Below are 72,089 nucleotides of genomic sequence, written 5' to 3'. Positions count from 1 at the left end.
ATCGTCTAATCCCATACTGGAGCAGCCAGTCACTTACTGACTAACACTGGAAAACAGAATTGTTAACTTATTTATTTTAATTTCAATTCAGGTTAGATTTTTTTTCTATGTGCGCAACACAGATTTTCTGTGCACAGAGACCATGCCAACACTGCGCAATTGAGCATGCACGCAGCTTAGAGCGAACATTGGTTACAACTGATTTAAAGTGTGGGGGATTCATATATAGAAGAGTAGAAAAATCCAAATACAAGTAAAAGATATCATGAATATTTTGAGACAACATAGACTTTTTAAATTTAGTTTTGACTGAGTGAAGAAGTTGTTAAAGTAAAAGCTAAACTAACCTTTGGTTAATGCTGAATATTCTGTTGTTATGGCAACCTTTTTGTTCACCATTTTGCATGCTAACCTAGCTAGCAACCTACCTAGCTAGCTAGCCCTTATTTAAAACTGACCTTCTAGAAAGTGTTACTGCTCCGCAGACTTCTTGGTGACACCTCCAGGAAGTAACTTTGGGTTAATGAGACACTTCTAAATCTGTCTGAAGATATGGAGGTTTTGCACACACGTGTCCATCTGATGCTAACTGCTCTGCCAATTTGAAGGTCTGTCAATTATCATGATATGTACAGTCAAGTGATTAAGAATATGCTGACTTCTTTACAAACACTTGCAAACTATTCTCTGAGGATACTAAAACTGTGAGACCCTTGGCCTTCAAAATAAAAGTTGCACTATTTGAAACACTGAGGCACAACTTTTAGTTTGAAGGTGAGCAGTCTCCCATTTCCATTGCACTTTTTCAAGTTTTACTCAAACTTGGTTAGTAGAGAAGTTAGAGTAGATCTTAGGTAGATAGTAAGTGCATCTAATTAATCTAATTTTGAATCTTATTAAGAATTTTGGTGATTTTAGCCCCAAAGAGTTTTTTTTTACCCTTAAGGTTATATTTCTGGTCAAGTGCAAAGTAATTAATTTTTTTAGTTTAATTTTAGTTTTAGTTATACAGCGCCAAATCACAGTTTCCTTGAGGCACTTTATACTGTAAGGTAAAGACCCTAAAATAATGCAGAGGAAACAAGGGAACCCCCAACAATCAGGTGACCCCATATGAGCAAGCACTTTGGCGACTGTGGGAAGAAAAAACTCCCTTTTAACAGGAAGAAATCTCCAGCAGAATAAGGCTCAGGGCGTGAACAGTTGGGGGTGAAAGAAGGAAGATGGGACATAAAATACACTGTGAAGGAGAGCCACAGATTAATAATAACAAATGATTAAGTGAGTCAAAAAGGTGAGTGAAGAAGAAAAAAGTAACAAAACAATGAAAATGTTTCTTGCTCTTTGTACTAAAACACTTATAAATATAACACATGCTACTGTAACCCAAAACAGCAGTAAGCACACTTATACTGCAACCTTAGTATTATTATACACTACACAGGTCCTGTAGTTGTAATGTCGATGGACAACTCAAATGATGCCTAAATTAATCAAATTATTAATTTAGCAGATGAACCAATAATATTGTCTTGCTTTTGTTTTGGCTTTGTGTTGTTCACTACATATGCACACTGAGACGTGCTCTGCAGTACCATCAGTGAACACTGGGAAACATCTGTATTAAGACTAAACTCTGTTTCCAGCTTGCTGTGATTTATGTTCATCCCTGCTTGTGATGTGATCTCATCTACTAACTAATCTGGAATTTATTTATTTCTGTTACTTCCCTTCTTCCGTCTTCTCTTTTTCTTCTTGTCTCTGGGTGTTTATGAAACAGATTTCCCAAGAGCATTTCTGTTTTTATTGTTTGCAAAAGTGAAGACATTTTCAGCTTAAGCGGTTACTTCTTTGTCCTTGTATGTCCTATCTGAGAAAGAGACGATCTCATGTCCAAAATCACACCCTATTTATTATACAGTGCATTATTTCTACCTTACACTGATTTCAGCATAAGTAGGATAATCTATCTTACTTCATCTCTTTCACATTTAAATATCATTTTTTGTGTGTGGTTGGTCTAATATTATTGTCTCTGTCTCACAACTGCTTCTGGGAAAACCATCAAATGGCAAATAGCTGTAAAACTTTATTGGTGATTAATTGCACTGCCTACCTCCCAGGCATAAGAGGGGCTTTGTGCTAAAGCCCTGGAGGTCTGGTGATGATTAATAATCAGATAACCTCTTGTCCCAGCCTCCACAGGCCAGTGGAGGATGAACCGGAGCAAAGTCGGGGTCTCTGCAGCTATGGTCAGACGACTTCCTGTTGTTTTGGATGGAAGAATGTTAACAGCATTTGTGAGCGTAAGTCATTCTGCAGTTCAGTAATACAACAGCCCCAATTATCCAGCTCCTGAGGTCACTTATGAGCTCAGGAGAGAAAGAAATGTGAGATATTATGACACGTACTTTATAATAAGCTGTAACAACCTGAAAGACAGTATTGCTCTTGAGACATTTTTCTGATATTAATTAAATGTGTATATTTTGTATATTTACATTTAAAGCTGTATGCAAAATGTAAAATGTATGCTGAGAGTTAACTATTCCCCTTGGTTTTATGAGGTGCTTCAGTTTCTTTCAGCACATAATTTATGGCTCAATTAGTCTAGTATTATTAGCTCTGTTTCAAGATGCAGGAAAAAACACCTCACAATTCATTCCGATAATTTTATCAGCAGTCACATCACCAATAAACACTAGTGACTCGCCTCCACTGGCAGTCATACATGCCTATGCTGATGATGATGTTATATGCTTTGGCATGATCGAGTTTCTCTCTTCGTGTCATTCTGGTACAAGTTAAGCTTGAATTGTAGAGATTTTCTTCCCCCAGAACTTTGCAGGCTCTTTTAGACGTTTCCTGGGAAACTCTAATCTGGCCTTATTCTTCTAGAGTGTAACCAGTGGTTTGCACCTTGTTGTGTATGCACATTGATGAAGGCGCCTTTTGATTGAAGAACTCCTCGATGCCATTCTTGACTTGGTTAAATGTCATGACATTGTTTTACTTAACCATGGAAATAATTCTGCAATCAATCACATTCGTGTTCCTCTTTGATGTTTCGGGCCTTTTATTGTTGCTGAGCTGGTCAGTGCTTTCAATGTTTGTAAAAATGGACCAGATTATTGATTGTGCCACTTTAATACGTTGATTTTGTTTTTTCTAATCATGACCTACCTCTCTTGTACTGACATGTCTTTTGAGCTCATGTTGACATTTCCACTTGGAAGCAGCCAAAGATCTTTTATCTGCTTAATTTGTAATTAAATAATGAGAGCCCCTGGCTATGAAACTTCTTGTTAGTCATTTGTCTTAACACTTTTGAGCCTCTAAAAATGGCGGACTGTGCATACAAATGTCTGTAATTCCTAAATAGTTAATGCAATGTGTTTTGTGAAATCCCTTGAAAGTCGCCACTTCAACCAAATCTTGATTGTTTGATTTAAAATTGTCAGTGCTGAGCCTAAGTATAAGTATAGTTACTACATAAAAGAAGAATATAGCCACTGTGACATTACCCTTTGTTTTCCAGACTACTGTTTGGCAATATTTCTATGAGAACTAACTTTATTAACTGTCCTAATATATAAAAAATAATGATAGAATTGTATTATTTCTTCTTAAGTTGTCTCTTAGTACAGTTAACCACAGTGTAAGCCATACTATGTCAGATAATTGCATCAAAAATGACCCAGAATGCACCGCTATGAGACAAAGCTTCATTCAGTGAGTGTAACCAGCTGAGCTGGAGGTCCTCACCCATAGACACCTGTTTAAACACCTGTTTTAGCACACATTATTGTCATCAGGTTTAATCATTAATGCAGTTTAAACTATTCAGTTATATAAACATTTAGCTTGCTAACATAGCTCACATTAGGTTTTTCTCCATTATCCTGTGCACGCTTTACATGCTGCTTTATGTAGCTCATACCAGTGTGCAGAAGTTACATTGTGTCTGTTGTTGTCCGCAGCGGTGTGCAAGAGATCCTGCATAAATGGGAAATGTGTGGGACCGGACAAGTGTTCATGCTCCATGGGTTATAAAGGACCGCAGTGCAATGAAGGTGGAGTATCATTTACAAAATCGTTGTCTGTCTTATGTTTTTGATTTCTTAACCATTACCTGCGTCATTCTGCATCATTTACCACAAGGATTTCTATCTGCCGCTTGAATAATGTTTCATATTGACTCCAGATGTGAATGAGTGCGGTTTGCCGGAGAGGCCGTGTTCCCAGCGCTGCATGAATACGCACGGTAGCTATCGCTGTTACTGTGAACCTGGATACACACTCAGTGCAGATGGATACACCTGCACCAGTGAGTAATTTTCTGTGGAGGGGAATGCTTAAAATCCACATTAAGAAAAGCCTGCGTGCTGGCAGATTATATTTCTCTCCGATCAGTTTTCTACAAAAAGCTTTCCACCGTCTTCATACCATAATAGGAGGTTAAAGTGTCCGAGGACTCAGCTTACACATCCTTTTAGCCTCGCATAAATGTTTATGGCTGAAATTTACAGTTTATATTATGGAAAGTGATATCATAACAAACCTTGGCGGTGACAGGGTCAAGAGCAAAGAGCATAAATTAGTGATTCATGTAAGATTTTAGTTTTTAAGGAGCATTCAGTTATCGTTTCTGTTTACAGCTTCATTACTGGTCTGAGTGTTGCAGAGCATGCGCTCGTGTACTGTGTGGTGGCATGACAGTGTGTGTGACCCTCTGACCGATCCTCAGCCAGTGTTTCCCTGTCTGTCTTCCAGGAGAGGCCGCATGTTCCTCCCTGCACTGCCAGTTTGGTTGCCAGATGGAGAGAGGGGGAGCGCCGCGCTGTCTGTGTCCCCCCGGCCTCCACCTGGCTGCTGACAACAAGACCTGTGAAGGTAGTGCCTCCTTAGAAACACCCTCAGTATGTCACCCCGTTTAGATTCTAACTTTTCACAGTTTTTATTCACCCGATAATCAGACCGGTAACTGTTCAAATCTGTATTTTTACTTCTAATCGTTCTTTCCTCAGCAAAATATCAGAACTTTTTCGCTTTTTCACCTTTGATACTGTTGGTCATGACATTTTAATTTAATTTTAATTTAAGGCTTAGGTTTGGTTTAGGTCAGGTTCTTGATAATCCTACTTAAAGAATAGAGGTTGTTGTTGTTTTTAGTTCCAGTAACTAATTTTAGATCTGCACATATAAAAATTTAATCAGGTGTTCCTCAAGGGTCCGTTCTTGGTCCATTACTCTTTAACCTTTACCTTTGACCTCTACATGCTCCCACCTGGTACTTTTATAAAAAAAAAAATCACATATTCTACCATTCTTATGCAGATGATACACAAATGCACGTATTATTTTCCTCTGATGATCTAACCCGTTTTCAAAAATAATAAGCTGCACATTAAATAGTATTTTATTTCTTTATTTTGTTGTTTTTATTGCCTTTAACCCACAAAGGTGTCATGTTTTATCGTTTATGTTGAGCACATTGAGTTTATGTATAATCTAACGTGCTATATAAATAAAATTGCCGTTGCTGTTGCTGTTAGTTGTCAATGTGACATTATTCTCGTATATGGGAGAGAGTGCGTTTTTATTTTCCAACTGATGTCTGTCTAAAGAGCTAAAGAGCTTTGATTTATAATCATCAACTTACTATCAGGTCTGAATAAATGCTTAATTAGAACTCATAGATGAATCTATTAGGAAATGTTTGCTCAAAGCTTAAAAATAAAAATAAAGCCTCCACACTCAGTTGAGTGTGATGAAAGCATACACATTATGTCAACTACCTGCAGCTAAGTTACCAGACATCCACTGATCTGTCCACCCAGTGGTAAAAATAGCCTTTAATAACCTAAAATGAAGGGAATTACCTAAAATGCTGGAGTCCCTCTCGATAACTCCTGACGACTCCTGTCCTGTAATGAAGCGAACCTCGCAGCTGTTAAGGCGCATTCACACACTCTTTGTGGGAGCTAGTCAACTTCAAAGGCAGTGGGAAGTCACTGTTTTTTGTTTTTCTCTCACTGAAATACTGCTCTATTTAAATGACACTGGGACAAATGACAAATAATAATTAAAAAATCTGCAGGTGTTCCTCCTCTTCCTTAAAGTAAGTATATTACCTAGGAAAGAAATATTTGGTTGTCAGCTTATTAGGTACAGAGACATTTAAAATAATTCAAATATAACACACAAAAAAATCCTTTATCGCTCAGGGTTAGTGCAAAATATTAGAAATTCCTTTTAGTACTTCTCAAATAATTTTCTGAAGATGCTCTGTTTTTTTCAGTAGGATCTTATATGCATCAATGAAGCCCTCAGTAAAGATAATTTATAAGTTCAGCTTGTAAGTGGCAAAAACTGCAGTTCCTTTAGTGGCCACTTGAGGCTGGCTCCAGAAATGAGTTAATCCCTATAAACTCCCATGATAAAATGCCCAATTTTTCAACACTGAAAAGCATATTTACAACCTGGTAGAGGGGGCAAAATCATTTTGGCCTTTGTGGATGGTTTCCCTTCTTCTTTTTACAACTCATCTACCTTGATAATTGAGTTAGGGGTGTGGTTGTGTTGATTGAGAGGTGTCCCATCTAGAATCTGCGAGGCACTCTACCCTCGCATCCATATAAGGTAGCTTCTCCAAAATACTAAACATTAATGATGAAGATTTGAAACTGGTAATCTAAAACCAAACTTGTGACGTAATGTTGGTGATGTCCAGGTTTTATTCAATCTATACCCCGCTTAAAGTGTCATAAACAGGTCGGCTTTAAAAACTAGTTCAGCTCCATAGATCTGTGGTCTTGGTTCACAAACTTTATGATTTTATATTTTCATGAGTGACTTGCAGGGTGTGCCAAAAACCCATACACAGCTTCATGGTCCACACCTGAATTTGTATGCGTTTGGGTCATTCCTTGTCTTTTAACAGCGCACCTTTCAAAGCAATGACGTGAGGTCCAGGTACTCATTTGTGTGTTTTAGAAGGTAATTGCTGTTTTGAGCGAAGACAAGAAAGCACCTTGTCCTGGAAAGACATGCGTGTGTGTGTGTGTGTGTGTGTGTGTGTGTGTGTGTGTGTGTGTGTGTGTGTGTGTGTGTGTGTGTGTGTGTGTGTGTGTGTGGTCCAGGTGTGGACTCATGGTATGGTTTGGACTCTGTTCACAGAGTCACAATATGTGGTCATGTCTTCTTCATGGGGAAAAAATAAGGCGTCATCATCAAACATTAAGGTGAACACACGGTTTAGGCTTAGGGTGAGATTAGATTTAGAATTTAGTGTAAATCTCCAGGAAATGAATGTAAGTCAGTGTAAGGTCTTCTGAAGTGATGTATACTGAGCTGTTGTATCCCCCAAAATAACAAAAACTTCAGTGATGTGCAAGTCAAACATTTATTTGCGTTGTGTTCCAGATGTAAACGAGTGTCAGCAGGATGTGTGTCCACCACGGCGGACGTGCAAGAACACTTTTGGCAGCTTCGTTTGTGTGTGCAAAGACGGTTTTGTGATGGGGGCGCTGGAGGGCTCCGTTAAATGCCGAGGTAAAAAGCAATGTTGTTGAGCAGACTGTCACGTGTGTAAGTGTGCATGTGTGTGTGTGTGTGTGTGTGTGTGTGTGCGTGTGTGTGTGTGTGTGTGTATTTTGTGTTTTTTTTTCTAATTCATAGAATTTTGTTGTCTTCTTGGACTTGAATGGTTGAGAAAATCTGAAATACAGCGAGAGAGCAAAGAAGATATAACATTTCCCACCAAAGTGAAGCCAGAAGTGATATGAATTTTTGAAAATCTCTTTCAAATTGGTTCCATGTCAGCCCCGTAAATGACTAAATGGATCACAGCACCATCCCCACATGTTCTCCTCATCTGCGCTAATTGGCAGAGGAGAGGGATCATGTGAAGATGTGCTTTGGCAGCAGAGAATCCAGAGACCATGTTTATTTGATGAGCACTCGTAGCTCACCCACTCAGCTGTGGGCTCACCCGCAAGCTGTTTTTTTTGTTTTCATCTGTGTGATGAACACTGCAAAATTATCTATTAGGCAGGTTTCGAGGAGTCAGTCCCAAAACCTTTTCGCTCTCTTCCCGCTGATCGATAAAACAACTGTAAAGCAGGTCTAGCATACTCGCATGCTGTGAGGCCATCAAACTATTATTTCCTTCTCTTCTTCTCCAAAGATGAGGATGAATGTTTAACCGGGGCTCACCGGTGCAGCCGCCATGCTCGTTGCTTCAACACCGATGGTTCCTACACCTGTCTGTGTTTGGAGGGATTCTTCGGCAACGGACGCACCTGCCAACCCAGGAGAGCCCCGCAGTCCAAGGCTCTCATGTACTTCAACTACAAACTCAGCAAAAGGACCAGACTCCTGCCACCTGCATCTTAGCTCAACTTCCTGCAAACTACATGGGTCAAATAAAAAAGGACATGCAACATTAAGGAATGATTTAATAAGCAAAAACAACAACATCGCCAACAAAAAAACCACACGCACAACTGTAAAAATAGGCGGGAACACTTTGAGCCGACTTGTTTGTTTTTGTTAAGAATTTTCAGCTCAGCTGAAAACTTTTTTTGCATTTTCTTTTTTTTTTTTTTTTTGAAAATATTCACAGCACCATCGGCTGCCTGTGTAGTATCAAGTAGACAAACCCTTCATTTAACAAGTGCACTGCAAAAGGACTGCAATGTGTATACTTTAATAGTATGTTTGAGCCCAAATAACCAGCTGGAGGCTTTAGTGCCGTGACTCATCTCAGAACCTCAGACACACGCCCCTGTTTGTACAACACAGCAAAGCAAAATCATTCATATATCGGGTCTGCATCACTAGTAATTTATAGATTTTTACCCCCTTTTAATGTAAATTTTCTCATGAAAAAAAGCGGTTTTGTGAGGCTTCAGATTTTGCTAATAAAAGGCTGACCTCTGGTGGATAGATAAGGGAAGATGCTGGATTTGTCCTACCTTCACTGTGAACTCTGAAGAATGCCAGTGAAACAAAATGCTACCAAAGGATGTGTACTTTGTAAGTCTACCATGTGATTATGGATTAATGCGATGTTATTTTTTTTTTCTTAATTTCTAATTTAAAAAAGAAAACCTGTCCAAACAGATGGTATATAAACGTGATGGACTCGCTTTGGAAGCAGCTAAAGCACAGACTGATGTTTTCCTACCTCACTGTTTATCTTCTGCCCCTCTCCCTCTGTTATGCCACAGGGAATGTTTTTCAGACCCACTAAGTCACACGTGGGGCAGACTACCACACAGCAAGAGAGCACAGACAGGTCAGACCAACCAAATACCAGGAATCCTTGTCTGTCAGCAGCTGTCTGGAAACCTCTTCCTGCTTTCAGAGAGCGCACGAATGGAAATTGAAGTTTGCTTTTTGATGTTTTTCTCAGGTCAATTTCAAGTTTCCTTCCGAATGATTAAGATCGTGACCCTGGGAGAGGGGGTGGGCGGGAGGATTGCAATAGTTGAGGATAATAACTGTAATGATAGGAGATGGTGGTAGAGGGCACTGTGTGTTGTGTCAGGGCCCTCGGTTGTAGTCCCCGAGGCTTTGATGCTCACGGGGAGTCGGGTTTGTAGTGAGAACAAGCAGCTGCTGCCTGCTGAAGGGCCCTGCCACTGACCCTATTCATCCCAACAGCAGGTGTCACGTCGAGTCCCCGCCTCAGCCTCGCGCGCACACATTCACACATGTGCCTCCCCTGCGCACACGCGTACGCCCATGTGCAAAATCACAGAGCTTTGTGCGCATTTACGCACACACAGACGAGTGTGTGTGTGTGAGAGAGAGAGAGAGTGAGGGGGGGCCTGGAACTACTTACAGAGAACAAAGAGGGAAATCAGGAAAAAATGCAGCCTCTTAGAATAAATCTCACCACAATGCTGAGAAAAATCCCCAACCTCACCCCCAGAAACGCAAGAAAAACCTGGTTTCTCTCTTTCAAAGCACTCAAAAGTGTCTTACAAAAGCAGAAATAGAAAACATTTTAGATAAAAGGATCCAGGCCCCTTTTACTGAAAAGGACCTCACACCAAGTTGTGTGTAATTCCTACCAGAAACTGGTTTATTTACCAAAAAAATAATAAGATTTAATGCCAAGGCACTTAGGCTACAAATAAAGGACAACAAGTAGTGGGTACACTGAAAGGGGAGGGAGGGGAGGGAGGTGAGGGGACGCCGGGGTGGAAATTTTCCTTTTTTCTTGTGCTTGTTATTTTCTGGTCCTCTGTTTACACGACACACAAGATTTCTCATGGAGGGGCAGCAAAAAAAGGGGGGGTGGGGGGGGTGAGCCGTGCAGTATGACCTCGGTGAAATAAAAGGCAACAATAAACACGTCAGAGGAATTTGGACGTGTCTGCGGTGACACAAGCTCTCACAAAACGAGCCCGATTTCACGTACGACTCTGAGGAGCTGCTGCTTGCTGCCTGGCCTCGCCTTATATAAAGCAAAATCAACATTGTTGTCCCGAGAAAGTGAGCAATGATGCTGACAAGTGCACGGAGCCAATGACAATACATTAACGGAGATGCTAGGAACAACCGTGCCACCCAAGTTGCTGAAAGGCCTTTCAAACAGCACCACTGAAGTGTAAAACCACTAAAAACCCCTGTCCTTCCCCTTACTGTCCTTTTCACTTTCGTTTGGAACGAGCCAGTGTTTTCTTATTTTTTTTCTCCACAGCTAAAACTCGCATTGTGTTCCGATTGGACCCATCTCCTCTTACACACACTCGCTGTGAGGAAGAACATAAGGTGGCGTTTCCATGAATGAATTAAAGAACGAAATGCTGACCAATCCCACTCGGGGGTAGAACAAGCCAAAAAGCTTGAACCCTTGGCGTAAAATTATAAATCTTGTTAGGAAGACTTTTCTCGTTTCTTGCCTCTGCCTACAGAAATCCACCCCGGAGTGGAGAAAGTGTGACGGCTCACTGTCTGTGGTAACCTCCCCGGGTTTCTTTCTTTCTTTCTTTTTATGAATTTGACTGAAATGAGCTGAATATATATTGAGAAAAACGAACGGCTCATTTGTTTCAGTCACATCACAGCAGCCTAACTAACCCATTTAGCCCAGTTTTGACATGGTGATAATTAAAGCTTCCTGTTATCTTAAAGGCAGCAGTGTCCTCTCAGTCACTTTTAAATCACATTATGTGGAGTAAATACTTTCCACTGTGTGACCCCCAGAAGGGCTTTCTTGTCATTCCCATTCATACTAACACAGTCCTGATGAATGTTTTGCTATGTGGTGGGTAATGTGTGTGTGTCTGTGTGTGTGTGTGCATGTGAGGCTGAAGGAAAACCTGATGTGGAAATATCCCCAAGACCTCAAACGTCTTTAAAGTTAACTCCCAGGCACCCTTCATTCTGCACACACCCACACTTCCTCTTTTCTTTGAAATGGAGGGAGCTGTAGTGTAACAGTGACCCTAATTCATGTTACAAATCCACATGATGACTTTGAACTCAGTTTTCCTCTCCTTTCTTCTGTCAGCTCCCATTCTCTCCACAGAGTATGTAGGAGAACTGAAACAGCCACATCATAACATGAAAGCAGTCTCAACCTGACCGGAATTCGCTGTGCCTAAATCATTCTTAATATGCGAGCCGAGCAGCCTTGTTCGGAGGATTATCCTCAGTAGAACAGGAAAGATTTCCAGCTAATCTATATTGGAATGCCCACTCTGGAGAAGGTGAGGGGAAGTGGCTGGGACCAGAGGTTTCTTGGAAGCCAACACACTGGGTAGCGAGTAGGGCCCAGCCGCTAAGGAAAGCAGTGTACTTCTGTTCAGCTGCAGCCTGCGTGTCCTCCAGCAGGAGGGAAGCGTTTGTTTTGTTCTGCTGCAGAAGTGATTTGCTCTAATTAATTTAATTATCAACAATTCTGACCATCGTTTAATTCTGTGTTATTCATCAAGCAAACATTGGCCGCTTCCAGCTGCTCATGTGGTATGATCCATTGCTCAACTCTCTTTTGCATCATTGCGATGGTCTGGGGAAAAAAATGTGAGGGTTTGTTTTTATCATTTTATCACAGTTTGTTGGCTATGCTAGCTGTGTTAGCTCTTGACAACAAATATGTACAGATTAATCAGTCACAAAAATAATACTTTATTTTGTTTCACGTTTTCATTTCAATGAAAGCGCTCTGGTTTTAAAAGGTGGACCTAGTAACCACAGCGTTATCCATGTCATTCACTGGTTTGTGAACTAGCTTTGTCTTTAACAATGTGGTCATCACCATCTTGCTTTTAAAGCCAGAAGTAACCATATTGTGTTTTAACAAATATTTGGGGGGCCTTTATAATGAGCCTGTTGCTGTGTAGGGGAGCACAGAGCCACAGGCTCAAACCTCGACTGTTCCAATAGCCTTGTGGCACAAAGGGTCACCAGTTCAACCTGTACCCGAGTTGGACTTCTATAGATCAGCAAAGCTAGCTAGCTTGGTTAGCAGATGTGGTTAGCAGATAACTATATGAGTGGATCATGCACACACCTGATAAAAAACTGGAGCATAGTGTTTTTAAACATGCTGTCAGAGCAATTGACTACACGACAAGCTATTTTTAATTGCCATATATTTAAATTAAAGATGCCGCTAAAGCAGCAATTCCTAAAGTCAAGAGTGCTGCGGTCCGCTTAACAACCAATCCCAATGGGGCCCACACAATTGTAAATTTTCACTCTAATAAAAATACAAAAGAATGTGACATAACAAACCTTGATATTTTTATTCAAAAAGCATAAACAGCACAGGCTGTTGGCTGTAAATTGCTAATGCTACCCAATCATACGCTAAGTGTTAAGCCAAATGTGTGACCCGAAGACCATTGGGACACAAACTTCAATACAAGAGTGGTAAATTTAAGTCAAAGTAAAGAGTAATATATGTATAAGCTAACCACCTCTTGTTTCCAGATTTAATTCACTTCTTATGTAAATAAATAGATGCATATAAATGTGTAACTTTAGAGTAATTTCAAACTCAATTTCTGTTATTACTGCAGCCCTCCTGCAGTACCTTTGCAGCACACAAGGGGGCCCCCTGCCAACAGTTGGGAAATCACCGACCTAAAGGAAGCGATATCACAGTTGAGAAAATCCAGTTCTGCGATACATTTTGATCCAGAACTAATGATATTTGATGCAAATATGGCTAATCCAAATATTTAATAATGTGGGTGCGGTCACAAAAAGGGTGTCTTCTTTCTTTTATATACAGTCTATCTTTTAACCTGGGGAACCAAAGGGATTAACTCATTTTGGGAGCAAGGAATGAAGAATTTTTCATCACTATTTTGTTTTTTTTATAACAGGCAAGTCTGACGAAACAGATACATAACTACCAATGACAGGAGGGAAAAACAGTGAAAGAAAAGTAGGAAGGATGACAAGTCACAATCGCATTAGACAAGTTTGATCCAGTACTGCAATACTCCTAATTTTTTAATCTTCTTTTTGTTTACCTTTTATATCCCACATCTTCCAGGCATGCTTTACTCTCAACTACAAACTTGAAACAAACTGGTAATATGCTGTGAGGGGGCAAAGACTGTGTAGATTTGGGGATGCCATATGAGTCTGAGAGAGCATTTTTCTGATTGCATGTGCCCTAAATGTATGTGTAAAAAGAAAGTTCTGGCAAGCGGAGGGATGGGCACAGTTTTAATTAGTGCTGTGCTGGAAGGCTGAACAGTGGAATCGTTGTGAGAAAGGCCACAACAGCTGCAGTGGCTGTTTGCTGGCTATTGAACCGAGCTCTCTCCCCCACCGTGCTATCCCTGTTTTCTCCCCTGTTTTCCCCCCTCTTCTCCTGTGCTAGTTCAGGTGTCTGGGATAGCTAAGGAAGCTCTGTGTGGCACACACCCAGACTTGCCGAGCTGGCAGCAGCCACTCTGTTGAGAAATGCATGAGAGAGTAGCTGGCAAGCTCGCTGCCTGGCAGGTTGTCCCACTGGGGAATCACTCAGTGAGAGCAGACTGCAGCCAATTCCCTGTCAGTGGTCAATGATCTCACAAGGGCAGAAGTTGGGGAGTATAGATGTAGACGCAGAGACGGGCTCTAGTCACGCTGTGTAATACCTTCCCATTCATTGTGCTCGCAGTGACCCCACCCTGCCCACGGGGACGCACTCTAAATTTTCAGAGTTGAATTGGGAAATTGAAACAGCGTGTTCTGCGAAAAACTTCAATGGATGGAAATTGTTTTATTACCGCAGTGCTCAAATTGCATGTTTATACACTTGATTTGATGTCCAAATTAGCTGTTTTGACGTGCAAAACCAGAGCACAGAACAGGGTGCTTTCTGTGTTTACACTACTTAGACACACGCAGCCCGTTTTTGATATGTTGTTAAGTGATGTCCTGTCCATCTTTTCACAATTTGAAATACCTGCATGGTGCTCAAGAAGTTCCCCCATTTCCTGCTCCATTTCTAAACCCATACAAATGAGAGCAAACCTCAATGTCCACTTAAGCTAAACTTGAGGTCGAACTGGCAAACCCCAAAAACCTCACCTCAGCCTGACCGCACTGCAACCACAGCTGGCAGTCGATCTGAGATGTTATAAACGATCGCTTGAGATATTGTTTTACTTTAGGCTTTACTCTGTCTATTTTGGCATCAAAGAAATCAACACTGGCCTCCATGCTAGCGCTATGAATTACTGGCAAACCATTTCAGTTTAAAAGGCTTCTCAAAAAAATGTAGTCTATTTTGACGGAAAAGTTTAAATAATTTGACGTGGAATGTTTCTTGAAGCCCGAGTTACAGTCTCATTTTCCATCCAAATGTTCCAGTGTTTAGCTGTGAGTCAGGTGCTGCCAAGAGACTCTCAAAGGCGCCTTTGAGGCAACACTTTGGGCCACGCTAACCGTTAGTAGTACAACACTGACATCTCATGGATGACCAGAGGATGTGCATCCATAAATATCCCCATACAGACATGACACATAATGACATACACATACATATACTACATATAATTCAGGCTCTATTGTCTCTGTCTAAACAGAACAGAGGGGGGAAGAGCTATTAAAGCTAATAACTCACTGAGGGTGACTTTTGTGCTTCAGTTATTATAGCAACATACTTTATATGAAAAATAGTAAGAATAATTTAATTTACAAACTTTGATAGTACCAAACTGGACTTGCCTGGTTCACAGAATGTGTCTTTTTTTAATACATATGAATGCCTCTCTAAATCTGCTTTGAACGGTCTCTCGTGTGTTTATGGGCAGTTTACAGTTATTTGCTTTATTGTGGGTTATAATATTCATCATCATTTGATTAAGCTGTTTTAAAGAAGTGTTGATTAAACTTCATGGCCACATCTCTGTGAGGAACACAATGATTCAGCCCAGGAATCAATTATATTATTGGATATTACAATAAAAAAAAATGTAAACAACTAAAAAAAATTCCTTTTTTTAGGATATTGGGTTTGTTTTTAACATGATACTTGATCATTTTTATTGATACTAGTAGGTTTATAGAAGCTTTCCTAAGGTTGTCCCCTGTGTTAGTTTTACTAGTTTATTTTGAGCCTTTGGCTGTGTGTTAGAATGACTGTTAGTCCAAAACATTTCATCCAATTTTTTTCTGTAAATCTCTTTCAGCCACATACATAACCACTGAGGTGGCTTACAGAGGCAAAACTACAAAAACATCAAAAATTGTGTCATTGTCCAACAAATTACCGACCTAGCTGTATCTTCTTTTTTGAGGTGCACTCCCAGGGATCAAGGATTCTGGAGCTGGAGAGTCTGAGTTTTATCCTTCATTCCTTTTCTATTATATTCACCCCATGACATTTAGAAATGACAGGAAACCAGAAAATGTCTGTGGGTATAATAATAAACAGGCAAATGGGCCAAAACAGACACCACAACAGAAAGTAACAAACAAAGGCCAAACACATACATATGTACAGCAACTTTACACTAAGGAAAACGCTGGAGAAGGCCAGGCAATTAATACAAAAACTATATTCAAAGAACTGGAATCAGAATACTTAATAAAACACACAAAAAACAAAGGTCAGCTAAGCAATAACAGTAAAAACTAAGACCATGAAAACAACAACAACAAAAAAAAAGAAGCTCTAATTAATCACAAAATCCAAAATAACCAACCAAGCAAATGCTTAAAAACCTTGAGACCACGACGCTGGGCTGTGTGCCTTTACCTCATTAGTATCACTGCTTTGTTTTTGATTGATTGATTCTTTTTTTTTCTTTTTTTTGCTCTTTAAATATCCTTAAAGGATGTTTTTTTAAATTGTAAACACATTTTACGTGTTCATGTTTTTGAGCAACTCACCAAACACCTGAAAAGCTTTTTTTTTTTCTTTTTTACTGACCACTCTTTACCACCAGGTGGTGCACTGAATCTACTTTTAGATGAATTGTTTGGCGTAGAGCTCTGTTTATAGGATACTTTCAAGTGAATTCTACTTATTTTATGGCTTTATTTATAAATAGAGCCATAAAATCAGGACTTTAAACCTCTTTATCTGGTCGCAGACTCACTTGCTGTGCAATTTGATGCTGGGTGAAATTTGTATTATGAAAATGTGTGTGTTGCCCCACTTTGGTTTATTTATTGGTGTATATGGAGTATTGTGCATCTAATGATTAAAGGGGGTTTGTGTGAAAAATAAATGGGGACCTTAATAGGTGATTGAAGAAGATTGGTTTTCTATTTTTATCTGTGTAAATAAAGTAAAACTGATTTAAATTTGGCTTAGTGCTTTTGAATAAAATCATTGTTCAAATGTTAACTATTTTGTGTATCTCCTGTTTAGATCATCACGTAAGCTTCAGTCTGATTTGATAAAAACAGAAAATGACGTAAGTGACTAAGTGCGGATACCATATTAAAGATTTATTGTGGCTTCATAAAGCACAGTAGTGGTAAAAACTGTTGCACTGGTGTCCTATAGCAAAACTGTTGTAAATGCCCCCTAACCCCCAAGGGTGAGCCAAGCCTTTAAACTGATGATAGGCGATGGAGAGAGAAGCTGGGTGGTGCACTTAGCCAGCTGAACACATGACACCTCACTACAGCCTCTGTGAGTTTACTCGGGAATGAGCTAAGTGAAAGTTGAGATGGAGGTTTATGTAATAACATTGTAAAGCCATTTTTTCTAGAAAGCCCTGATTATATTATATATGATTATGTATGATTATAATTTAATTTATGAAGCTGATTTAACATGGATATCCACATCTGTCTCAGTCACATGACAGCTGCAACCACAGGGATCAATTAAAGATTGGTGACATCATCTCAGTGTCTGGGTATGGTTTCTGTCTCAGGGTGCAAATGAAGAGTGAATTCCCACGTCGCCCGTGTCTGTATTTAGTTCATTCGTGGCTCCTTCACCCACTGTAGCTTGAGCTTCCAGTGTTAAACTCCACTGACATTTTTAGTTGAAATAAAGTGTCAGGATTCAATCACTATTGCTGTGACAATGCTTAAGAAGATGAAACGACCCAGTCACTTAGACAAGCTCATTATCCTATTCTTATGCAGATATCTTCATTCAGTAGGGAACTGGTGATTACAGCTGGGGGGGTTTAATAATCACATATTTCTAAATATTTCAACAAATACACAATGTTCAAAAGCGCGACCTAAATAAGCACGACCCAGCAGATTAAGACTAAGACTAAGAGCAGCTCTGTGAGGCTGTGACACAGCTGTCTTTACCCCACAATTTGTGTGCAGTGTGTACTCAAAAATTTAGAGGAAACTGGACAAGTGTGGAAAAAGGAAGAAATGACAAGCCTAAAAAGTTGTCAGCAGCAGATGAACAGTACCTGAAAGTATGTTCTTGAGAAATGGGGGAAAAAATCAACAAAGACTTGACACAGGACGTGAGAGATGTATCTAGCCATTCAGTTGATCCATCTACTGTTTGCCAAAGATTCACTGGTAACGGTCTCGATGGAAATGTGGCTGTCACCACACAAAAAATGTACTGATAATCAGTGTCAACAGGGCTTATGGAGCCATGAATCCAAATTTGTTTTTTGCTTCAAATCATCATCAATATGTATGAAGGGCCAGGAGAGAAGTACAACAGTGAGAACCTATAGTCATCCCTAAAACATGGTCATGAATTGACCTCCCCAGAGCTCACCGTTAATGAAGCAGTGTGGGATCATCTTGACTGAGAACAGAACAAAAGGCAGCAAAAGTCCAAAGAAGAGCTTTGAATGTCCTTCAAGAAATCCAAAGAAAGTTTGACTAAAAGAGTTTAGGCTGGATTAAAGAATAAAGACAAATAATAACTTTCAAGCTCATTAGAATTGTACAAACTCTGTTGTACCTCTATTTATGTTTGAACACTGTGATTTTTGCTGAGATAGCTGACATGACTTTACCTGCTAGTTTATGACCTCACAATTAAGGTTTTGGCAACAACAATTTTGGTTTTCCTGGTGTCAGATGCCGCCATACTGGGTATGATTTTAGCTAAAGACTCTAGCTAGCTTATTTAGCTTGGCAGACTAGAAGGCGCTGCAAACATGGCTGCCTGTTAATTAGCACTATCATATGAATAACTAGAATTTCCACCAAGCTACATTTATACAACTTAAAGTCGTATAAAATCAGCACAGCAAGCCAGTGCTGCTATGTACAGCAGAGACACAGACAACTGCAAAAGCTACAAAAGCCATAGCTAAAGTCCAGACTTTTCTGAACCAGTGCCTACACCACATCCTCTTAATCCAGTTATGAGAAAAATGACAAAACTAGCGACTTCAACCTTTAGCAGCAGATGAGCAACTTCTGATACAAGAATAGATCTTAAAGGTGGGGATGGCTCAAGCAGACTCTGAGAAAGATGTCAAACAACAACACAAAATTGCTGAAACCCACAAAAAAGAAGAAACAGGGAACGGCAGCAAAACTCCTGCCACTGTGACCTTTTGTCGCGTATGTCATAGAACTAAGACTGGAATAGAAGCAGGTGATAAAGCCACCTCATGGTGGGCAGCATTGGTGGGAAGTGGGCCTATTCTCCAGGAGGGACAAAGGGCCTTTCTAGCAAACTAACGCATAAACGTCTTGGACTGTTTGCTAGCACAATTAACTGCATAGCAAGCCATTTTTAATGGATAATTCCACTAAAAAAATGCTCCAAATGGTGGGGAAAAAACACAAACATAACTTAAATGATGCCAAGCACAAAGAAAAACATCATCTGTTGCTCGAAATGGCCACAACAGTAATCATGCATCACAGAAGTTTAAAAAAAAACCCAAAACCTATTTTTAAACATACCTGAGAAAAAATCTCAGGTATGTTTAAAATAAGTTACTCTGCGTAGATGCCTACAGCATTTGCACCGTCCTAAGGAAAACTTCCCCTCTGTTTTACTTTTGATCCACTTGGCATTAAATAGATCTAACAGAATCTCATTATCCATTTATAGCACTTTGCTTTGCTCTTTGACATTTGACCTCATATCTCTTTGTTGTTTGCCCACTAGTGTAATGATTTTCTGTGAGCATTCAGTCATGAGCTTTGTTTGAGGACCAGTCTATTTTTGCCCTGCAGATCTGTCTTCAGAGGCCAAATCAGGAGGAGGTGATGTCATGATGGCTATCGCTTACAATGCTTCAGCCATATCCAGATGTACCGACCTCCTCCTCTCCTGAGGTATGACCTCAGTGCGCGTGTTCACATGGAACATCTGCTTGATGATCTGGTTGGAAAGAATCAGGTTTGATCTGATGCAATACTTAACACTGGAGAGAAGTGTGTTGTATTACTGGAAATTACTGGATCAAATCAGTTAGGTTTGTGTGTGTCACTGTGTAATATTGTGTGCTGATGTATGACTACCCTCATATTTTTGGTGACTATTTTATCATTAGGAATATATTTTTGTTTCAGAAAATGTGGAAATTCCTTTGGCAGGAGTAAAGTTCAGGGTAAATCTAATAAATGTGTGTTGAGTTATTAAATTATTTCATCCACTTATATTTTGTCTCACTCAAAGCAGCATGTTACTCAGGTACTTCAAAGATCAATCCATCTAGTCTACATCCATTATCATTCTCTTATCTGAAGTTGGGTTGCAGGAGCAGCAGGCTAAGTGGGGAAAGTGTTCTCCCCAGTAACACTTTCAAATTTCTCCTGGGGTGTCCCAGGCATTCTGAGGCCAGATGAGACGATCTCTAAGGCAAAGCTTAACCACCATATGAAGGAAACTCACTGCGGTCACTTGTATTCACAACCTTATCCTCGTAGATTTTACCCAGATATAATGACCAAGGGTAAGGAACTGAACATGGATCTAAAGAACCTTCATCTTTGGTCTCAGCTCTCTCGTCACCATAACAACATTGCTCTGTTTTTTTTAGTAGAGAACCATGGCCGCAGACTTTGAGGTGCTGACTCTCATCACAGCTATTTCACACATAGCTGTGAATCATCCCAGTGCATGCTAAAGGTAACACCTGGCTGATATCAGATTTTTTTCTTTCTTTCTGATACATGATCAGATGTTTATAAAATGTGTAATGTGTAATTACTTATTTACTCATCAGTTGGTTGTGGCATTCCAAGTGTGCATGTTGCCAGCAGGGAAGTTGCAGGGCTAACACACAGAGACAGACAAATGCTGACACAGAAGCAGACGGAGGTTTAACAGAAAGCAAGCACTTTTGTTGAGGTTGTGAAACTGGTCCAAAACAAAGGCAAAAGTCCAAAACATAAACGGGAACTAACGAAAACCTGAACTGGGTATGACACAGAACAGGGAGATGCCAAGGTGGGCATCAGGGGACATGAACTAAACAGATAATGCATAATGGGAACATAACAGATGCTCTGACAGGGGACAGACGGAGACTCAGACAAATATACACAGGCAGGTGTTTAAAGTGGAGACACATGGGAACACAGCTGAACCGGATACGCTTAATGGAACAAGGGGAAGCAAAAAAGAACATGATGCACACAGGACAAGTGACTATCACAATACAACATGAAAAATGCAAAAAATGCAGACAGAGCCTGAGACACACAAAGTCATCCTTAGATAGTTAGATCGTTTTTTGTTAATTTATGTTGTAATTTATGTTAGGTCAGTCTGTCTTGTCTCTGCTAGCCAGCTAACTAGGCCTCTTAGTTAGCTAGTTTAGAGTTTTTCTGTTAAATTATGTTGTAAATTTATGTTGCATGTAGCACCTTGGTTCCTGGAGGAACGTTGTTTCGCCTCACTGTGTACTGTTAAACTGTATATGGTTGAAGTGACAATAAAGCCAACTTGACTTGACTTGACTTGACAAACTTTACAAGAACCAAAACCTAGAACAGAATCTTAAACTCATATTATTGACTCATAAACGCTGGGTCACAGACCCAGGACCATGACATCTGGGGCCTTGCACTTAGTGTTTCTTCTTCACTCATTATGTCTCTATACACCTCTCTGCATTTAACCATTAGTTATTATTCATCTCTGGCTCTCGTCCACAGCTTGTCTTTGTCCTGTCTTCCTCCCCTCACCCCCAACTGGTCGATGACCGCCCTTACCTGAGCCCTGTTCTGCTGGCAGGTTTAAAAGGGAGTTTCTCGATGCTGCAGCAAGAGTACTGACAGGGACTAGAAAGAGAGAATACATTTCTCCTATATTGGCTTCATTGGCTCCCTGTTAAATCCATAATCAAATTTAAAATCCTGCTCCTCACATACAAGGTTGAATAATCAGGCCCCATCTTATCTTAATGACCTTATAGTACCATATCACCCCATTAGAGCACTTCGCTCTCGGACTGCAGGCTTAGAATAGGAGGCAGAGCCTTCAGTTTTCAGGCCCCTCTTCTGTGGAACCAGCTTCCAGTTTGGATTCAGGAGACAGACACTATCTCTACCTTTAAGATCAGGCTTAAAACTTCCCTTTTTGCTAAAGCATATAGTTAGTGCTGGACCAGGTGACCTTGAATCCTTCCTTAGTTACGGTGCAATCGGTAGAAGCTGCTGGGAGATTCCCATGATGCATTTAGTGTTTCTTCTTCAGTGTTTCTCACTCACTATGTGTTTATACACCTTGTAATTTGGTATTATTAATCTCTGCCTCTCTTCCACAGCATGTCTTTGTCCTGTCTTCATCCATTAACTGCCAACTGGTCTTGGCAGATGGCCGCCCCTCCCTGAGCCTGGTTCGGCTGGCGGTTTCTTCCTGTTAAATGGAGTTTTTCCTTCCCACTGTCGCCAAAGTGCTTGCTCACATGAGGTCATATGATTTTGGGGATTTTCTCTGTTTTCTTTGTATTATTGTAGGGTCTTTACCTTATAGTATAAAACGCCTTGAGTCATCTGTTGTTGTGATGTAGCACTATATAAATAAAATTGAATTGGACTGTATGTGAATCCATTTAAATCTCAAGCAGAAGGCAATTTAGCATCTCAAACTTACCTCGACTTTTACATCTTTCCAAATAGAAAGAAAACCTGTACATTTTTCCATAAAACATACATGATTAGTGCATAAAGGACCAAACTTCTGAGCACATCAAAGTGCCCAGCCCCAGATAAACTTGTGTCAGCAGCTGGGTGAAGTTCAACATGTCACCACCCAGCACAATGTGCTGCATCTGACAACTGTGCTATCAAGGGTTAACTGTCCCAGCTAACAAGTGACCGTGACAGCTGCTGTCAGACTCTGACACTTCGACTCAATAAACCAGGGCAGACCACCCTCCACACTGAGCCCAGGGAATCTCTTTGTCGTGGGTGAACAAAATTGGATGTGTGTGTGTATGTAAGTGTGAATGGTGAGGGTTGGGGGTTGCAGGAACAGTGTCATTTTACACAGTGGGTTTAGATTAGAACTACAGCATTGTCTGATGAAAGGACCAAAGATCAAACCTCTAAAAGACCTCTGAGTGTCAGATGAGGTACGTATCTGCTGAGCATGCTCATCGAAAAACCTCAGGGCATGTTAGAGGACATCTTGACCTTAAAATGAAAAGCTAGTAGGGCTTCGGGGAGTGCCACCCTCTGATTGGTGCACCCTCTGTCTCTGTGCAGTGAAGGTAGGAGAGGTAAGCTAAGTGCCCCTGGAGACAGCATTCAAATATTACCACCCTGGACATTATTTCTAGAAGGACTTGCAAAAAAGCTGCACCAGATGAGCCACCCGTTTGAAATGTGAGCTGGCCCGATGCACTGCTGCCATGCCTTACGTTACTGCAAAAAATTTGATGGGGCCTGCCAAGAGCCCTCGGATGGCAAAATGAATTTCATGTGTGAAGGAGTGTCATCTACGCCTGTGTGTCAGTCATCATTAAGCCTTTTGACCACGCACTAATTCATGGAAGTCTGTGGAGCTAATGTTGTAATCAATCCTAACCCATGAATCCACTCTTCCTCCGCCTGGTTAGAGACAGGCAGCTCTCCAAGGTTTCTAAATGGCTCTGTGTGAACCCTGACCTAATACAGCCTACTACTAAGTGGTTTAAATGTTAATGTCCTGTCTACACATTTTAAAGGCAGCATGTTGGCCTTGTAGTTCTTGTCCTGTTTTGGCCTGAGGTAGCAGATGAGTATTTGACTATTTCGAGAGCAAGAGCTCTTCTTTTAGACCCTTGTGATTTCTGCACCGGACAATAGAACTGAGCTTCAAAAGTGACGGGTTGAGAAATTTTATTTAAATAAATGCATGTAGGAAATGAGCCTACATGCAAAGGTAGGGAAGTTAAACCTGGCTATTGTTGCAGTTATGCGCCTAAAGAAATTATGTCTAATGATCACATCTGATATTTGTCTTTTGTTTGTCTTTGTCAACATGTGGTTTTGCCATTGCATGTGCCCTCTGTTATCCCCTTTTTTCTCTTAGGCTTACATTCACACTGTAGGCGCATCAAGTCCGACTTTGTTGACCCTATGCGACCCATATCCGATCATGGTATGACGGTTTGAACAGCACAAATCCGATTTTTTCAAATCCGACCCAGGTCACTTTGGCTACGTTCACACTGCAGATATGTCTATGCTGCTTGTGTACAGTTTTGTGAAAAAAATTCTTGAGCCACCATTCATGTCTTTACATTTTGCTTCCAATAAGCAGAATTTTAAGAATTTTTTCAGTTGATGCAAGGGTGGCTGTCAAGAAGCCATTCTTATGCAAGGGAAACAAGAAGAAAAAGCTAAGGTATGCCACGTTACACAAGAATGTGACTGAAAATCAGTGGCAACAGGTCTCATGGAGTGATGAATCCAAATTTGAAAGTTTGCATGCATGTACAGAGGAGGTCAGGAGAGAGTACAACCATGAGTTTCTAAAGCAGGGGTCAGCAACCCTAGGCACGCGTGCCACAGTTGGCATGCAAAGGGTTAACTGATGGCACGACCATAGCTGGACTGCCCGGTGGCCCGATGATTTTTATTTTTTATTTTTTGTAACAGTATAAACAATGAAAGGTGGTGGATTGGCCAGATGCTGGCTGGTGTGTAAAAATAACTCAGTTGTTTGGTGGTGGCTATGGTGGAGCTTCCACAGATTCAGTAACATTAACAAGTGGTGGAGGCCAGCAGGTGGATGAGGGAAAGGGGAGGCAGGAGGAGGAGAGACCCGAGGCGGCCGCCGGTCCGAGTGTCAGGTGAACTGAACTTCAGGTAAGAAGTTATGACCTGCAGTCTATCTGGGTCAGATATAAACCAAGTTTAGGTGGAGTTTATTTTCGTTATGCTGACTTTTTACAGTCAGTTGCAATAACTCGTACTGCGAACTAGCTAGCATGATGGAGTTTCTATACAGCTGGGTGGGTGCTATGATGTTACTGATAGTGAACTTTATTTTATTCATAAGGTTAGTTAGTAGAGTTGCCAACCGTCCATAAAAAGACGGAATCGTCCACATTCAGAGAAATTATTACCCGTTTCGTGTTGAGCTGAGAGGGGACGCAGTTTGTCCCGGACTTCAGCTAGAATGTAAAAAAAAGGCACAAAGCTGGAGTTATTCTGTTGTTACTCCGCACAGCTGCCTCTTCTTCTCTCATTCTCTCCCCTCTCTCTCCTGTTGCTACTTTAATCATGAAACTGATCAATGATCAGCTGATCGGCTTTTCTCTCTTGTTTCTTTATCGCCCACTTTGCGCCAGAAAGAGGAAACCAGCAGATGTCGCGTTAAACAACAGCAGCACGTTTAAGCTTGATCAGCTGTTGTTAGAATTTATTTAATATTAATTTCTAGTATCAGCTGAGGTTTGCTGGGCTGATTTTTTGTCCCAGTCCAGCCCTGGGCACGACACGCAGTGAATTAATCTGAGAAGGTGCATCAAAAAATAAATGGCCGCGCCAGCGGTGCACATCGCAAATTGGGACTTTCAGGTATATGGACCAATGTTTTATTTTCTGATCAAACCAGAAATCTTTAATGAGCAGCTAGATTTGTCTCGCATTAACTGGCTGAGTTAATGCTGGAATCCACAGCTGTGAGTGTTCATGGAGCTTGCATTTTCACCTGCTGGACATCACTACCTGACAAGTTTAACTGTCTTCAGAACATTGCAGAGGCCTTATTGACAGTATTTGGCTTTACATGTCTGTGTGAGCAGATTTTCTCTCACATGACGAGGTGTCCTCAGGTAGCCGTCTGAATGCTGGACACTCGGAGACCTGTGTCTCTGAGTGGGAGACCAGAGATCACATTAACATGTGTGTCTCTGTATTAACAGACATGCCATATTGGCTTAGTTTATTTTTCTTATCATTGTTGTGAGGAGACCATAAATAGCATTTGTTCTGTTGTACTGTTCATTTGCTGTTATGGAGTTCTTGTTATGGATAAAAAGTGTCTTTTTTTGTTTCAAAATAGCTGATAACTATTCGCTGATAGCTGCCAACATCTGCGAACAAATATAATTCTATAAAGTGGTTCTATATAGTGTGTAACTGTTCATATAGAGTGTTATTAAATTTATTGCTAATGCAATCATATGGCACACTGACTTCTAGGACATTTTAAATGGCACTCGCCATCAGAAAGGTTGCCTACCCCTGTTCTAAAGGTATCTATAAACCATAATGGAGGCTATGTTGTGGTTTGGGTCTGCATGTCAGCCAGTGGTGATCTTATCAACATTATGCAAATATGACCATATAAAAGTACTGTTAGATATTAACTCAACATTCAGCGCCGTCTTAAAACCACCTGGCTGACAATAGTGTCACTTTTCAGCATGAAAGTGATTCCAACCCCACTGTCAGTTAAGCAAAAGCATATCTCGATAGAAAAACACATAATGTCACACTATCAGTCATGGATTGGCCTCCCCGGAGCCTGGACCTGAACATTATTGAAGCATTGTGGGATCATCTTGACAGCAAACAGAACAAAAGGCAGACAACATCCAAAGAAGAGTTTTGAATGTCCTTTAAGCAGCCTGAAGAACTATTCCTGAAGAAAGCTTGTCTAAAAGAGTTCAGGGTACATTGAAAAATAAAGCTGGTCAAACCAAATATTGACACTTTTAAGTCAGGTTAAAAGTTTTTTTCCCCCTTACATACATTGTTATACTGTATTTTCATGTATGTTTGCCATTTTCACAGTAAAATATAAAGAAATAAGCGGTTGCTCGACATTTTTGCACAGTACTGTAGATTTTAACGAGCTAAATCTCCTTATCTAAACAATCACATGCAGCACAGTCGTTTCACTAGGCGGCAGACCCTTTCTCATAATGCCAACAAGTTTATTTAGGTTAATAAGTAAACCATATCGTTAGCTTCATAGCATAATTGCCTAAGTCATTTGACTAAGTCAATGACTTAGGCACTTATGCTATGAAGCTAACGATATGCTAAATATCAGCATAACAGACTTGGAGATAAATGACAAAAAAGTACTTCAATGAAAGTTGCTCTTTGCATTTATCTGCCCGCATCCTATTCTTATTCATCCATATTTATAGTCTCCATCTAAGGTGTCTGACCTCAAAGGAGCTCACAGTAGGTAAAATTCTCCTTCTCAGAGTCAGTTAGAACAAAAGAAAACCTGACCACGACAATGCAGCAAACATTTACAAACTCTTATCACCTTTGTGCCTCTTGAACACCAGTGGAGACTGGCAGGTCCATTATACCACAACAAAAGGTTGGTTTGTTATCCGTGAAGTGGCCACTTCATGTCTCCAAACTGCTGTGAACAGAGATCAAAGTGTGTTTGATGTTTTCAGATGCATTTTAAACACAGCTAAACTGAAGCAAGACCATTCACGGGGTTTTCATGAACATATATATCTCCTCCATGTCTGGTGGTGGATTTAGATTCATGGTGTGTTTATTCGTGCAAATTCAGCAGACCTAAGGCTGAATTCACATGCATGACAATCAAGAGAACTGGGAAAGGGCTGACCCCTCTGTTGCTCTTTCCTCGTCTCCATCCGCGGTTGGTGTCCTGCTGTGTGATGGCTCCACAAGAGATATCGTCTAATTTAATCCACGCTGAGTCCTTGCCACTACAGAGCCAGTGTAAGAACAGGAAACCGCTCTGTTCAGAATATGCATGAGCACTGTACGTCTCACATAAAAGGAAAAAGCAAAGTGAGTTGCAGCCATTACAGTATCTACTGTCATCATTACAATGATGAGGAACCCTCTGTATAAACTTTTGGGTAGTTTCCTTGCCACTGATACAATAATAAGCACATAAGCACGGTAAATAAGCAACTGTAATTGATTTGTATTTTTATTGCTCACATAATCTTGTTTCCAGCGACTGCATGAGTGAATTTGTATGACCTGAAATGTAATTTGCTTCATGTTAGCCACCGCTCCAGAAATGCAAGTATTTGCATTTTTGCTGTATAAAAAAGAAGATGGCCGATACTCGTCTGTTAAATAATTAAATTAAACCCTGTCTTAGCTGTCAGTTTTGTAGCTCTGGAGTACTGGAGTTGTCTGTAATAGAGCATAAAACCTGTAAACTTGAAATGTGTTCTTTACATTGTTCATTTGTTTCTTTTTGTTAAGGTCGCTTGTCGAGGTGGAGATCCATTTGACCACATTAAGCTGTCTGGGAAGCTTGTAACAATGACTAATATTTTATGAGCTGAGCTGTCATGTGTAACAAAGTGGAATTGTTTCCACTTTTTGTTTCCACTCTCAGAGATATTATGAAGCAAGGTACTTTGGTTCAGGGCCCGCTTTTCACCAGAGAGCAGAGCACTAGGAAGCAGCAGTGTAAAAATCTGAAAGCGTGATATGCGAATATAAAAGTTAAATTACCTTAATTGGAATATTAGAGGTTAAATTTTGCTCTTCTAATGAGATAAAATTCGATGAAGCCCCATAGAGTCTGTAAAAACTCAGTAGGCTTTTCTCCCTAATAGGACTATAAATGTATGAGGTCTAATGAATGTGCTGCTGCCCTGTGTGTGCGTGTGTGAGGGGAATCCTCTAGCAAATAAAACAAATTTTGGGGACCCTTCCTCCTATCCCTTCTCATTATCATCATCACGATCATCCTCGCCGTCCCTTCCTCCCTCCCTTACACCCCCCACCTCCACCCACCCTCCCCGCTCGCACTGTTTTCCCAGATTTATTCACGTGCGGCTCGCTCCCGCCTCGCTCAGACATTCTGTCGCCAGCGCCGTGACGTCACCTGCGCCAGAAGCCTCCTCCGCTCTGAACGTTTCCCTCCGCCTGTCTTCAAGATAATCTAGTCCTCCTCCCTCCTCCTTACTACACTTTTTAAAATATAATGAAAAAAACAACAACAAAAATCTAAGCCCGTTTTCTGCCAGTGTTAAGTATATTTAAGCCGTCATTGTATGTTTGAGCAAATTATTACACTAATAAGCCTGTGGTCACCCTTTGGACACTTTGTGGCGTTTTTCAACTTATATTTCACATTTTCGAGGATCTCTAATAACATCTACGAGCTCTGACTGTTTAAAAAAAGACTGTTTAAAGTTTACTTATCATTCAGATAAGATATCGCGCTTTTGTCGCTTTTGTGACTTATTCAGATCTGATCAGATAATGGGTTACTTCCCCTTGGCCCTCATGGTCAATTCAGAGTCTGCGGCACAAGTATGCACAGATTGGGCTCATTCGTGTGCAAGAAACTTTCATGTCCTCTGCAGCTGCTGTCCTGCAGGAAGGCTGTGTTTTCATGTGTCATCGTGCAGTACTCAGTGGGACCCTAAAAAGCGTGCATCAGTGTCTGAGGAGGTGGAGATGGTGGCGTGTATGAGCATGTTCCTGTGCTTACTGTGCTCTTGGGACACGTTTGTTCTCCTGGCTGAACTGTGCTTATCATGTCACAGTCAAAGCGAGAGGGGAAACCGAGAGGTAGGCTTGAAGTTCAGGAGTTCACAGAGAAACCACAGAGATGTGTCACTGAAAAACAGCCTCTCGGAAATATTACTGCTATAGATAAAAGCGAGCTTTTTCAAAATACTTCCCCATTTAGTCCCGATTGATGTCTGTTGTATTGGGGGAGCCAACAGAGTGGTAAAGATTAAAGACTTATTACTTAGACGTATTACTTAGAGACTCTCTTCCCGTCTCCCAAAAACCCCGACATTTCACCTATCTTAACAGACACGTTTTGCACTAAAGAAACCTCACACCTTTGCACTAAAACCGCACCGTTTCGCTATTACATAATCCACTTCCACGCTCTCGATGAAGATGTTAGATGTGCAAAAAGTAGGTCTGCCTCTTGCCGGTGGGGCCGCATCTCGCGGCGGTGTGATACTGGCGCTCGGGAGAGTGTGAGACGGCTCCGCGACTCACTGACGCCAGGCCAAGCAGACCCACAGTCAGGCGGCGAGAGCACACAGGAGGAGCCAGCGACACAGAAGCAGAAAGCTACAGAGGAAGAAAAGGTGCGGTAAAGTTTTTCTTTCTTCACAGATTTGTAAATGAAAGCTGCCTTTAACTGTTTTATTTCGGTAACCATAGTGTGCTCGACTCTTTTTTTTTTTAAAGGAAGTAGATCCCAGCGGTTATCCGCTCATCACTGTCAGTTGGCAGCTTCAAACTTTTTTCCCCTCTTTTTGCGCACACTTTATCAGACAGCAGTGGAAATTTAGCCTCAAAGTTGTAAATGTCTTGTACACATCTTTTATAAAAGGGGGGGAAAGTGGGTAACTTAAGGAATTTAGCAGCAAAGGTTTCGCAGAAATGTTGTAGAAGCGAAGCTTTTCGTCTAAAAGCTAAACTCCCTTTAATTCCCCTTAAATCACCATAAAGAGTTCACCGGGACGAGGTCTTCCGTATTTAACTATGTAATCCATTTGCAGCTGGGAATGATGATTATTGTGCTATTTTTAAACTACCGCTTTTTCTTCTTTTTCTTTTTTTTTGCTTTGCTTTTTTTGGGTGGGGGGGGGGGGGCATGCATTATGCGGATAAACGGGTGGTCTTTCTGTGTCATATGTTGTTATTTTTCTTCATCAATTAGCTGTTTAGTCTGTAACATAAAAAACAAATGGAAGAAATGGCCACCAGTCGCCCGAGGGCTTCATCTTGTTCTGTGTAGAAATTAGTTTACGGTGACATTGAACAGAGAAGGAGCCAAGCTTCTCCTCTTGAGAAGCAAGAAATTGGGGGTTTAGCAAGTGTTCTTTTCCCCGTGATAAACGACTGAAAATGCTTGATAAACTTATCAAGACTACTCTTTAAGTTTCTGATGATCACCTAATTAATTAGCTAAATCTCTTGATTTAAAACGTTACACACTTGAAATGTATCATATTTGGATGCCACTAAACGATATATCACTCTATAATCAGTAAACACGTATTACACCTTGCCATTTGAGGCTTTAAAAAAGTATATTGTTGTAGTGTTAATGTATGCAGACTTAACGTGGCTGTTCAGCTGGTGCACTTCAGAGGACAGTGTCCCCATGTGTTTACGAATTTCTGCCTGTGTGAGTGTGCATGTGAGGGAAGATTGCAGAGGGAGGCAGAGACCTACAACAACTAGAGCTAGCTCTCTTGACATTATTGAAGATGACATATCAGATTACTCAAAGGACAGGAATTTGTCCTTGTCTGTGATCGCATTCTCAGTATGTTGTGCTTTAACTTGTATTTACGCTTTTTTTCCAGCTTAAAAATAAGCATGAAGCCTCTTGAATGTGACTGTCATTATCAGAGGCTTTTATGAGCTTGATATCTGCATCAGTGAACGCAAAGCATGATATTTTCTATCATCCATTCACTATAACAGCTGCTGGTAACTAGTAAACTGCAAGGTCTCCATACGTTGCAGGTTTTCCTTTATGAGAGACTTAAACCAATATAAACTCTTTAGTTGACAGTTTTAGATAAGCACTGTTCTTCTTGGATAAATAGAAGAAGAAACATGACAGATTTAAACCTTAAGTCTTGTGTCCCTGTGTCACTGTATGGTTGGGATAACATGTCTGCTATGTGTTGGAGCGAAGTGTCCACCCTAACACAACACAAACCCAACGCTGAGTTCCGAACATGTTTGAAATAGCACCATGAAAACCCATGTGTTTGATAGTTATGTCTGCTGTGGTAGACTGACATGTCTGGGATGCAAAGAATCTGATCCCAGTTCAGTCTCGTCAGAGTCTGAACCATCCTGACACTTTTGGTGCAGGTTTCTAGAGTTTTCTGTATCAGCATTGGAAGGATGCTGAGCAGTGGATGTGTTGGTGACTTTTAGGAGCCCCTCAGGTCAATGCCATGACTGTGATTACTTCGGGGTTTGCTCTTAGACTGTTGCGTTGATTGGTTCTAGGTCTAGCTGTTCGGCGTTAATTCTAGGGCTGCTCATTTATAAAGTCATTTCTCACGATTGCCATAGTGGCTTCATTGAACTTAAAATTATTTTTAGAGAATGACAAAAGTATTGTAAGTGGGACTGAAAGCCAAATTGTTAGTGCAGCACAATAACTCTTGTTTTAAATATAGTTTGAAGCCAAAATTGTAATTAAAATTTGATTAATTGTACATGTCCACCTAATGTTGTTTGCAACCAACTGAAGTAGTTATTAGGGAGCCTGGAAAAACGAACTCATCATATTTTACAGCAGATATGTTACTTTATGTTAGCCACAAGGTGCACAATGCAGTTATGCAAAGATATGCTGCTTTTGCAAGACTGTACAACAAGGAAAGTTTGACAGGTTAATTATATATATTTTTCATGTAAAATGTCCTGTTCTATATTTATTTATTTATTTATTGCATAAAATTGCTAAACTGGGCAGCTTTTTTTGTTTGGCCGAGAGTCCAAAGATATTTAGCTTGCAATAATATGAAACTGATAATTGTAGGACATCTGACTAAGAAACTGGAACCAGAGATATTTTAGCTCTTTCTTTTCTTTTTCTTTTTTTTTAACGACATGATTTAAATGACAAGTACTTTAAGTATTTTTCTTAGTACTAATGTTGATTTCTCAAAAGGATGTTAAAAATGACAGCTGGTCTCCTGTTTTAAAAGCGATTTGTTGGCTCATTAAAAAAAAAAAAATCCTAGCCTCGTTGTTAGAAATGGTATTCGTAAAGTAGCCTGTAGTGTATCCTTGTAGTGTCACGATTCACATAGTAATGCCCCTTGAAGGCTCTTGATGTTGAAGTACTAGCTGAAGAGACCAGATATGTGAGTGTTCTTCATATCTCTTCCTCCCCAAACACTCAGCCTGTCTTAGATCTCAGGCTTCACCATCACTCTCACTTTTTTCCTTCTGTCTCTGCATCATTCCTCCTTTCTTCCTCTCGCTTTATCTATCACTCTCTTCTTTCCTGCACTCCACGGTTTATAGCCAGTGACTCCATTGAGCGGGGGTTAATGGAGGCCCTATCCAGGACCCTGCTGATAAATAATGTAGCTTCTTTATAATGCTCCATCCCCAGGGAGGGTCCAGAGAGCATCATTACTGCCTGCTCATCCTACACAGCCCAGGCCTAAATTGATTAACAGACACTGGAGCAGTGCAAAATGATCCATGGGGCTAGTGTAGTGGCGAACAGCTCGCACCAGGTGGGTTAAAGCCTTCCCCTGTCAGTGTCGCATCATCCCACTCTGTGCTCCCATTAGCCTCAGTTTCTGTCCAGTGGGCTAACTGATGGCCATAACAAGCTACCGCTAACACAATAGTGAGAGAGCATTGCTCAGACTTGGCTATAGGTAATGTTTTTATGGAGCTGTTTAAATGATAGTATCCGTTTCCATTTTCATAGAGGAGAGAGCAACGGCCAAGGCCACTGCAGGCATCTTTCTTTAATGCCTGTGTCACAGATTAGAGATGATGCTCAAAGTTTGATGGTTACATAGAAATTTGAAGTATGGATCATGTGTGGATTGAGTTCATTTAATAATTTATTTGGTTAAAATGTGTTTGAAATATTAACCTGAATGTGAAATCCTATGACATTCTCCCCATCTGCTTGCTAAGTGATGATGTAACAATCCTATTTAATTTAATTTTTTTTTCCTGCATTGCATTAATTTGCGCTTAAAAACATTCCTGCAGCATGTTCCCAAATAAAGCCTGGTGGGTTCTCCATGTATGGCTTATTTACACAATAGTTGTAGTACAGATTATACTGTATGTTCTACTACTGTTTACACTCACCACTGCAATTTTGAATTGCAAAGTCAGGTTTGGTGTGACTTCTCCAACTGAAGTCAAACTTCAGGAGGCACTTCAGCTAAAAATTCATTTAATAATAATAATAATAATAATAATAATAATAATAATGAGATGAAGAAGAATCTGGAGATGTTCATTCTATCAGCAAAATGCCAGAGTTTTTGGATGAGATCTTTATTATAATATCAGTGACACACCTGTAAAGTTTTATTTGCACGTAGATAGGCACATGTATACTCACCAAATTACTCAACATCACCTATGTTATAGTTCCTGGTACAGTAGAGTTTTCCAGGACCACATAAAACCACACATACATGACAAAAACAATACCAGATATACTGTTGCTGCAGGTCATAAATACTTTTCAGACACTTATTTGGAAAGTTGGTTCACAGAAAGGCCGTTATGTCATACAGGCATCCTAGTCCATACATAGATATAGGAGGAGGGGTGCATTGGCGCCTTTTTGTTTTGACTGCCTCACAGAAAACTCCAAACTAGCATTGTCCAAAGAAGAAACACAGTGCCATATCAGGGCCTTTAAATAAGCATGTGGTCAGGCTAGCAGTCGGATGTTATTGACTGCCAGGGCTGGAAATATCTCAGAGACATAGCCTCCATCTGCAGCTGAATGACAGTACAGGATTGTTAGGTTTGCTCCAGATGTTACTGTACAAAGCTTTGTGGAATCCTCCATCTGAAATGCATTAAAGTTAGTCTTTGTGCAGTTAGTCCTGAGCTTGTACTAATAGCACTGGTTGTTACTGAGAGACCATCAAAGACGCTCTGTGGCTGGATATGAATCAGAATAACTTCTTATATGTCTGGGTGGTGACCCTGACAGAAATAAGATGATGCTGATGTTTACCTTTTGAACAGTGTGGGGTTTTGTTTTTTGTTTTTGACACAGCATCCTCAGCTCTCGTGTAAATGTTTTAATTTTTTTGAAAATGTGCTCAGTCAGATTTGCTTTAGACAAGGCCAGCATAGAGATATAGTGTATGTCAGCTTTTAGAGATTTTTAATTTGTATTGATAGTTATGTGAACGGATGAGGTTATGCTACAACAGCAGCAGGCAGCCAGTAACAGCAAAGGTTTTTTTTCCCATTTTTTTTATTTCAGTTTTTTTAGACCAAGAGAAATGCGTCATACATTTTAGGTTTAAAACAAGCAAGACAAGTGTCAGAAGTTTGGTCATATGTATGTTCTTTTTACTTGGTGTTTGATTAACAAAACGTGTAGGGGTGGGGGGTGGGGGGGTGTAAATTAAGAGTTGGTTTTGATTACCGTATTTTCACGACCATAAGACGCACTGTACTAAAAGACGCAGTCTCAGTTATGTGTGCCATTACTGTATTTAACACACACATAAGGCGCACTGGATTATAGGGCGCATACAAGTACCGTATGCGTATTTAAAAATAAAGCGGGAGCAAACCTGAGTTCGGTACCTTACTCACATTTCTATTACCGGTAATCGTCATCATCAACAACACACAAGCATACAAGTGTGCGTATTTAAAAATAAAGCAGGAGCAAAACAAAGTTTGGTACTCACATTTTTATCATCAATCAAACCCATCGAAGTCCTCATCCTCTGTGTCTGAATTGAACAGCTGTGCTAAATCTCCATCAAACATGCCAAGTTCACTTTCTTCACTGTCAGAGTCACTTTCCGTGCCGTGCGGCTCCTCGGAAATGATGCCGGCTTTTGCCCAGCGGTTGGAGTTCCTTTGTCAGGCCTCCCGGAATGACAGCAAGCTCACAGTTCATTTGTTTCACTAGTTTTTTCACATCGGCTGTGAGATGGGCACGCATAGAGTCACAGATTAAGAGCGATGGTGATGCGTGGAAAAAACCACCTGGTCTCATACACCTCCCTCAGCCACTCTTTCATCATTTCCTCATCCATCCAGCCCTTTTCATTTGCCTTAATGATGATTCCTGCTGGAAACTTCTCTTTAGGCAAAGTCTTTTGCTTTAAAATCACCATAGGCGGCAGTTTCTGTCCATTAGCATGGCAGCCAAGCACAACAGTAAAAGAAGACTTTTCATACCCCGTTGTGCGTATCGCTACCGTGCTGGTCCCCTTCTTCTCCACAGTGTGACTCACCGGGATGTCAAAAGTGAGCGGGACCTCGTCCATGTTTGTGATGTGGCTGGGCTGGATGTTTTTGTCGCCGATGTGTTTGCTGCAGTAGGAGCGGAAGATGGCCAGCTTTTCCTTATAATCCGCTGGAAGTTGCTGCGCTACCGTAGTCCTGGTCCGGATGGAAAAATGGCACAGTTTCATAAAACGAAAGCACCAAGACGGACCTCCTTGGAAATGTTCAATGTTCATCTCTTCAGCTAGTGAAACTGCTTTTAGCCGAATGGTGACCGTCGAAACGCTTCTCCCACTCGTTCTTTGCTCGATGATCCACCGCTCAAGTCTTTCCTCCAACTTGGGCCACCTCGCCTTATGTCCGCGGAAACTCAGCTGCGTTTTCTTGACCTGCCGGAGCTTGTTTTCTAGCTTCCTCCATTTGCGAACCATCGATTCGTTAATCTTAAATTCTCTCACGGCTGCTCGATTTCCATGTTCCTCCGCATAGCTGATGGCCTTCAGTTTAAACTGTGCTTCATAAGCGTGTCTCTTTGCCATTTTCAGGGTTGTTAAAACAACGATGTTCCACATAATGCACATATGTGCGATTGTCCGGTATATACGATCAACGCCCACACTTCACCCTTTAGCGTTCTCATGGTGTTCTCTACTACGTCCTCCTTACAACACACAGGGCGCACTGCGCTACAGGGCGCGCCGTACTTTTTGAAGAAAATCTAAGACTTTTAAGTGCGCCTTATGGTCGTGAAAATACGGTATATTCAAATATAAACTATTTATAGAAACCTTTTTTTCTTCCTTTTCCTTTTTCTCTGATTTATTTTATTTATTATATCATTTATTATATTTACCTTAAGCAAGCCACTAGTTAATGTAGGGTGCAGTCGGTGTGGATTACTTAAAAGACCCCCAGGACAGTTGATGATGTCACCTTAATCTCATTTTGTAAGCAAAACAATTATTTGAATAAGTGTTTTTTTTTTTTTTTTTTTTTTTTTTTTTTTTTAAATACTGTTATTAGTAGTAGTAAGAATTTTAGCGGAATTCCCAAGTTTTGGTAAGAATTGTACTTGTCATTAGGGCTGCACGATTTTGCATAAAATGAGAATCACGATTTTTTGGCTTAGAATTGAGATCACGATTCTCTCACGATTTTCTTTTCCAGTATAAATATTTATTGCACTTATTAACTGCACATCAACTTCGTAACAGCTGAGACTGAACATAAAAACAATAAATAAACATAAAAACAACAAATGTCTCACGTTTTGTTGTTGCCGCAAAATGTTGTACTGCTTGAAATTCCGTGTCCACCGTTGCTCGACACTGCGTGTATAGAGCAGGTAGTGCAGCAATAGAAAAATAGTTGCGGGACGGCACTGTGTAGCGTTTGTCTAGGGGTGTTGATCATTTTCCTAAATCCCTCGTTTTGCACAGTGTTGATGGGAGCCATATCTTTGGTCAGGTGATAAGTAATAGCCTCCGTAATTTCTTTGTGCCTGCGGGAGATCGACGGGTATGGGGAAGCGCTGTATAAGGTTCCCGTTATTGATGTTTGGGTGGTTGACCGGGACGGATTTTCTCCTGTCACTTTCTCGTCATCCCTGACGTGCTCTCCGTTGTTTTTTCCCTGCTAATTTTAGCATCACACGGCACAGCTTCTGTATCACATGGTATAAGGCTCCGCCCTTGTCATTTGTTGAGTAGGAAGAGTGAGCGCTTGTTTTTATGCAGATTACGTCCCGGATCAAAATGCGGTACAATCGTCGTCGTCTTTTTTTTTTTTTTTTTTTTTTTTTTTTTTTTAAATCGTTGTCATTTGGAAATGAGATTGCACATAAGTATGAATCGAGATCGCGATTTTCTAACGATTAATCGTGCAGCCCTACTTGTCATTGTATATATTTTTTTTTATTGTCATTTTAATTTCTTTTTAAAATAATTTTTTCATTTTCATGTTTGCATGCAAGGAGGGAGGGCTACTGGGGCTAGTCCTGCCAATGTTAGCCACACAGAAAACTAGTCTGACATTGACAGTGACATTTAACCTAATTTTAGTAGTATAATTTGTTTTGGGATTTTTTTTAAAGGTGGTAGTTTTATTCTGTGTGTAATTATTATCAAGGCAACATTAGCAAAGGCACAAGACCCGCAGAAAAACTTTCGATAGATGAGTATATTCAATATATTGCCCACCCCTAGCTACCAGTGTACATTAAATTATAGTCAGTTATTTGTTTGTTTTTCCTTGTTTAAAAAAACAAGTAAAATAGTAACTAGGATTATTACTAGTTATAATTTGGTGGTATTTTTCAGGGGCAGAAGTTCAGAATAGTTATGAAAATACAGGTATCCGTAGAATTTACTAAAACCTTAAATGCCAAAGCCTCCTGATGCTTGTTGTGTTAATAAAGTTGACCCCCTTGACAAAACTAAGATATTGTGAGTACACAATGCCATCCACTTTATTCAAATGTTAATTTTAATTACCTAAAAAAAATTCACACCTAGTTTTTGCTTTTATGTAACTGTAACAGTCTTGGTATTAATACGTGTTCCTCATAAATAGAAGAGTTAGTTTGCAAATGAAATTAGGGGTAACATGACAGAAATCTAATTTGACTTCAGTGAGAAGAGAGGCCACACCCAAGGATTTTCTTTTACCCCTCCTTAACTGTTTCACTACAATGAAAAGATGTTCATTGTGAAAGAGCCTGAGGGGAAAAAACGAGTCAGGGATGGTCAATTCAGGAAACATTTTTTGTTTTCCATCCTGCACCTGTGGAAAAGCCTGCAAGTCTCAGCAGAAGGAAGTGATGTCACTGTTGTTCAGGCGATGACACATAAGAAGATAAAACTCCACAGCTTGTTTCCTGTTTCTGTTAAGGTGGCGAGTCTTTTGTCAATATAAAGGTGTAGTTTTCCCACCATATGCCCCGTCCTTTCAATGATTGTAGCTTTGTATTACTTTTTAGATGAGCCAATTATATTCAAGTTAATTTTAGTTGTAACTTGCAGCTTTCCAGTCAGTGTGGTTGGCAGTAGTAAGTGTCCACGGCCTCCACAACACATGCACACAAACACACACACTTTGTAAATAGCACCTGTTCGTATCAAACGTCCCAGCCCAGATGCCAGTATGAGGTAGCTTACATAGGCAGTAGTTGTCAAAGATAGAAATCACTATTCATCCCATAATCTGAAGGGCCAGGAATAACTACAGAGCAGTCTTAATGATGTATTTGTTCCTGCTCTTAGGAAATCCAATATACTGCAGGCTTTACTGTCAGAGTGATGCACACTCGCCCACGATCGGTTACAGATAAACGCTGGTGGATTCCTGACACGCTGTTTATTTGATTCAAGGATCACATTTGAACATTCATCCTCAGCCAAACCTCAACCATAACTCTGTTTTATCTGCCTAATTGCATTCAGGCATAACTTGAAAAGAAGGTGGAACGAGGAGTGCTGAATGTGCTCTTGTTTTCCCTTTCAAAAGCCAAAATGTGTGTACCTTCTGACTACTGAATTGCTCCCGTGGGACCCCAGTGAATAGGCACATTTATACTGGGGTTCACATGCACTTCCTTTTTATTGTCCTACACATGGCCAGATTCCTGCCCAGAACCGGTGTGCAGTGTTAAAGCTTTTTTTGATTGCTCGCCTCAGCAGGTTACTCATTAGAGGTTTCCTTCCTCTGAAATCTGAAAGACAGCCTTTTAAAACTCATATTGGATTTCAGAGGTGGGACCAAGTCATTGTTTTGCAAGTCTCAAGTAAGTCTCAAGTCTTTATCCTCAAGTCTCAAGTCAAGTCTCAAGTAATGTCAGGCAAGTCAGAGTCGAGTCTCAAGTCACTGGTGTAAAAGTCCGAGTCAAGTCACAAGTCTGAAACTTTGAATTTCAAGTCCTTTCGAGTCATTCAAAAAAACGAAAAAAAGCATGTTGCAGTTATATGCTAAATGTAAATATTAGACCATGTAATTTTTAAATCTGTGTTTTTCTCAACACATGACAAAATAGTGAACTTAGAAAATATACACAAATTGTGAAATTGCACCTCTTTAAAATGCAGCTCAATTAAACCTAGCTCCAAGAATAATTTTCACCGACAGTTCTGAGATAAGCTGCATGTTATTCTTGGATGCGCTTGTAGGACTGGCTTTAAAATCGCATGACAAAAATATCATACACATTAAAAAAAAAACTGCATCACCAACGTAGCCTGGACAACATTTGCTAGTTAGATGAAGTCAGCTATCTCATCGTAGCATATTTATATGCATATTTATAATCATACGGTTCTTGGAGTGAGTGCATACACTCATGAAGTTTAGTAACTTCAGGTCACTGCAACAAGCCCAGGTACAGTTTACCGACGGATGGGTGCAGGACCTTGAAACGCACCGTGTAGAACGAAAGACCATCGTACCTATCATAAGTTTACCAGTCTCACAAACTGTCGTCATAAATACACATTCCTTAACCGTTTATTAATAGGACCTTTGAGCTCAACGGTAATTAATTAGTAGTGGAAATAATTTCTGGTAGCATCACAGAAATGTAGCAGTGACAACAATACTGTATGCTGTAATCGTACTGGACAATTAGTGATACAAAAAAACCCGTTTTATCCTGTGAATAAAAGTATGTTTTTGTCAATGTACCATAATAACAGAAGCGAAACGCAATATTGTGTCAGGACAATTCACTATTTATGCACAATAAATAAAGGAGCATAGCGCGACAATTTCTGTTCAGCGCCAGACTTGCTTGTAACCTATATCACCAATTATGTTAAGAAAAATGACGTATTAACTACTAAAAAACACTGACCTTCGTGTAAATGCTTGGAGCAGACTAACCTGTGAGCTGGAGGGTTCTGGGACGTTATATTTGGTCTTTGAATGGCTGCAATCCAGTCGCCTCTTTGTTACTTCGGAAACATGGCTCGAACAATTTCTCTTCAACGACGTAATCCGATAACAACCGATCTCTTTACCCGTCGGCTTCCCGTGGCTGTCATGCGACCGGCTATTGCAGTTAATAATACAACAGCTTCTTGACATTTTTGTGTTTCTTTTTATCGCTGTATAACTGATTTCAATTGAAAGCCTGCGTGCGCTAGTACCTCTTGCCACGAGTTCCCAGAATCCTTTGCGGTTTTACCCCTGAATGACATCACATTTTCAATCTCTATATAATATGCATGTTAAGTTTTATATTTGGGGTGAAATATCAAGTCTTTTCAAGTAAACCGGTTCAAGTCCAATTCAAGTCCCAGGTCATTGGTGTAAAAGTCCAAGTCAAGTCACAAGTCTTAGAACATTTTTTCAAGTCAAGTCTAAAGTCATAAAATTAATGACTCGAGTCTGACTCGAGTCCAAGTCATGTGACTCGAGTCCACACCTCTGTTGGATTTTATCAAGCACACACTATTTTACCTAGCAAGTTGTCTTTGCACTGTTGAATCATAAAATCTCATAGTATGTACACAATATGTTTAATCTTCTCTGAAAATTAAGCTGAGAAACAAGATGAGAATAAGAGATAAGAAAGAAAATAATTCTAAAAGCCTTGATCATATCGGTGTGAATCAATATGCTGTCATATTGCACTTCCACAGACACACAAACATTTATTTGTTTGGTTATCTAACAAGCACAGTCTCGATAGTCTCTGGGTAGGTCAGAGTAAAATATACAAATGGCCTTCAGAAAAGCAACATAATACACTAAAAACGCATGATAATAAGTTTACCTGGAAACCTGGAATTAAATAGTTTTTAATCTTTGATTTGCCAACCCCTGACTAGGGATGGGTACCGGTGTCGTTCTGACATAAACGGTAGTAACCAGACCGAAAAGCAGCGCACATTTCGGTGCTTTATTTCGGTGCTTTTTTTTTCCTGAGCTGTGATACACTTCTAGCCAATCATTTTACGTTTCCGAGGATAGTAGGCGGGCCCAGGTACGTACGTTCTGTTAGAGCAGAGCTACAGATTAAAAATGTCCAAGGCGAAGCGGTCAAAAGTCTGGCTGTACTTCACAGCAAAATATGCAAACTCAGCAGCCTGCAACAAGTGCTTTAAGCTGATACTGTGATACTGTCAAAGGAGGTAACTCCTCAAATCCGATGAAACACCTGGCGACGCATAGCGTTTTTTTTTTAAAAGCCCAGAAATGCGCCGTATTTGATAGCTTGCTGCGAGACCTCACGCCGTGCAGATCTACTGCGGGTGGGTTGCCTGTTATGCAGCATCCCCCAAAAACCCGAAGAGTAGAGTCCTGGCCCCTAGCCCTGCCAGTGTAGCAGAAATGATGAGATGATGATGGCAGCAGCAGCCGTTCTTCTCTGCGTGAGTAGCTTAATGTTGTTCGTGTGTAATTTACGTTGAGTAGACTAACCACGTTATTACATTAATGCATGTAAGGTGAACTAGCAAACATCATCATAGCTACATGCGGCTGTCTTCTTGTTTGATGGCAGATGCTCCCTTCACCCTGGCCAAAAAGGCTAAAATGACCAAAGAAAAAGTGGAAAACAGTTAAACATGAGAGGTTTTGGACAAAGTTTGTGTTTTTTCCATTGTTTAAGCACTGCTTCCAGCCAAGAGTGATACCATATATGCCCCATAGCTGCAGAAAAGGCTAACATTGTTATCTTTTTACAAAAAACAGCTGAACATGAGAGGTTTTTGGACCAATTTTGTGTTCTCCATTCTTTAAGCACCGTTTAAGCACCGGCACCGTTTCAAAAGTACCGATTTGGCACCGGTATCGGATAAAACCTAAACGATACCCATCCTTACCCCTGACTGCATTACATGATGCAGCTGTTTCTGTTGAAGTTGCACACTTTAAATAAAGTTCTTGACTAAATATGACCTTCATGTTTGTTTGGGAAAAAGTGTATTTAGTAGTCGATGAGTCTAATCACGAAAGTAATTGACATTAATTTCAAAATCTGATTTTGTTTGAAAATATTTAATATAATTTTAATATTGACAGAACTTGCTGGCTTTTACCTCTCTGATATATGGATATTCTTTAATTTCTGCTATTATTGACTGAATATAATCATTTGTTCCACAAAGATTTAGGCAGCACTATAATGTAATAAAATACCTTCTCCAGGTGTTTTGCCATATTGCACGGCTGCTTCTCTCTGTGGGATGTGCTAACTTTGCACATATAAGAAGTGTTCTCCTGTAAATGACATCAGTAATTGGTGGTAATGTGACAAGACAGGACAGGAAGCTATTGGGAGAATGTCTGGTTAGGGCTGATGATCAGAGGAGGGTGTCCTCTGTGACTCTCCAGCTCTTTTCCCAGAACCCATGACTGATATGACCAGACCAGCTGTATGGGTGAAATCATTGCTTGCTTCATTGCTTACACGAGCAGGTCTGTTAGTGCCGTTAAAGAGGAGGAGGAGATTTATGTTCATGTTTTGTAGTTGCAGCAGCTTTGTGAAACGGGCAGGCAGTGACGTGTACATCTTTTTGTGAAGGACTTTAACTTACACTTATGTAAGTTATGCTTATACTTCTTAACTCACACTTCTTTTTATTTTTTTCTAGTGACTCTGAAGAGGACCTTGTCTTGCATCTTGGAAGCCAAGGATTTTAACATAAGAAAACAAACAAATAATATTTAAATCTTTGTGTTCAGAGACTGGACAGTGTCCAACGACTGGTTGCGCTTCCTTTAGGAGTGGGGAGGAGGGCGGCTTGGCCAACATGAATGTCACTTCGCTCTTCTCCTTCACCAGCCCAGCCGTGAAACGGCTGCTGGGTTGGAAGCAGGGAGATGAGGAAGAGAAATGGGCAGAAAAGGCAGTGGATGCTCTGGTTAAGAAACTGAAAAAGAAAAAGGGAGCCATGGAGGAGCTGGAGCGGGCTCTCAGCTGCCCGGGTCAGCCCAGTAACTGTGTGACAATCCCCCGCTCACTGGATGGACGGCTGCAGGTGTCTCACAGGAAAGGCCTGCCCCACGTCATCTATTGTCGGGTGTGGCGCTGGCCTGACTTGCAGTCCCACCATGAGCTGAAAGCGCTGGAATGCTGCGAGTACCCCTTTGGCTCCAAACAGAAGGATGTGTGCATCAATCCCTACCACTACAAACGAGTGGACAGTCCAGGTGAGTGAAATCCCGAGGTAACTTGAACGGCATGCCTCTACACTGACCTTAATACCTGTTTAAGATGTGCAGACTCTTTGACAGTGTTGTTATAAATTTTACATTTCACTCTTAAAGGTACTCAAAACTCGGATACTTTGCAATTTAAGTATAGATGACGGCATGAGTCAAGGTAGAGGAATTGCTTTCATGAGAGAAAAGATTGAAAGTATAATACAAGTATTCTAACTGTAAAATGAACAAAAAATCTACACATTTTTAAATTCAAGGACACTTGGGCCTAGTGGTTTGGATTAATGGTGATTTCCTGGTTTGGTTTTCCTGGCCATCTCATATTTATCATGACAAAATAACTATTTAAAACTTTTAGGATCCTCAAGTTTCTATATTTTCCTTTCATCAGTTCCTTTAATCAGTTCTGTATATTTTTTGTATGTTGTTTTAGTTACCTTCCTGTTTTCTGACAGATTTTGTCCCTAACCAGAATATCCACACAACTTTTTATTTACATGGATGATCATAGAGAGATGACATTTTTTTAAATTATTATTATTATTATTATTATTATTATTATTAAGGAGAAGTTCAGGAGGCTGGCCACATGGAAAGCGACAGGGCACACACAATTAGATTTAACATATATATATATATATATATATATAGTAAAAAAAAAAAAACCAAAACAATAAAAATGACTTTACAAAGAATAAAAATAAAGATCTCAGGTAAAAAAAAATAAACTCAGGATAATGTCTTTTTGTACTACCCGAGTTTGAGTTATTTCCTTGCCTAGGTTTGTCCACTGCTTTGGGGTTCTACCTGCAAAAATAAGACAAATCAAACACAAACTGGCCTTTTACTAAACACAAAATGAAAGTCAGCCGACAAGATAAAAACAGCTGTCTGCATGGTGCTGTGTGGGTGTGTATGTATGTAGCAGAAAATTCCATCTGGGCAGAATGAGGGCTTTGTTTTGGGCATGCTCAGTACTGCAGGTTCTACTTTTTTTTTTTTTTTTTTTCCTCCTTTATCTTGAACACATATAGACATACAGGCAGACACACTCTCAAACTTGGACGCATGTCACAAAAATTAGAACGCACACGCACACACACGTATGACTGCAGGCAGTTTCTCCGACGATGGCTGGAACAGGAAGATACTTAGTCTCTCACAATAGGAGGAAAGAGTTATTGGCTGCCATACAGACACTTTGTTTTCACAGCGGGTGGAAGAAAGGGCTAAGGTGATTTAACCCCACAGCACCTGTCTGGCCACACGACTCCCCCCCACAACAAACACCACAACACACCCTATTTTTCCTCTATTAACCCAGCCCACCTACTCAAACACATCCTGCCAATTTCCCTTCAACCTTATACATAAAAGCACAGCTGTCTGACTGCTCCACAAATAGCCTGTAAAATAAACATTTATTTATATATTGATCCATTGGCCTATTGCAGCACATTCAGGCTACCTGCAGGAATATAGACAGCAACCCGAGTCTCATCTAAAGTTTCACCACTAGCTTTATTTATCTGCAGAGGTATTTATAGACACAAGTGGAGTGTATATCTGTGGTTTCTACTGCACCTGAACAGCCTTCAGCCAGGATATTTACCCCAAGTGATGAATTCCACAAGAACAGCTTGCTTCAAAATGTCTTTTTAGTGCAGAAACCTGAGAGTCTGGGCCAATACTGCTGGCTAAGACTTACTGCCTGGAAGCTGACATTTGAAATGCGTAGCGACATCTGTGCGCAGAATGTTGAGTCATGGAAAGTGCCAGAAACAGATTTCCTTTGTTGTGCTGGCATCAAATAACTTATTGAGTTCAGATGTATCTTTTTCTACGTGGGTAGAGCTTGATATGATGAGCACTTAAAGTAATTATCTTTCTTTGTTTTTGTTTTTTTGTTTTTTAAGATTGGGATTAATGAAGAATTTACCTCAGTGGGTAATTGTGGTGTTAGATAAATCATAACCTCGCTCCTTCTTACCTTTCTGACCTGTTAACCACCACTTGTTCTGCCCGTTCACTTCGTTCTTCTTCTTTTATCCAGCTTACTGTACCTTCCTTCCGCCTCACCACCATGGGAGGCAGAGCTTTCAGCTGCTCTGCTCCCAGGCTGTGGAACTCTCTGCCCCCAGAAATAAGAAATATTGGTTCTCTCCCCCAGTTTAAATCCCAACTCAAAACTCATCTGTTCAAATCTGCATATTCACTGTGAATCCACTGTTTGTTCATTTTATCTTGTGCTTTTATTTTATTGTTCTTATTTTGCCATTGTTTTACTAAGTGTTTTATCTTATTGTAAAGTGTCCTTGGGTGACTTGAAAGGCGCTCATAAATAAAATTTATTATCATTATTATTATTATTATTATTATTATTATCAGCAAAAAAAAAAGACAAAGCATACGTGCATTTCAACATAAATATGTTTTGGAACATCAGAAAATAAACTAAAATAATTTGCCACATGCTTGTTTAATTGTCCCAGGAATTTTGTAAGAAATAAAAAATTTTTTAGACATAAGCTACATCTACAAGTTACCTTATGAATGTTCTTACGCTACGGTTATGTTAGCCAATTGATCTTTGAGCAGTTCTGCACCAAAATGAAGCCTGTACAAAATATTTACCATTGCTTTACCTTGTACATTGTTCTTGGATCACGGTGATGGATTATTTGTAGCCGTTTGTTGCTGGGTTTCAAAAATAGTGGGTTTGATTCTTGTAAAGGAGTCTCTCTCAGGGCTCATCCCATGACTTTACCCTAGCCAATCATTGGCAAGCAGCCTGACGCCACATTTTCTGCTCAACTCGGCTCTCTTGGAACCTTGGTCGAGTAGATATTGAAAAAGCAGTCAAAGGCACTTCTAAATTTGTTTGTACGAGTAAATTGATTTGTGCATGAAAGGTTTGTAAGTACGATTTATGTACTCATTTGTGTTTACATACTGTTAGTAAATGAGGCTGAATGACTGCTGTCGCAGCTGTTTTGGCTGGCAGATTTTACATCTCCCAGTTTATATCAATATGTCATTTTCATCCACCTCTGATCTGAAGCATGGGAAAAAAAAAATCTCCTACCTTCTTTATAGATGATTAACTATGGGGGGGATTGTAATTTGCAAGAGCTTTAGTGTCACATAATACGACTTTCTAACGGGTGGAGGGAGTCCAATTTAACGCGACTCGGTATATTCTCTCTGAACACCATTTGTTTGTTTCTTCCTCTACAGTGCTGCCACCTGTCTTGGTACCAAGGAACAGCGAGTTTAATGCCAAGCATACGATGTTGCCTCGCTTTCGCAACCCCTTACAACAGAACGAGCCACACATGCCCCAAAATGCCACCTTCCCAGAATCCTTTGGTCAGGCAAACACCTTGCCTTTCCCACATTCACCTGGGAACAGTTACCCAAACTCACCTGGAAGTGGCAGCAGCGTCACCTTTCCTCATTCACCATCTAGCTCTGACCCCGGCAGTCCATTCCAGATGCCAGGTAGTAATTATTCTTCTGTTTTCTTTCTTCTCCTACACTTTTCCTCCACTTTAAAGCTCACTTGACTTTGCTCTGTCTCCTTCCTCATGCAGAGACTCCCCCTCCTGCCTACATGCCCCCAGAGGAGCAGATGAGCCAGGATTGCCCTCAGCCAATGGACACCAACCTCATGGCTCCACCATTGCCCCTGGAGAGTAACAACCGGGCAGGTAACCATGGTAGTTACTGTCTTGCTGGCGCGCGCGCGCACACACACACACACACACACACACACGTTTTGTGTGATATCTGCAAAACACTGTCTGTACCTGCTCACCTTTTTTCTTTATACCTCTTTTTTTTGGGGGGGGGGTCACATGGAAATGCACAAAGTGAGAGGAAAACTTCAGTGAGGCCACTGTTCTTTATCCTGTCAGATAAAACGGCGTGTGGGCAGGGCATGCTAGTTTACAGTAGGCTTTGTCTGTGGGTGCAAGCTCAAGGGAAGCTCAAAGCCTCAGCAAATTAAGACAGGCCTCAAAGCTGTTTTATGGGGACTATAAAAGCTTAGGCTTATGTCATCTTTGCGGCGGGTAATAACTTAAAACTTGTTAACGATAAGGTTCACTAATTGCCTCCTACTTTTAAATCTAAAATGCGGTGCAGTAATTGCTGCTATCTTGACTTTGTGTTGTATACTTTATTGTGCTAGACAGACAGCAACTGAGCACTGCATTCATAAATGCGTAACAGACTAAGCAGTGGACATGTATTGGACTCCAAAGCCCTTTGATTCAGATTTTATATCTTATAGCAGTAATCATTTCAATCAGTAATCCAAAGACCTGGATTACAGCTGTAAAGAAGTTTGATGGTAGATGATGAGAGGTTTTAAATAAACCTTCAGACTACCCAAATATAGAGGGAACAAAGGTAAATTGTAGGGATTATGCGCTACTAGTCAACTAATTGTTGCTATTGTCACTAGTCTGTACCAAATCTACTAGTTTAATCTGTTTTACATTTTAATTGATACCCAATCCTGGTCCTTATGACTCGACTCAAGATAAGTGGAAGAAAATGGATAATTTAGTGTTTTCTCATTTTAAATTTTAACTTTTAATGATGTGGTTGTCATGAATTTTCGAATAGTGTGCATCATTCATAATGCACGGCACAATGCAACACACTGGTCTAGACCACTGGTCTAAGATATCAGCTGATGTGATCAGGTGATACTCTGGGACTGAACTTGATTTTGACCCTTTTTTTAAAAAAATATTTACTGTTTAGAGTTAAACTCGTAAATGGCTGCACTCTGCAGTTATCTGCTGGTGCAAACGCTGATAAAGCTCTGACTGCTGCCGGAACTTTTGTGTCATTAAAGCTTAGAGATTCTGCCCATGCATGCTGACAGCAGAGCTGTTAAAAGTATTCCTGGCAGTTGGAGTTTGGGGATTTTTTTCCAGTTCTCTTCCACAAGCTGCATCCTGTACAGGGGAGCAGGTTTCTATTGTAGGCCAGTTCTGGGAAAAGGACAGACAAAACACACCTGCTAGCCAGTGCCACGCTACAGAGGAAGTTTGGGAGAAGTATGCGCTTAAATAAACATGATTTATTCCCCTTACAGAGAGAGGGTGAGGCCAGCTGGCACCAGCTTACCCTGAGATACCAGGCTCAGCGAGCATGCTCACGTCCCGTCTTTTGACTGTTTGCCTGCTCAATAAACCCTGGCATGCAGACCACAGTTGGCCTTGACACTTTAGAATACACTGATTTGGGTCAGAATAAATGTATGGAAATGTGCTTGTTTATTTATGGTTATAGGCAACATGGAATAATTTGAATGAAAGAAGAGTCTGAAAGAATTTGATTAAATATTTGGTTTCCTGTCATCAGCTTCTCTGCACACGACTCTTAAATGCCCCTCACAATTGTGCCTGGTGTGAGGCATGTACCGTGTACTCTACTCACTCTAGTGACTTGTTAATGTGTTTCCTGTGCAGATGTGCAGCCTGTGGCCTATGAAGAACCCAAGCACTGGTGCTCTATTGTTTACTACGAGCTCAATAATCGTGTTGGAGAGGCCTTCCAGGCTTCCTCCACCAGTGTGCTCGTCGATGGCTTCACAGATCCCTCCAACAACCGCAACCGATTCTGCCTCGGCCTGCTCTCAAACGTCAACCGCAACTCTACTATTGAGAATACCAGGAGGCACATTGGCAAAGGTACAACATGGAAAACCTGTCGGTGACCAAAATGAAGCAATTGTCGCCAGACTAGCCTAAATCAATTCATGTTGTCAGCAGGAACTGAGATGTGGCGTAAAACGCAACGACAGATTGACTAAACATTCCAGTCTGTTGATTTCAGGTTGACCACACGGATGTTTGTCTTCTTTTGATAAAAGAGACTCATCCACCCTGTTAATACTGTACTACTCTCTATTAGGCGTCCATCTGTATTACGTTGGAGGGGAGGTGTATGCAGAATGTCTGAGTGACAGCAGTATCTTCGTCCAGAGTCGTAACTGCAATTATCATCACGGCTTCCATCCCACGACTGTTTGCAAGATTCCCAGCGGCTGCAGCCTAAAGATTTTCAACAACCAGGAGTTCGCTGAGCTGCTGGCTCAGTCCGTCAACCACGGCTTTGAGGCCGTTTATGAGCTCACCAAGATGTGCACTATCCGCATGAGCTTTGTTAAGGTAGTCTGGTTTGAATTTTCCTTCTAAAAAATTAACGTTTTTGGACGATAGATGTTTAGCTGCTTTTAATCAGTTTTTACCTTTTAAAAAAGGTTTATATGGCTCAGCAGTTGTACAAACAGCTGAGCAGCCACACACACAGTATTTGTTTGATGCTGTGTAACATAATTACAGTTAAGCATGTAACTATGTGCCTGTCTCTATTTTGTGGTTACGCTGTATAATTTTACATTGTTATAAATTAAATTCTCATAAAACTACAATAAATGCACATTAATGTTTACAGATAATCTGTAATTTTAATGTCAGCTGATGGTCTTTCACAGCTGACAGGAGATTTATTATACCATGAAATTTCAGTCAAGCCACACTTAAACTGTGCCCTGTTTTTAAAACTCTGCATTGGAGGGTTTTGTTTTTTTTTTTTTTTTTTTTTTTTTTTTTTTTTTTTAAAGGCACTTTTTTAAGCTGAAAATTAATTTAAAGTGGTAAAATATCTGGAATGAGACAGTCCAAAAATAATTAGCATTTTCCATTTTCTTTTAAATCACCACCAAATTGTAAGAAAATAAAACCCGTGTTTTTGTGCTTTTCAGGGCTGGGGTGCAGAGTACCACCGCCAAGATGTGACCAGCACACCCTGCTGGATTGAGATTCACCTGCACGGCCCCCTGCAGTGGTTGGATAAGGTGCTGACTCAGATGGGCTCCCCTCACAACCCCATATCCTCCGTCTCCTAGGCTTCACTGTGCTCGGCACTGTGGCTGTGCATATCCCAGCATTTTGATTTAAGTAGCAGGAACAGGGGTTAGCTGGTGCCAGACTGGTTTGTGTTTTTGTCAGACTGAAGTTTTGACTGAAACACAAACTGATCCGGGACTTTGAGGTTAGGCGGGTTGTTAAATGGGTTTGTTCTCTACTTGAAGGATGTCTGAATTGGGCACATTTACAGACTGGGAGAGGAGTTAGCAAGGTGAGCGTGATGCAACTGGAAGATACTTGATCTCTGTGACCAACTGTAATAATTAGACCATCATACTCATATTGATGCAAGTATCCTCTTTGATCTTGCTCCCGCAACATTTTTTTTTCCATCTTTCTACTATTCTGACTCATAACTAGTTTGCATCTAATTCTTCCCTCGGAAATCCTGATATACACATGTAGTCACAATAATTATGGGACATTCCAGGTCACCGAAATGCAGTTGGTTTCTGTTTTCTGTCCAACTGCAGTCAGGTTGGCATGAAATGTGCTTCTGAAATGTAAACTGTTAGCAGGAAAATTTTCATCTCCCGATATGTAAAGAAGTGTGCCGGGTTGTCAAAATGTTTCTTAGATTATAATAAGTGAGAGCAGTTAAAGTTATCTGTATAACAGCAACATAAAATCCACTATTACAAGTAGAAGAATAATATGAGGGCAAAATTTAGGGCCATTTGAGCATTTAGTGTAGGATTTAGTGTGGTGCATGGCACTCAAAGGGCATTTCAGACATAAACAGTTTAAAGTGTTGCTCATCTTGTGTTTCAAATGAATTTTAAGAGGAAAAAACGGATAGTGTTTAGATATATTCACTATTAGATTATGTGCTGTGCAGTCTGGTTTTCAAAGCCTAGTTTGGTTAGTGTAGTGTTACACATTTAAGACTGGTAGCTGAACATGAAATGAAGCGGAGGCAAACACAAGTACAGTGTAGTTTGTCCCCTGCTGTATTCTCTGCAGCTGAATCTGATGTGTCATGCAGAGTCGAGTCGCATTGAGGACATTAATATTTCAGTGACTGCGCCTCATCATCTTATTACATTGAGCAAAACGTGTTAAATGACTGTTATGGGAAAAAGTTGAGTATTCAGATTTTAATCATGACTGAGAAAAAGGGTGTCAGCTACTGACTTCCCCAAATCATTTTCTTTTAATAAAATGCAGATTTTTGCCATTCAGTTATTTTTATGCTTTGAGCAATCCTGTTTGCTGTAAAACTATTGTACTCTTTACATTCTTTTTGTATTTTTTGAACATTTTTAGTTTTGTTTGCACTTTCACATGTTGCCTCTTTGTTTTGGTTTTATTTTGTTTTCGCTTCCTCTGTCTGGTTTGCTCAGTAAAAACTCCCAGAAAAGCAGTTTTATTCCATGAATATCAAGTCTCTACTGGAAGAGTCAATAAATTTGTTTCATTACTTGCAATATTTCTGTCTCTTTCATGACCACTGTCTTTGCATGTTTGTCTTTGTGTGACTTGGTTTAATTACAGGCCACCCATGCTAAGAAAATATGCATCATGTATTGTTGGGGACTTTCTGTGTGCGTGTGTGTGTTCAAGGTTCTTTATTTGTCACATGGATAGTTATACAAGTATAACACACAGTGAAATGTAGCCTGACATGCTCCTCGACATGTGCAAAAATGGGGGGGGTAGAGGAAGATAGATAGATAGATAGACACACACACTGGGTGAATGTGCAGTAGTAGCAGCAAGCAGGTGAATTCTGTACATTAATATTAATAGACATCTGACTATTTTACAGGATAGACAATATAAACATATTTAAAATTAAAGGAATTTGGAATGTACATTGTGCCTGGGTTTAGAGTGTCTGGAAGAGTCCTGACTCAGTCAATTATAGATGATGTGAGAGGGCGGGTGTGTGTTTAGGGCCCAGATGGCTTGGGGATAGAAGCTCCTCTTGAGTCTCTCTGTCCTTGCCCGGAAGATGCGGAACCTTCTACCAGATTGCAGAAGTTGGAACAGTTTGTTGCCAGGATGGGACGGGTCCTTCAGTAGCTGCGCTGCTCTAGTCCGGCATCTCCTGGTGTAGGTGTCCTGAAGCGGGGGGAGAGCAATCCTGCAGCAGCGTTCTGCTGTACGGATCACTCTCTGGAGAGCTTTTTGGTCCTTCACACAGCTGTTCCCAAACCACGATGTCATGTTCTGTGTGAGGATGCTCTACACAGCGCCTGTATAGAAAATCCTGAGGATCTTTGGAGAGACCCTGAGCTTCCTCAGTTGTCGTAGGTGATACAGGCGCTGCCTAGCCTTTTTGGTCTGGACCTGAATGTGGGCAGCCCATGTCAGGTCTGAGGAGATGTGGACACCAAGATACTTGAAGGACTGCACCCTCTCCACTGGAGCTCCATTGATGATAATGGGCTTGTAGTCTCTGTGCTGACCCCTTCTGAAGTCCACCACCAGCTCCTTGGTCTTGCCGACGTTCAGCTGGAGGTGGTTGTCCTGGCACCATGATGCCAGATTCTTCACTTCATCCTGTACTTCACACAAGTACACCGTGCGCCTGTACTTGTGTAGGGACATAAATTGTTGCACCCAGTCAGATTCTGGGGACAAACGGCAATTCCCCTCATTAATTAGGTTTTTAATGAGTAGACTTGGTTTAAGGTAAGAGTCAAGTGGGAAATGAATGCAAGTCACTGTAATGCCCCTGAAGTGATGGAAGAGCTCCTCCTGTGTTTGTATGTATATTTGGAAGTAGACCTTCAATTAGAAACGCACAATTACAAGAGCATGTCAAAGCCAACTGCACCAGTGTTAAGCATAATTGCATTTTCAAGTAAATTGCATGGAAATGCATAAAATACCCCCCCCACCACACACAAACACACTTTTTTTTTTTTTTTTAAGACATGTTGTGATGGCACTGTAACAACCTTCAAAGGTCTTCTGGAAGTTGGTGAGTGGATGGTTTGAGTGTAGCAGTTTCATTTGACTTTGTGATGTGGGTGGCATGGTTGCAGTGTGGTTAGTGCTGCCGCCTCCCACAAGGCTGCATGTTTCCCGTAGGCTGCTCAGACGAGCATGTCAGGTGGAATAATCCCAGTGTTTTACTAGCCTGACTGTCTCAGGCCTGCAGTGTACTCAGAATAAAAGTGAGTCTCTTCCTCATGTGATTGACATACAGCATACATACAACACTGTTTACAAAACTGAATTTAAAGCACCACAACATACAGGCCATAAATGGCATTGTATAAATTATTATTGCTATATTTGAGCCAAACAGGAAAACTTGTTTTACTGTAGACCTCAAAAAACAGCAGGGATAAAATAATAGTTGTTTGTTTATTATAAGATATATTTTTATAGATTATTTTCTCTGTAATTGTTGTTTTGTTTCTCACTGGTCTCCAGCTCCTGTTACTGTGCTACATGTTTCCAAGTATTCAACACATCTTAGTTGTTTTAAGGCTTTTTGAACCAGCTTCTCCAGTCCCCCTTTAATTGATTCTTTTTACCAGTAAAATGATAACAAATTGCTGTTTGTGATCAAATCAATTTAAAAAGGGACTTTTTTTTAATGAGTTGTCATTACTTTCACGTATGGTCCACTATTCAAGCTCCAGCAGCACAGTGAAGCATTCTAATGAGGTTCATACTGAATTCAGCTATCTTTCTAAAACCCAGAGTTCTTTCCAGAGTACAATAAGTACAATCTTTGCACAACTTTAATAATGGTGAAAGCCCCATATTCACCATCCTTTGTCAAGTGTTTCCACGATCTCTTCTCTGCACATGTCCAAAACATCTCAGCCTTGCTTCCCAAAATTTCCTCCCAAGATCCATAGCTACCAGTTAGGTGATCCCTGTTTAATAAGGGAGTTGTTTAAAATTAAATGAATAAATGATTGGACAATCTAAATAAAGCCAAGCTGAAAATAAGTTTAGTACTTTTTGCTGTAAGGGAAAAAATGGTGGTGTTGCTCACACCCTGAAGCAGACTGCTCCAAAGCCTGGGCCACAGTAGTTAAAGACTCGATCCATGCCAGAAATACTGACTAATTTAAAGTGGCACAGGACGCGGAACACATGCATGTATTATCAAGTTTGGGGGTTTTTTTTAGTTTTTTTTTTTTTTTTTTTAGAGGGAATTAACCCTGGAGCTTCTTCCCGCAGGCGATACGGTCTCTCAATCACACCACCACACAGTACTGACCCACACATATGGTTCTTACACACACACTGGACTTTCTGGACTTTGTTTTTGCACAACACTGGTCACTATATTCTTCATTTCCAGTTAATACTTGTACAGCTGCTGTTATTGTGTATATATTTATTTATATTTAGATTTCTTCATACATTCTTATATAGTTCTATATTGTGTATTGTGTATTTTGTTGTACAGTTATTTTATTTTCAACTTTAATTTATATATTTTATCTTATTCTTCCCAGTTAAATTTACCCTTCATTCTAATTTGTGTTGTACAGTTATTTCATTTTTAACCTTAATTTATATTTTATTCCTTCCTAGTTAAATTTACCCTTTTTAATTTTTCATATTTATTTCCTATCTTATTCATAGCCTTTTCCTTTTTTGTTTTCTTTAGGTCACGAGCAGTTGTCCAAGCATTTCACTACATATCGTACTGTGTATGACTGTGTACGTGACAAATAAAATTTGAATTTGATTTGATTTGATTTGATAAGATGTGAAGGTTAACATCTGCTGCCACCTGCTGGCTAAAATGGCCAACTGCCATATTTAAATGTTCATTTAACTACTTTCGTCTGTTATTAAAAAACACACACACAAAGAAAAAAAGTAACGAATCGCACATTTAAACTTCTGTGGCAGATTTTAGATGTATTTGGGAAACGTTTTACTTTCCAAATAAACCGACGGAAATACTGCGGTGGGCGGTGTCAGACGTCAACGGAAACGGAAGTGAATGAATGAAACGATGGCGATAGGTAACCTGTAACGTCTCCGTGCAACTGGGACGAGGTCAGAGTGAGTTTAGTTTTCACACTTTGTGGCTATTTTGTCCAAACTACGTCTTTAACAACTGCCTTCAACGAGTACATTACGTGCTGACGTTAGAAAGAATACACATTAGCCTGACGGTGACTATTATAACTGCTGTAACGGTGACGTTTGTAAGCACCTCAGCTGGAAGTACCGCTGGATAAATTAACTGTAAGCCTGTACGCCCTCCCAGACCGCCCTACCTTTGACACACAATGAGACAGTTTAGCCTCGCTCTCCTCCGCCACATCTCCTCATCCACTGCCCCCGCACTCACCGAGACGTGCCGCCTTCACAGTTGGCACTGCTTCACTGCTTCACGCCCTCAGTACCGGAGCATCGTCCCGCCTCACAGCTGCCAGCACACACGGACTGAAAGCACAGCAGCCAGCCAGCACATACAGGACCTGAGTGGGCCTGAGCAGAGACTGCTGAATAAACTTTATGACGGGCTGATCGGAGGACAGCGGGCGTCTTTGGCAGAGTGCATCACTTTGGTGGAGACCCAGCATCCCAGAAAGAAAGAGCTGGCCCAGGTGCTGCTGCAGAGGGTCCTGGCTTACAGGAGGGAGCAGGAGAGCCGCAATGGAGGGAAGCCAGTGGCCTTCAGAGTAGGTGTGTAGGCTTAAGTCTGTGGCGGTTGTCTGAACTCAGTTTTTCTTGTCTCTAAGTGTCTTTGAACCTAAAATGTATTAAAATAAGTACATTTAAACTAAGGCTACTGCCATTGTATCCGCATTATAACCTACAGATCACAGTGGAGCTATAAGACACGAAACCTTCATATGAAGACTATTTTACAACTGCTGTTGTAAAATAGTTTCTCATAAAATAGTTTCTCATTTCACACTTTTTTTTACGTTAAAAAACAAAGTCACAGCCAGTAAATATGTCCTAATGCTGAAATCCCCACCACAAGGATAGTGGTGCAATTTCCGGGGGGATGAATTCTCTGAAATTTTCAGGCTTTGCAAAGATTGCAGTGGGCTTATTTGGACCCTTTTGTGTTTTAGTTCGGCCCCCAGGGCCTTATGTTTAACACACCTTGTAGTATAAACACGTCACCTCTGCCATGAATCCTTCATCAGACGGTTTCTGCAGCAGTGGCTCCGATGTTCTATGTGGTGCAAAGAAACAGTCACATAAATTTGCATTCAGATTTCTTCAGACTTGACCCCAAAGTGAAGTGTGTTTAACAAAAAAAAAAAAAAAAAAAAGAGTTTAACATTTTTACATTTAAACTCTGCGTTATTAAAGCTTTAAAAGCAGAAAGTAGAAACAATATTGTGTAGTTACTTTAGCACATAAATTTAAATTAGGTTAGTAGAAATCAGCTCTTGGGGCTGTTTGGTGCCATCCATTACAGTTTAACCTCCCTCCCACAAGAATCATGACTACCATTTTTATGCAGATGATCCACAGTTGTACTTGTAACTTTCCTTTAATGATCTAACCTCTGTTCACAAACTAATAAGCTGCATTAATGACCTTAACTGGTGGATGTCTTAAAACCTTTTAGAACTGAGCAGAGACGAGACAGAAATACTCGTCCAAAAAAAGTCAGAGACAAAAAAACCTGTTCATATTTATCATTCATTTCTCGTCACACAGTGAACAAGTCAGGCATCATTTTGGACAGTGATCTCACTTTTGATAACCAGATCAATAAGGTTACCTGTCACTTAAAAGTATATCTAAGGTTAGAAATTACAATTTCAGACTGACTCCGTGCATTCATATCACAAAGGTTAGATTATTTTAACACTCAAATCATCAATGGGCCGTCTTCAGCTTATCCAAAACACAGCAGCCAGAATCCTTACAGGTACATGGAAATTTGACCACATTATCCCAGTATTGAAGACCACTTCATTGGCTCTCATTACCATATAAAATCACTTCTGTATGTTCACAAAGTTCTCAATGGTTTGGCCTTCCAGTACATATCTGACAACCAAGTCAGACCTCTTAGGTCATCAGGTTCTTTTAACTGGTTCCACAATCAGATCCAAGTAACCTGAAGGGTTCAGTTACTGTGCTCTGCGTCTTTGGAACAAGCTGCCTGCTCACTTGAGATCAATTACATCTGTGCGTACATTCAATAACCGACTGATGTAATGGAATGTGCTACGTAAATAAGTGTCATCGTCACTGTTTGTTGCAAACTGATGAGATCTCTTTGATTTCTCAGGTCTGTCTGGACCCCCCGGAGCAGGAAAGTCCTCCTTCATCGAGGTGGTGGGGAAGATGCTGACAGGACGTGGACATAAAGTTGCAGTGCTGGCTGTCGACCCATCCTCCTGCACCACTGGGGGTAACCGCTGACACGTTCATCATCTGCTTTTACTGTGATACAGATGAACTATTATTATTTTGAGCTTTACAGCGCACAGGGAAATTTTATGTAATGTTTAAAGATGCTGGATTTAGGTTCAGGGAATATTGTGCTGTTTATGTTTGGCTGTATTAAAGTGCTTTTCCTGATTTGTGTAGAAACATACGATGACGGAGATAAATGTTCATATCGGTCAAAGTTTCAAATAACGAGGTATGTTGACTGTTCCTTTCTGCTCTTGGTGTAAAGTCACTGAGCAGGGATCTCTTTAACACGACCATTTCAGGTGCAGAGCCCCGCAGCAGAAAGTTGTCTACCACAGGTGGTGGCCTTAAAGAGAGAGAAGTTAAAACTGCTTGCTTTAAACCATTTATTTTCCATAAATGAATCAGGCTATTTTTATTTGAGAGAATATAAAATATAGAGCAGGAAACAAGCAGAATAGGTCCTCTTTGAATAGGCTGAAATCACTGAGTAATTACAAGCAGCACTGCACAGTAAAACTGCTGCCAAGTGACTCATCCCTCTTGCTGCAGGGTCTCTGATGGGCGATAAGACTCGTATGACTGAGCTCTCAAGAGACATGGACGCCTTCATCAGGCCATCGCCGACCTCGGGAACACTCGGAGGTGTCACCAGAACAACCAACGAGGCCATTGTTCTCTGCGAGGGAGCAGGTTACGACATCGTCCTTGTGGAGACTGTAGGTAAGATGCTGTGACGCGAACCCTCGGAGTAAGCGTGTTAAAGCCATAATCTCAGCAAGTATTTGTTCTTCTGCTTGTACTAAGTTTTTTTTTTTTTTAATGCAAACATAATTTGTTCAATTTGTTCAATGTGATGTCTGATAGCAGCGCCAGTCATCAGGCACCTGCTCTGCATCTCCAGGCTAAAATTGATTCACTGTGAGCGCTCTGAAGTTTGTGAAAGCTCATGATTATTCATCAGCTTTCATGATTTTTGAATGACTGAGCAAGTCCTCACCAGGACCAGCTTTCCTTTAAATTCTTTAGATTTTCAGACAACGCAAACGCAGGCAAATATTTAGTGTGACTGTTGGATGTATCGTTTGAAAAGCGTGAGGCTGTATAGGACTGTAGATTTAGTTTCAGATGAGAGGATACTGTGTCGTATCAAACTTTGTCGTGTTATCAGTCAGCAGTGATCGTTAAACTAGTCCTCTGTTTTGTCATCTTTCTTCTTTTTTTGTTTTTCCTCCAGGAGTCGGCCAGTCAGAGTTCGCAGTGGCAGACATGGTTGACATGTTTGTGTTGCTGATTCCACCAGCAGGGGGCGATGAACTCCAGGTCAGTGAAAACAAGCGTGCTTCAGCTCATCTGTGGAGCTGGAACAAAGTAATCGACCAGTAAAATTTAGTCATTGTTAATTTCGTGCTAATGTGTAGGGGAATAAAACCAGTTTTTGATTGAGCTGCTGTCATTTATCAGCCGCTGATTATCTGATATCAACGATCTTTAAATTCATCAGAATTATAAAACCTAAACTAAATTACCTGATGAATATATTTATGAAGCACTGTTTATAAGCAAAAGCAGATTGTGTGTCCACGTTTTTTTTGTAAAGATAAACAGGCTCACAATAAGTATATGCTCGCCACTTAATTAATTAGGAAAATTATTCACTTCATTAGCCTTCCTCATGATGATTAATGCTACAGTGATTATGGTGGGACAGTAGGTAGCTGAAGTGGCATTTGTTTTAATTATAATAACTATTGGTAATGTGGAAACACTCGGACATGAACACATGAGGAAAGCAGCACGCTTGAAAATTCATTCCAGTAAATTAGTGCTTAATAATCAACCTGTGTTACTCAGAGTCAAAATGTACAGTTAGCTCATGGTCTACACATACCACCGTATATTTTTATATGGGATTATTTGAGCTAATCATAGAAAACCTAACTATATCAGAGGTGTTGTAATGTGCAAAAGTCTCATTTCTTTAAGTGGTCATGAGCAATATTTCTCCAGGCTTTCTGAAGGACTTTCAAAGTTTTCCTTTGCTTTTTCAGTCCAGTTCTCATACCTGGGGTTAGGGTTAAGGGTCGGCCATTTACTTTAGCACAGTTCTGTACAGAAAGAAAATATTTATACAATTCGATTCCATCTATCTTTGGATATCGACTGCAAAAATCAGCCATGTTGAATGGAAAGAAAGTCTTAAGACTTTTAAAGTCTCAGGCTTGAAAACACTTGACCGCAGCTCCGTGCAGGAGCCTTGAGGAGCTCAGGCATCAGGCAGCGTTTTCATCGTTTAATCATCCTCCTCTCTAATGACAAAATCTCTGTTCAGGGCATCAAGAGGGGCATAATCGAAAGGGCCGAGTTGGTCGTGGTGACAAAGTCAGACGGAGACCTGGTGGTGCCGGCCAGGAGGATCCAGGCTGAATACACCAGCGCACTCAAACTGCTCAGGAGACAGTCCAAATCCTGGAACCCTAAGGTGTGTGTGTGTAGTGATGTAATGATGCAAGGAGTCGGTAACAAGGATTTGGTGGTGTTTGGTGTTTGCTCTGCTGGGCAGCTACAGCACATGGACCCAACAAGATATCCCACAGAGAGGTCAGCTGACCCAGGAGGAGGAGGAGTGTGGGGGTGGGTCATCATAACATGACGGCACTAGTGCTGCAGTGTCCCACCTCACCCGCTCGCCTGGCTAGCCTTGTCCCTTTGTTTTCCCAGCCCAGTGCTGCATCTGCCCACCGGGCAAGCAGCCAGGAAGCACCCCCACCTACCAGTCCTTATTACCCCCCACCCCCCGCTCCCAATGCACTGGATACTCGGCTGCTGCGTCATGCATTTCACTGATTAGAAAAGTGCTCGTTCTCATAAAATCTGATAGGCTTCTCTTACAGCTCCTCTCTCTTTATGCTTCACGCTCGGCTTTGTTGTGCATATTCGTGTCTGTTTCCCGACTGTATGGCAGAGATTTAGTCTCTTGCTCTGCTTTGCGTGGCACTATGATGTGACATAAATACTATTTTGACTTGATGATTAAACTCTTGGTGGCATGTGAGGCGACTTTTATGGTTCTCTTCACAATCACTTAATCCTTTGGTCTATGTTATGTAGGAAATTGCAAAAGGTAAATGGTCCCAGAGTTGAGAAGCACGACGGGTCGTCTTTAAATTTAATCTTTGTTGTCCATCCAACAACCCAAAACCCCCAAAGACTGATTACACTGATGTCAGAAAAAAAATGGCAGATTTTGGACAGTGAAACTAGAAAAAGGTTTTAGACATGTTGCTTAAAAAACGATTACATTCATATACACAGTGCATGCACATCATGAATTAACTGTGATTAATCACATTTTTGGAAACCTGTGCTTAGTTTTACTAGTCACACCCAGCGCTGGTTATTGCCAGACTGGCTGCATCAAGAAATCACTTAAACCGACTCTGTCTGATAAAGTGAAGCCGGCTAAAAGATCTCAAAGAGCAACACAATCTAAAGAAACTAAAAACAGCTGAGAGATAAATTCGTTGATATCTATTAGTCTGGAAAGAGTTACAAAGCTGTTTATAAGGCTTCAGGACTTATAACCACAGTGAGAGCCATTATTCACAAATGGAGAAAACTTGGAACAGTGGTGAACCTTTCCAGGAGTGACCGGCCTACCAAAATTACTCCAAGAGCTCATCGAGGACTCAGCCAGGAGGTCACAGAACAACATTCGGAGAACCGCAGGCCTCACATGTCTCAGTTCATGTCAGAGTTCATGATTCAACATGAGTCTGGGCAAAAAAGGCAACCATGAGAGAGTTCAAGGTGAAAACCACTGCTGACGCAAAAAGAACACAACGTCTCACATCACTGCATTGTCGAAGTCTCAAATCCAAGTGAGATTCCTTGGCGTGACCTTAAAAAGGCTCAAAAACCCTGCAATGTGTCTGAATTAAAACAACACTGCAAATAAGAGTGAGACGAAATTCCTCCACAGCGATGTGAAAGACTCATCGCCAGTTATTACAAACACTTGATTGCAGCTCTTACTTACCAAGCCAGGATCAACCAGTTATCAGGTTTAGGGGGCAAATAGTTTATCACATAGGGCCGCACAGGTTTGGACTTTTTTCCCATCTAATAAACAAAATCATCGCTTAAAAACTGCATATTGTATTTAGAATCAGAATCAGAATCAGAATACTTTATTGATCCCTGGGGGAAATTATTTTTTGTTACAGTGCTCCATTTTAAACCAACATTAAGACAAGACAGACAATACGCTAACTAAGAATAGTACAATATATACATATATATACATACATACATACATAAGTCACTTATAAATAAATAGTTGGAAAAGAAACATGTGTAGCTGTAGCAGCAAACAGTGTGTTAAGTGGATGCGTTGTACAGGGAGATGGCCACAGGCAGGAATGATTTCCTGTGTTGTTCAGTGGTGCTTTTGGGTAATCTCAGTCTCTCACTGAACGAGCTCCTGTGACTGACCAGCATGTCATGGAGTGGGTGGGAGGTGTTATCCAACATTGTCTTTATCTTGGACAGCATCCGCCTCTCCGACACCACCTTGAGGGAGTCCAGCTCCATCCCCACAACATTGCTGGCCTTACGGATCAGTTTATTAAGTCTGTTGGCATCTGCGACCCTCAGCCTGCTCCCCCAGCATGCAACAGCATAGAGGATCGCACTGGCCACAACAGACTCATAGAAAATCCTCAGCCTTTTCTGGCAGATGTTGAAGGACCTCAGTCGCCTCAAAAAATAGAGACGACTCTGGCCCTTCCTGTAAAGTGCTGTGGTGTTTTTAGCCCAGTCCAGTTTATTGTCAATGTGTACTCCAAGGTATTTATAGTCCTCCACAATGTCAACACTGACCCCCTGGATTGAAACAGGGGTCAAGTGTTTCCTGGTCTTCCTGAAGTCCACGATCAGTTCCTTGGTCTTTGCCACGTTGAGCTGCAGATGATTCTGCTCACACCACGTGACAAAGGAGTCGACCACAGCCCGGTACTCTGTCTCATCATCCCTGCTGATGCATCCAACCACCGCAGAGTCATCAGAAAACTTCTGAAGATGGCAGGTCTCTGTGCAGTGGCTGAAGTCTGTGGTGTAGAGGGTGAAGAGGAAGGGGGAGAGGACAGTCCCCTGTGGTGCCCCTGTGTTGCTAATCACCTTGTCAGACACACACTGTGGGAGACGTACATATTGTGGTCTTCCTGTCAGGTAATCAACAATCCAGGACACCAGAGAAGCATCCACCTGCATCGCTGCTAACTTATCACCCAGGAGGGTCGGCCTGATGGTGTTGAAAGCACTGGAAAAGTCAAAAAACATGACCCTCACAGTGCTCGCCGGCTGGTCCAGATGGGTGTAGACACGATTGAGCAGGTAGATGATGGCGTCCTCTGTTCCGAGACGAGGCTGATAAGCGAACTGAAGGGGATCCAGATGTGGTCTTACTATGGGTCGCAGCTGGTCCAGGATGAGCCTTTCCAGGGTCTTCATGATGTGGGAGGTCAGTGCCACGGGCCTGTAATCCTGGGGGCCACTGGGACGAGGCGTCTTTGGTACAGGGACGAGGCATGATGTCTTCCACATCATCGGGACCCTCTGCAGACTCAGACTCAGCATAAACAGTTTATGAAAGACTCCACACAGCTGGGGGGCACAGGTCTTGAGGACAAGGGGACTCACTCCGTCTGGTCCAGCAGACTTGCCTGAGTGAAGTCTCCTCATTTGCATCTCAACCTGGTATTGAGTGAAGGTGATGGGTGGGGGAGGGGTGTCAGGAATCTCACAGGAGGCAACATGTGAAGAGAGAGGCTGGCACAGTGGTGTGGCTCTGGATTCCAGGCTGACTGCAGGTGAGGTTGTGGGGGTGGGAGCAGACACTGTGGTGTCGAATCTATTGAAAAACAGATTCAACTCGTCGGCTCTATTCTCACCTCCCTCAGCTCCCCTGCTGTTGGTTGGCCTGAATCCAGTGATGGTCTTCATGCCCCTCCACACCTCTCTCATGCTGTTCTGCTGGAGTTTCCACTCCAGCTTCCTCCTGTAATTGTCCTTAGCCTCTCTGATCTTGTCCTTTAGTAACACCTGGACCTTCCTCACCTCCTCTTTGTTGCCCCCTCTGAAAGCCCTCTTCTTGTTGTTGAGGAGGGCTTTGATGTCCTTAGTCACCCACGGCTTGTTATTTGGGTAACAATGAACAGTCTGAGCTGGAACAATGGAGTCGGTGCAGAAAGTTATGTAGTCTGTGATACACTCAGTAAGCCCATTGATGTCCTCGGCGTGAGGCTCACAGAGTGTTTCCCAGTCGGTCACCTCGAAACAGCCCTGTAGTTCTGCTAAGGCCTCCTCTGACCACCTCCTGACAGTCCTGGTGGTCACAGGTTCCCTCCTCACAATTGGCACATAGCGGGGGGTGAGGTGAATCAGGTTATGATCTGACCTACCAAGTGGGGGGAGGGAGGAGGAGCTGTATGCATCCTTGACGTTAGCATACAGTAAGTCTAAAGTTTTCTCTCCCCTGGTGGGACAGTCCACATATTGTTTGAATGTTGGTAGTGTATTGTCCAGTGATACATGGTTGAAGTCACCCGAGATCACAATAAAGGCACTCGGGTGCTGAGTCTGTAGCCGAGCTATGGCAGAGTGGATAGTGTCACATGCAGCTGTGGGGTTAGCAGAGGGGGGAACATAAACAGCCACCAAGATGACGTGATTTACTCAGGTTATCCTCGTCTAATAATAAAATGTGTTTTATGATCTAAATAATGCAGGTTTGACAAATATACAAAAAAAATTAGAAATCAGGAACACTATGATTTTATGTCTCTGCTCTTTCGTGTTTCTGATTTTATTTTGGTGCTTTTAGATTTAAATGTTGTTTCAGATGAGTTTTTTGTAACTTCACAGCACTTCTAATATTGGGTTTGTAAGATTAGATAAATTAATCTTGATTTCAGTTTGAGCTTCAAGGCTACTTTATTGTAAATCCAGGAGACGGACAGACCGACGTCTTTGAATGGCATTTCCAAGACATGTTGTGTTAACACAAATCTATTTTAGATGTCATGAAAGCCGTAGGGTCATTGAAGCTTTCTTTGTTCCCTGGTGTTTTAGAAATGCAATACAAAATTCCTCAAGTGCCTCTTTAAGAGCTGTTACATCCAGATTACAAGAAGCTTGTTTTCCCTCTCAGCTTTTAGTGGCTTCTTGATGATTTCTTACGGAGGAACAGTGAGAGCGGCTTTAAAGCTTTCAATGTTGCGGCCAGCGGAAACAAAACCAATGTGACGGCGGAGAGACGAATATTAGAAAGATTTGTGTAACACCTGAAAACCTGGAGAACTACAAGCATTTGTGTAACTAGATACCAGCAGAGGTAAGGCGGTCTGTGAATGTATTAAGTAGTTTTAAAAAGATCATTTATATGAGAGAATATGCTGTAAGTACAGTAAGTCACATGATCTTTCTTCTTCTCACCTTAACGTTGTAACTGGAACGTGTGTAAGTGGATTTTGATCACAGCTGCCATTTATATTCTGAGCTGTGTAAGTGACTCAAATTTGATTGTCAGCTGGTGTTTAATAGAAGACGGCAAAGAAAGGATCTGCACATCTGAATGGAGCTTTGTGTCTACTTGTAAACCTGGAGCCCGCTTTCAACAAACTCAATGTTACTCTGAATTTCATCATGCGCTCTCGGATCTGCATTAAGCTTTGAGGAGAGACGTGCAGTCGAAGTACTAAACACATAAGTGACATTTATCCCCGGATTGCCTGCGTGAACGAGGTGTTAAGGACAGACGAATGCTTGATATTTGCGTAGTGACTTGACAGCTTCTTGTAGGCTGGAGGTGCACTGAAAGGAAAAAACCTTAAATGCAGAACTCCCAGACTCTGATGCATTTACCGCATCCAAAATGTTCTCTTAATGATCGCGGGGGGGAAGCTTAAAGCCCGTCTTCGGTTAAACCTTTATTTTTAATAATAACCTCTACATTTATTGTGTATTGTAGGAAGCTCAGGTTGGCTTTTCCCAAGAAGACTTCCTGTTCAGCAGTCTGTACTGGTGAACCGGTAACCTGCTCAGGATTTAATCATCACTGGCATTTGAAAAACATCAATGTAAATGTGCCACGGTTGGCTCAGCAGTGCATGTTGCACTTGTAGTTAAAAAATAAAACATTAAAGCTGAAGTCGACAGGAAAAAATGAGACATTTTAAAACATAAAAACACACATCGGTATATCAAAGTGAACGTATAAAGTTAAAAGCACATATCTGTTGGTCGCATGGGGTCGAGCTCTGGTTTGTTTTCCCACCCCGGCGTGGTTTGTTTGGGGAGATGTGGCGGTGGTCCCCCATCCAAGCTCAGTCAGACCCAACAGGTGTATGCAAAAGACCTTCCTGTAGCCAGTTGTGCAGGTATGCACGCATGCAGAGAAGACAAAGTGCAGCAACTGTTGGTAAAACTAATGGAAATCCTGCAACGGGCTGACTGTTTTCATGTGAACTATCTAATAATTTTCATTTCATTTCATTTTGACTTTATTTTGACTTCAGTTTAGTTGCAGTTAGTTTTCAGAGAAGTATTTCTTACTACACTTTGAAAATGTTTAGTTTTTGTTTAGTTTTTATTAGTTTCAGTCTTTTATTATTTTAAGGAAAGTGTTTGTCAAAAAAAAAAAAAATACAGAACGAGAGAAACAAAACTTTTCAAAAGCGGTTGTCTCACAGTCTTGTAGACGCCCTGAGTTTCAGTAAACACATTCATCAATGCCTCGGCATTTTCACCAAGCTAACAGATGCTGAAGCTAAAGACAGTTCCTCTGTTTTTATTTTAGTTCACAAAATTGTTTCAGTTCATTTCTTGGGGCAATCGTGGCTCAAGAGTTGGCAGTTCGTCTTGTAATCGGAAGGTTGCCGGTTCGATCCCCGGCTCTGACGGTCTCGGTCGTTGTGTCCTTGGGCAAGACACTTCACCCGTTTCCTACTGGTGGTAGGCCTACAGCCTCGCCTCTGTCAGGGCGGCTGTGGCTACAATGTAGCTTGCCATCACCAGTGTGTGAATGTGTGGATGACTGAATGTAGTGTAAAGCGCTATAAAAGTACAGGCCATTTACCATTTAAAGGCCATTTCATTTTTTTCCCAAACAGCCCACATCTTACCAGCATCCAGATCTGTTGATTTGTCTTAAAAATTAAAAAACAAAATCCTCCACTGTTCAGCTGTCATGAAGAGAGGAAACCGCCATAGAAGTCTAAAGTATATGGAGCTGTAAATGTGCTTTTTGATACTGTTTAACATTAGATTCAATGGGGATTGTTTCGGTTTTGGGGTCAGCCTCAAGTGGCCATTAGTGGAACTGCGGCTTTTCTTAAACATACTCTTCCAGAGATCTGAACTTACCTCTGGCAGCTGCTGTCATTTTCGTGCTACTGACATGACCTTGAAATGAAAATGATGATTTGCTTTAAAGACTTCATGACCTACAGGAGGCATAAAAATCCATTAACAATATAAAACTTTCTCTGTTCTGTATATTTTGCTGTGACTGTGAAACGCTCATTTTGAACAGCTGAATCATGAATCTTCCCACCCCTCACCTTCTCCACCCGCAGGTGGTGCGGGCTTCCTCGCAAACCTTCGAGGGCATCCCAGAGGTCTGGGCCAAGATGGAGGCATACCGGGAGGCCGCGCTGGCCAGCGGTGAGCTGCAGGGCAGGCGGACGGCCCAGCAGAAGGTGTGGATGTGGAGTCTGATCCAGGAGAGCGTCCTGTGCCATTTCCAAAATCACCCCGGTGTCAGAGAAGCTCTACCCCACCTCGAGGAGAGGGTCACCAAAGGAGCCATCTCTCCAGGACTGGCTGCTGACCTGCTTCTCAGAGCCTTTTCTTCATCCTCTTCATCACAGTAATCACTGGGACTGCACTGTCAGATAAGGAACGGATCACTCACTGAAAAGGAGAGCGAGAAAATGACCTTGGCTCTGCGGTTTGCACAAAAAGACTCGATCTCTGCTCTTTTAACACACGATTTAAAAATTTAAATACGTGAGAGTCACCCCCCGTCTACAGAGGCTTCGCTTTCTGATTGCTTTCATCCAAGTCACAAGAGCAGGAAGAGCGCTGAAAGTCGTCATTTCTCGTCAGCGGCTCCGAGACGCACTCGCGTTTGGCAAAAATGAGATGCGTTGAGAGTCCGAGATGTGAAACGCGGAAGCGACCGTCTCTTTTGGACACTACGGACAAGTTTTAACGAGATCAGTGAAGGAGGATTCAAAGGTCGTGTGGTTGCAGTTGAAGAATAGTTTGAGCGGTATCTTTCACTATCATGAACGGCGTGTTACAGTAAAGCTGTGACTCGTTCCTCACGATCAGTAATATCAGTAATAACAGCCTATTTGCGAGCCACAAAGCGTCAATGAAAGGATCGGGCTTGGGTAGAATCGATTTAGTTAGAGCCCCGTGTTTCTGCTGCTGAACTACTGAAGATGTTGCTCTAATAACAGGTTTTCCTCAGGAAAGCATCGAGGCTTTGAATCAGTGTTTTTTCTTTTTTTGTTTGTTTTTTAATCCACTGTTTGGTTTCTATTAAAGAACAATTTGAATCTTAAGTGGACAAGTGAATTACATTAAATCTGCCGGCGCAGTTGGCCGAGCTCTTCTACCGCTGCGTGTTTGCTCACGATATGAAAAAGGGCCGAGTGATTAATGTTACCTCTACGAATATTAGCCCTGAGATTTGTCAGAGATTTAATGACATTTCTTTTCGGCTCTCCGGAGCCAGAAATGTCAGCGCTGGGCTTCGTCTGAATGACTCAGCTGTACGGTTGCTTCGAATTCAGGCAAAACACACTTTAATATTTCCAGAATTAAGTTCATACTGCGCTGCGCTCCCGGACACCACCGGAGGACTGAACACAAAGAGAAGTCACGCACTCATAATGCCGGTGCAGCTACTTTATTACTTTATTATTTAAAGAGGCTGCTGCAGCTGCTTTATTCAGGGACCCCGCAGCAGACGCCGGTGTCAGCGGCATATTCTTATACAGTCTAATCTATACACAGGGTATTTCCCACCCATTATGTACTCGTAGGCTGCACCTGTTATTTTTAGTGTCTGTTAATCCGTCAGCTATTTTTTTTTAATATATAAACGTATGTAAACGTACACATCATAATTTCCAGACTCCAAACTGACATCTGAAGACTGAGGGAAAGCCTGGCTGTGGCCTCCAGTTTTAGTCCAGGAGTCCTGTAGGGTTGTAAGTGTTCTTTAAACCAGAAGAAAATGCGAGGTCACATAAAGTTCAAATCCAGTTTGTTGATTCGATTTTCTGAATTCGCACACTGGAGTATTGTCTTCAACCCACCGGGCGAGCAGGTGGCGTGGACGTCCAAGTGTGTGAATGCGATGACTCGATTTTCAAATTGATGCCATAGGTGCATCTACTAAAAATCTCAGATGTGTTCAAATCCCGGTGACCTCGATCTAAAGGTCAAGGTCAGAGGTCAAGTTTTCTGAAAGTCTAAAGAATCCCTTTTGTAACATTCTTGTCCCAGGTTGCCCTGTCTCCTTATCCTCTCTTTCTTCTTCTCTTCCTCTCCATCGCTACCCACCGGTTGTGGCAGATGGCCGCCTGTCCCTGAGCCTGCTTCTGTCAGATGTTTCCTCGCTCACGGGGAGTCGTGTGATTGTTGCGGTTTTTTCTCTAATACTGTAGAATCGTTAACTTACAGTGTAAAACCCCCTGAGCTCACTGAAAATGCCAATAAATGCTAAAACAAAAATATATCGATGAGATAGAAAAGGCTGTTTGGTTTCTGTAACATCATAGTCCAACAGTCGAAGCTGTCAGCACAATGATGTTGAAGAACTCCCTTGTGTTTGTCCCGTTGGTCTAATTATGAGATTGTGTACACGTGGCATTAAATTTGTGTAAACTTGCTGGTACTTCTGACACACAGTAAGTCACTTAAACTGGTATTGAGAGCTTATTACCTTTTGCATTGTGGGCTGGTTCTTATATAGCACTTTTCTACTTGAGCACTAAAAGCAGTTTTTACAACACAAGCATTTTTTAGTACATCCAAGTCCTTTCTATATAACATTCACACTCCGATGAACGCACCGGGATCATCATCTTGGCACGCAGACCTGGAGCAGCCAGGAGTTGAACCCCCGACCTTTCAATTAGTAGATGTCCTGCTCGACCTCCTGAACCACAGCCACTCTAAGCTCACAGCACCTGGTATTCCCAGGCGGTGCATCCGAGTACTAACCGGGCCCGACCCTTGCTCAGTGTCCGAGATCAGGTGTGCTCAAGGAGGTAGGATTGTAATCCTGCTGGAACAAGGTCCTGGGTTCAGATCCAACAGTTTTTCAGTGTGGAGTTTGGATGTTCCTCTCCGTGCCTGAGGGAGGTCTTTCCAGGTAATCAGGCTTCTTTTCCCAAAAAGACAAGCATACGGAAGCTTGTTTCTGCCACTGGGCAGATAAAACAAGTCATCTATTAGTCAAAATTTCAACTCACCCAGAAGTTTGACTCATTAAGTCAACATTTTGCAATAATAACTTGAAATTTTCACTCATCTCTACCTTTTCAAATAATTTTCTTTTTGTGGGAGAAACAAGACCCTGAATTGAATAAGTGATAAAAAAAAAAAAAGTGGTTAATTTGTTTAAACTTGTAGTTATTTCTTACTTACAGGATCAATAGAGGAGAAACGCTACAGGTGACTACAGAGAGAAAACTGTTTAGATCACCATGAAAATTTCCGGTCTGTCTAATGCTCTGTATTGCAAGTTTTATGAAAGTGTATTTTTGATGAGGCATTGTCACCCCTGTTATTGGCATAGTTTTGCAGATCATAAATCGAATTGGACAATGACTAAAGCCAAGGTCATTAGAGTCTTTATAAAATCTGTTTTTATCATTTGATAAACCAGAAAAATATGAATAAATGTTCATAAATCAGTGTCTGAATGCTGTATAAATAAAATCCATCTGTTTAAAAAAAAGCAGCTTTAGAAATATAAACGAAGTTTCATGTAAGAGCTGAGTTGGAGATTTCTTGCTTGGAATAAACACAATTACTCCGAATGTGGCCTTTCAAGCTTGTTGTAATGTCACGTCACTGAAAAACTAATATTTATGGTTTTCAAATAAAACGTATCACCATGGATATCATATGCAAATGAGATGTTCTCATTAAATATGCACACATTTGCATAAATGAGAAAAAGTACAATAAGCTCCTGAATTTGTATTTTAGATATTGTCTTTCTGCTAGTGTGGAAGAATCACTGTTATGTAACCAAAATGGCACATCTGACTTATGCCTGAAATATCTCACCTTTAAAAGCCGGCAGATGTAGTTTGAAGCAGTCACAAGATCAAGAAGGCGTGATTCATTTCCTCCAGGTCACTAAGAACTGGATTTGCTTTTATACACTATGTAAATAATCTTTATCGTACCATCAGTGTTCTGTAAATGTAAGTTTGTGCTTTCTTCAGCCACTAGAGGTCTCCCAAATCCCACTCAGCTGTGGGTTCATTATCCTAATGACTGAACCCTCAGTGCCAACCGCCCTCCCTTTCTTAGCGCCCCCGCCTCCTGCCCTCCATCCATTCTTCATCGAGGTTGCCTAGGGTGCCGGGTCACTCAGAGGTGAGGACATCAACAGCTGCCACTCTCCTCGAGGTCGAGCTCGAGGTACTGTAGACCCAGCTCTCTGTACACTCTCTCTCTGTACAGCTCTCTGCTTTTTCCCCCCCCTCTCTCTCAATCCTCACTGAAAAGCAGAAAGGAGCCAAGCTTGGTACAGTACAGAGCAGGAGGGCTGAGTGTGTGATTGTACAGCTTTCTCAACCTCCTCAAAGGAAA

The 72,089-nt window shown here is 41.1% G+C and overlaps 3 protein-coding genes across 3 annotated transcripts in view; all 3 read left to right on the top strand.

The window, feature by feature from the left end:
* LOC146667887 (epidermal growth factor-like protein 6) overlaps nt 1-9,375 on the top strand; it is an 11,543-nt gene extending 2,168 nt beyond the window's left edge. Inside the window, exons 2-7 of the mRNA XM_085408538.1 lie at nt 2,197-2,306; nt 3,981-4,073; nt 4,205-4,327; nt 4,774-4,893; nt 7,426-7,554; nt 8,189-9,375. Of these exons, the coding sequence (XP_085264664.1) occupies nt 2,197-2,306; nt 3,981-4,073; nt 4,205-4,327; nt 4,774-4,893; nt 7,426-7,554; nt 8,189-8,397 (784 nt within the window). The 3' untranslated portion in view covers nt 8,398-9,375. The remainder of the gene's footprint in view (nt 1-2,196; nt 2,307-3,980; nt 4,074-4,204; nt 4,328-4,773; nt 4,894-7,425; nt 7,555-8,188) is intronic.
* A 20,370-nt stretch (nt 9,376-29,745) lies between these two features.
* Nucleotides 29,746-52,309, top strand: smad1 (SMAD family member 1). Its single transcript, XM_085409636.1, has 7 exons — nt 29,746-29,894; nt 43,341-43,899; nt 47,149-47,412; nt 47,505-47,621; nt 49,398-49,619; nt 49,843-50,099; nt 50,696-52,309. Exons 2-7 carry the CDS (start codon nt 43,500-43,502, stop codon nt 50,837-50,839), a joined length of 1,404 nt encoding a protein of 467 aa, XP_085265762.1. The 5' UTR covers nt 29,746-29,894; nt 43,341-43,499; the 3' UTR covers nt 50,840-52,309.
* Nucleotides 52,310-55,797: 3,488 nt separating this feature from the next.
* Nucleotides 55,798-71,323, top strand: mmaa (metabolism of cobalamin associated A). Its single transcript, XM_085409635.1, has 6 exons — nt 55,798-56,480; nt 58,057-58,179; nt 58,737-58,907; nt 59,422-59,507; nt 60,517-60,666; nt 67,820-71,323. The coding sequence occupies exons 1-6, from the start codon at nt 56,081-56,083 to the stop codon at nt 68,114-68,116; spliced, it is 1,227 nt and encodes a 408-aa protein (XP_085265761.1). The 5' UTR covers nt 55,798-56,080; the 3' UTR covers nt 68,117-71,323.
* The last annotated feature ends 766 nt before the right edge of the window (nt 71,324-72,089 follow it).

This window comes from Rhamphochromis longiceps, linkage group LG6 (genome assembly GCF_057381845.1).
Source record: "Rhamphochromis longiceps isolate RC_006_pf linkage group LG6, R_longiceps_female_GT1.1, whole genome shotgun sequence".
Lineage (NCBI taxonomy): Eukaryota > Metazoa > Chordata > Actinopteri > Cichliformes > Cichlidae > Rhamphochromis > Rhamphochromis longiceps.
This window is presented reverse-complemented; position numbering and strand designations above follow the sequence as displayed.

Coding starts and splice junctions, on each gene's coding strand:
- smad1 (XM_085409636.1), top strand. CDS start 43,500: ATGAATGTCACTTCGCTCTTCTCCTTCACCAGCCCAGCCGTGAAACGG. Junction 43,900..47,148: donor CAAACGAGTGGACAGTCCAG/GTGAGTGAAATC, acceptor CTTCCTCTACAG/TGCTGCCACCTGTCTTGGTA. Junction 47,622..49,397: donor GGAGAGTAACAACCGGGCAG/GTAACCATGGTA, acceptor TTTCCTGTGCAG/ATGTGCAGCCTGTGGCCTAT.
- mmaa (XM_085409635.1), top strand. CDS start 56,081: ATGAGACAGTTTAGCCTCGCTCTCCTCCGCCACATCTCCTCATCCACT. Junction 56,481..58,056: donor GCCAGTGGCCTTCAGAGTAG/GTGTGTAGGCTT, acceptor TTGATTTCTCAG/GTCTGTCTGGACCCCCCGGA. Junction 59,508..60,516: donor CAGGGGGCGATGAACTCCAG/GTCAGTGAAAAC, acceptor ATCTCTGTTCAG/GGCATCAAGAGGGGCATAAT.